Source organism: Nuphar pumila, chromosome 13, assembly GCF_984573655.1.
Source record: "Nuphar pumila chromosome 13, dmNupPumi1.hap1.1, whole genome shotgun sequence".
Lineage (NCBI taxonomy): Eukaryota > Viridiplantae > Streptophyta > Magnoliopsida > Nymphaeales > Nymphaeaceae > Nuphar > Nuphar pumila.
In genome coordinates this window covers 101,264,005-101,336,093 of record NC_143261.1, presented here as the reverse complement: position 1 = coordinate 101,336,093, position 72,089 = coordinate 101,264,005, and the positions used below count along the sequence as shown (strand labels likewise).

General features: G+C 38.6%; 2 protein-coding genes, 1 long non-coding RNA gene and 1 pseudogene across 6 annotated transcripts; 2 read left to right on the top strand and 2 right to left on the bottom strand.

Moving 5' to 3' along the window:
- The first annotated feature begins 12,336 nt into the window (after positions 1-12,336).
- On the top strand, positions 12,337-13,249 carry LOC149819493 (uncharacterized). Its single transcript, XR_016427123.1, has 2 exons — positions 12,337-12,896; positions 13,002-13,249. It is a non-coding gene; the product is annotated as an uncharacterized LOC149819493 (long non-coding RNA).
- A 1,816-nt stretch (positions 13,250-15,065) lies between these two features.
- On the bottom strand, positions 15,066-24,336 carry LOC149819492 (polypyrimidine tract-binding protein homolog 1-like). 3 transcript variants are annotated; one of them, XM_089986419.1, is made up of 11 exons: positions 24,218-24,335; positions 23,299-23,511; positions 21,587-21,796; positions 20,587-20,649; positions 20,445-20,518; positions 20,266-20,361; positions 17,446-17,503; positions 17,269-17,373; positions 17,105-17,186; positions 15,900-15,965; positions 15,066-15,683 (listed from the first exon to the last, which is right to left on the bottom strand). In XM_089986419.1, the coding sequence occupies exons 2-11, from the start codon at positions 23,482-23,484 to the stop codon at positions 15,676-15,678; spliced, it is 948 nt and encodes a 315-aa protein (XP_089842545.1). In that variant the 5' UTR covers positions 23,485-23,511; positions 24,218-24,335; the 3' UTR covers positions 15,066-15,675. The 3 variants fall into 3 exon arrangements, with proteins under 3 accessions (XP_089842545.1, XP_089842543.1, XP_089842544.1); XM_089986417.1 differs by having other exon boundaries at positions 15,150-15,683; positions 15,853-15,965; positions 24,218-24,336; XM_089986418.1 differs by lacking the exons at positions 21,587-21,796; positions 23,299-23,511; positions 24,218-24,335 and adding an exon at positions 20,793-20,865 and having other exon boundaries at positions 15,150-15,683; positions 15,853-15,965.
- A 6,168-nt stretch (positions 24,337-30,504) lies between these two features.
- Positions 30,505-41,866, top strand: LOC149819491 (long-chain-alcohol oxidase FAO2-like; annotated as a pseudogene).
- Positions 41,867-42,856: 990 nt separating this feature from the next.
- LOC149819490 (succinate--CoA ligase [ADP-forming] subunit beta, mitochondrial) lies at positions 42,857-70,980 on the bottom strand. Of its 2 annotated transcripts, XM_089984674.1 has the most exons (12): positions 70,697-70,980; positions 68,605-68,715; positions 67,902-68,013; positions 67,255-67,319; positions 65,961-66,038; positions 52,285-52,359; positions 46,661-46,813; positions 45,981-46,115; positions 45,074-45,238; positions 43,950-44,072; positions 43,273-43,344; positions 42,857-43,181 (listed from the first exon to the last, which is right to left on the bottom strand). In XM_089984674.1, exons 1-12 carry the CDS (start codon positions 70,796-70,798, stop codon positions 43,104-43,106), a joined length of 1,269 nt encoding a protein of 422 aa, XP_089840800.1. In that variant the 5' UTR covers positions 70,799-70,980; the 3' UTR covers positions 42,857-43,103. The 2 variants fall into 2 exon arrangements, with proteins under 2 accessions (XP_089840800.1, XP_089840801.1); XM_089984675.1 differs by lacking the exon at positions 45,981-46,115 and having other exon boundaries at positions 70,697-70,979.
- Between the last annotated feature and the right edge of the window lie 1,109 nt (positions 70,981-72,089).

Here is a 72,089-nt window from a genome sequence, read left to right as displayed (position 1 = left end):
TTTTTCCGCCTGCTCCTTCTGATTCCTTTCTCTCTCGTGTTTCTCCTCCTCCTTCTCCTTCCTTTCTCTCTCCCTTTTCTCCTCCTCCTCCTCCTTCCTTTCTCTCTCCCTTTTCTCCTCCTCCTTCTGCTTCCTTTCTCTCTGCCTTTTCTCCTCCTCCTCCTTTCTTTCTCTCTCCCTTTTCTCCTCCTGCATCCTTTCTCTCTCCTTTTTCGCATCCTCCTCCTTCTCCTTCCTTTCTCTCTCCTTTATCTCCTCCTCCTTCAGCTTCCTTTGTCTCTCCCTTTTCGCCTCTTCCTCCTGCTTCTTCCTTTCCCTTTCCCTTTCCCTTTCCTTTTCTTCCTCCTCCTTCTCCTTCAGCCGCCTTTCTTTCTCTTCGATTTCTTCTTTCCTTCTTTGCCGCAGTTCTTCCACCTGCTTCTTCCTTTCCCTTTCCTTTTCTTCCTCCTTCTCCTTCCGCCGCCTTTCTTTCTCTTGCAGTTGTTGTTTTCTTCGTTTCTGCAATTCTTCCTCCTGCTTTTTCCTTTCTCTTTCCTTCTCTACCTCCTCCTCCTTCTCCTTCTGTTGCCTTTCCTTCTTTTCCTCATTCTCCTTCTGCTGCCTTTGCATTTCCTTAGCTTCCTCGAACTCCAACTCCCTCCTTCGTCTTTCCTTTTCTTCCTCAAACTGAGGAATATTCTGTTCCTTCTCTTCCTCCTCCTTATTCATTTGCCTTCGCCTCTCCTCCGCCTCCTTCAGTAGCCTTGCCTTGTGTCGCATTGCTCTACTCTCCAAGTTTCTCCTATGAGCCTCCGCCAGCACATTGCTAACATCCCTTTCCCACTCCTCCGCCTTCTTCTTCCTCTTTTCCATCTGCTGTGCGTTAATCCTCCGCCTTCTATTTATATTCTCATCAATATTTCTGGCCTTTGCCTTCTCTTCGTCATCTTTGTTCTGCATCTTTCGTTTTTCAGAGTTCTTCCTTTGGTCTGCAGCCTCGATATCTGATGGATAATCCTCCGCATAATATGATTCCAAGGCTTTTTCTCTGTCTTCATCGTTCTCAATCTTAAGTATATTTTGGTATCTTTCAAAAACTTTAGATAGATGGGACTGGCGGATCACTTCTCTAATAGACAACCCATAGAATGATGGGGTATCTTTAATCTGATGAGGCGCAGACATTGCTAACCTGCACAACACAATACACGATCATCATCATTAGAAATCATCGGAATATTTGGGTTCATAATACAAATCGTTGTATAAGAAGCAATCTTCGGATTGAAGAAAGAAAACTTACACGAAACTCACTGAAACGATGGGAATTTGGATATTCCAACTGTAGCGTAAGGAACAGTAATAACTAATACGCAACAAAAGGTGGCAATGATGCTGCGACTACACGTAAGACGGAAACAGATGCTCTGGTAAAAAGGAAAGGATGCTCCGGCAACTCGAGATGAAAGCAAAGAATCTCCGGTAGAGTGCTTAGAGCGAGAAAGGATTTTTTTGAACTATTTGTATCATACAACATAACGCTTGCTACATACGCAAACTCTGCGGAATATTTTCCCGCGATATCGATGGAGGGCAGTTTTGTCATTTTCACGAATCGATGATTCAGTTTTCTAGAAGGAGGGCATTTATGTCCGTCCGAGGAAGAGGAAGCGAATGGCGGTAAAGGTTACTTAAGTCTTTGCTGCGGCACCAAATTACGATGCAATATGATGGCGACCCACATGGGGATACATGCCGGTCTGCATCTTATACGTGGTGCGGTTTGAAACCCCCGAACATGAGATCTTAGTACCGGCTCTGTAAATTCTTCCGCAAATCGCTATAGCGATTTGTAGTGTCTTCCGCAAATCGCTATAGCGATTTGTAGTGTTATTCAGTAAGCAAATCGCTGTAAATCGCTACCCGAATTAGGACCAACTTGTCAGGGTCATATCTCCCTAACCGAAGGTCATATTTCAAATCCGTAAAAAGTGGTGTCTTCGTTATTGAGTCTAGTTTATTTCTGTAAATTTTCAGCGATTTCTATTGTCATTTCATTCCCCATTTTAACTTCAATGATACATTATAACCACAATCATCAAAAGAAAGATTGCCCAAGCTAAGAGTCTTGAGAGAATAGAGGAGGGCCTCACCACCCACCGAATAACAAAAAATACGACTCAACTTCAAGTGCAGTAAGGACCCAGATTCGAATAAATTTAGAGGCAGCTCATCAGTAAGGACCCACAACAGTCAATGTGCAGGTCAGTCGGTGCTTGATGGAGCAATGTAGGATCTTTTAATGGATGTGCACAGAAGCAGAAATAGAAGGGAGAGAGAGCGAGAGAGGGTTGATGAGCCCCCGGACCCCCCTCCTGTAAGGGCAAAAGGCCATGAACACGCTGGGAGGAGCCCTCAGACCCCCCTTCTGTAAGGGTAAAAGCTCTAAATCAGACTCCATAACTCTTCAAGTTGAATAATGCTACCCACACTGGGAGGAGCTCTCAGACCCCCTTTTCTGTAAGCGTAAAAACTCTAAATCAGACTCCACAACTCTTCAAGTTGAATGATGCTACCCACGGTGAGAGGAGCCCCCAGACCCTCCTCCTGTAAGGGTAAAAACTCTGAATCAGGCTCCACAACAGTAAATGTGCAGGTCAATCGGTGCTTGATGGAGCAATGTATGATCTTCTAATGGATGTGCACAGAAGCAGAAATAGAAGAGAGAGAGTGAGAGTTGAATGATGCTACCCACGCTGGGATGAGCCCCCAAACCCTTCTCCTGTAAGGCTAAAAACTTTGAATCAGGCTCCACAACAGTCAATATGCAGGTCAGTCGGTGCTTGATGGAGCAATGTATGATCTTCTAATGGATGTGCACAGAAGCAGAAATAGAAGAGAGAGAGAGAGAGTAAGAGGGTTGATGTTCATGGCCTCCTCCAGGGGAGATTTCTTTCTCGGATAATCCTGCAGTGCAGAGACTGGGTCTTAAATAATCATCTTCGGGGCACTTAAGTCTTTACAACCACTCCTTTTCAAGAATCGTCATTTTTTTTTTCACTAATGGAGGAGAGGGTACTTAAATCTTTGCAATCGCATCAAACTCCAACGCTAATTAATGCTGACAAACATGGGGATACGAGACGCACATGCTTACATACGTGGTGCTCTTTGGGACCCCCGATCATGAGATGTAGCTAACTGCCCTGTTCGGGGGGGGGGGAACATATAACCTGCTTCGGACAAGAAAAGCCTCACTTTTCATAGAGATGTTTCTTGGAAAACTCATGAGAGGGGCGAAACCCAAGGGTATTTTTATTATTAGGATCCCAATGTAGTTTTAGAAAGATCTCTTCTTATCAAAAAGCTAAACAAAAATGAAAATAATTTTTAAGGCTTTTTGGCAATGTTTCTAATTTGGTGTAATTTGAAAAAGATGATTTTTGTTTTCTTGAGAAAGTAAGGCATTTTTTGAAAGAAAAAAATCAATTTTTTAGAAAAGGGCTTGACCCCATCTCAACCTTTCGTCTCTTTCAATCACTCTCAACCACTCATCTCACTCTAACCTTAATTTGCTTTATAAATAATTGCCGAAGGAGGCCAAGTGCAAAGTCTTTCTTTCTAACACAGACTCCCTGCTAAGGCCTCTCATATTTTTTGGTTTTAGGTGTAGGATTGATTCCTTCCTACTTTGTACTTGGGATTTACCCTTAGATGACCACTTGGTCTGGTGCATCTCTTGACCTCGGTTATTGACAGATTGATTTTTGTTTGCAAGTTTGGCACACAGAGACAGTGTAGCTAAGTCTCTGTTGCTGGGGTGGTTTTTTCTAGTGTAAATATAAAAAATAGTTTTTATTGATTAGAAATTTAAAAGCAATCTGTGTATCGGTCCTTAGCCTATTCAAAGGTGGCTGATTCACCTGTCATTTCAACTAAAGTTTTTGTTTTTAAGAGGGTTACATTTTTTTATTATTTTAAATATTTTTTTATTTTTAAAGACACATGTCATCTAATGGTAAAAAGGTAGAGATTCACAAACGATTCATTTGATTATGAGAGTTTTTTTTTTCAGATACTGATTTACCAACTGAACCGATTCTAACAACATCGGTCCTCATGTCCCAAGTTTTAAAATTTTCGAAGTTGCCAATTGAAACCTCATCATATGTCCTCCTGTCTACATCTCTTTGATCTAGCTGCACAAGACATCTTAGGGGCCGTTTGCCAGTCACAGAAAATTAATTCTGATTTTTTATGGAAACTCATCTACAGAAATGCGTTTCTAAGGAGCCAAAAATGCCAAAACAAACATGTCTCTGCGGATTTGCATCGACCGAAGCAGGTTATATGTCCCCCCTGAAACACGCAGGTGCGTGTTCTCAGGTCTGAATGAGTGTCACGTATGTAAGCATGTGGGGCTCATTTCTCTGTGTGTCATCATCACTTAGCATCGGAGTCTGGTGCGTTTGTAAAGACTTAAGTACCCTTTTCTACCATTAGCGCAATACAATGATATTTTGAGTAAATAACAAAAAATGTCCTTCCACCAAAAAAGGTTAAAATCATCATCGTTTTTGCCCAAAAGAGTAAACTCCCCTGCTTTAACAAGAGCTCCTCGCAATATGTCGCCCTAAACGTTCTGGATCACCCTTTGGCGATGCACCATCTACTGTAACAGGAGCTCTAATTGACGATGCACCCTTTGTCGTCGTCTGCTGCCGTCGGAGCATCTTTTGTTGCTGTCTGTTGTCGTTCGAGCACCCTTTGCCATCGTCTATTGCCGCCAGAGCACCATTTATCATCGTTATCGTCTATTATCACCGGAACACCCTTTATCGTCGTCTGTTCATGAGAAATAGTTGAACTGCCAGAAAAATCAGCATTTTGTCTATTGTTCATCATGATACAAGGGTGAAAACGTTGAACTGAGTAAACAGAGAATAGCGATTTACAATAGAGATAATGATGACAAAGTCAAACTGAGTAAAGTAGCAATTTACAATAGAAATCAGATAAGAAAATAACGATTTACAGTAAAAATTAAATCAGAGAGTAGCGATTTACAGTAAAAATCAGATAAGAGAGTAGCGATTTACAGTAGAAATCAGATAAGGGAGTAGCGAATTACAATGGAAATAAAATCAAAGAGTAACGATTTACAATAGAAATCAGATAAGAGAGTAACGATTTACAGTAAAAATCAGATAAGAAAGTAGCGATTTACAGTATAAATTAAATCAGAGAGTAGCGATTTACAGTAGAAATCAGATAAGAGAGTAGCGATTTATAGTATAAATCAAATAAGAGAGTAGAGAATTACGATAAAAATTAGATAAGAGAGTAGCGATTTACAGTAGAAATCATATCAGAGAGTAGCGATTTACAATAAAAATCAAATCAAAGAGTAGCGATTTACAGTAGAAGTCAGATCAGAGAGTAGCGATTTACAGTATAAATCAAATCAGAAAGTAACGATTTACAGTAGAAATCAGATTAAAGAATAGTGATTTACAGTAGAAATCAAATCAGAGAATAGCGATTTATAGTATAAATCAGATTTTTACTGTAAATCGCTACTCTCTACTCTGATTTTTACTGTAAATCGGTACTTTCTGATTTGATTTATATTGTAAATCGCTACTCTCTGATATGATTTCTACTGTAAATCGCTACTTTCTGATATGATTTCTACTGTAAATCGTTACTCTCTAATTCGATTTTTACTGTAAATCGATACTCTCTTATCTGATTTCTACTATAAATCGCTACTCTCTTATTTGATTTCTACTGCAAATCGCTCTTTTCAATAGAGAAAGAATAAAAAAAACCATGATCGTTCAGAGAGAAATCTTATTGCTCTTTTCAACAATTACAAGAGAGAAAGAAAAGAAAAAATTTATACAAATCAAGGGTGACAACCCTAAACCTAAACAAGTGTTGTTTGATCCATAAGAAACTGAATCTCAAACATAAGCCCAATTTTTTTTTCTGAAGGGCGTTGCTCCCTAGAGATCCCTTGCTAGAGGCAGCCCCCCTGGACCCCCGCCCGCTGACCCCCGAACCCCCATTTATGTAAGGCAAAAAACTATAAATCAGGCTCCACAACTCATCAGGTAGGAACGAGAAGGCGGCCATATGCTGTAACTCAAGCTAAAAACAAAAGCAAAACGTGCAAATCTATTTACAGGGAGCGAGAGGATATTTTCGTAATAGGCAATTCAAATTTTGTGGAGATCTTGATTTTTCTTTCACTTATAAACACCGTCTGTTATTTTGACAGAAGATGGTGGGGCCGTTGGGCTTGTGCATTCTTTTGAGAGAGAGAGAGAGAGAGAGAGAGGTATTGCGAAATAAAAGGGCATTTTTCATTTATACCCAATATTTTACCCATAATTCCAAAAACAAGCTCATACTTTTAGTTTTTTTAAAACAATCACGGGTTTGCTGAAATATAGGAAAATAATGTCATAGTTTAACATCCATTATCTTGAAAAACTCATTTTTTTTATTTCATATTGCCCATCAAAATGGTATAATACTTATTGGGTTAATCTAATATTAAACTAGTTGGGTTTAATGTTAGATGAATTCAATCTTATTAAAATAATTAAAATATTTTAAAAAAAATGATATTTTTTAAAAATCATGATTAAGTTTTTGGTCATTATTGGTTTTTGAATTTGGAGGAAATTGAAAAGTCAAACACTTTTACTAAAAAAGGCAACTTTATAAAGTTATTAAAGCTATTTTTTACCTCAAAAAGTAACATTTTATTTTAAAAAATATCATTATTTAAAAGTATTTTAATGATTTTCTTAAGGTTAAAACCATGTAACGGTAAACCTAACTGGTTGAATGGTAAATTAATCCATACTTATTTACCCTCATGGAAAAGATAAAAGTAGTGTTGTCGTTTGATTTAGTTCTACTAAGATTTAACTTAATAAATAGATAGTGGTAGTTAGCGATGTCAATGAATTAGATTTTATCTGGTGTCAAACTAAATTCGATTCAGTTGGTAAGTCAAAACTATCTCATTATAATTGGATGTAGATATGATTTTGGTTTTTTACTACAATCCGACAAATATCTTAATTTAATAGACATTTGAATCCGTTTACATGTAAAAACATGAATTTTGTCAGGAGCTTTACACCATCCGAATTAAAATTCATTTAGCCAACATTTAATTAGTCGAATATGGTATTTGCCATGTCTGATCCGAATCCAAACTGTTTACATCCCTAATGATAGTAACTAGTAAGGATCGGACTCTGTTTAGCAGTTTTCAAAAACTAAAGGTCCATGTCAAGAAATTCATTAACACGAGACCCATTCTAAGAGCTAAAGGTTGGCCCTTAAATGAAATTTTTATTAAAACAAAAATGTAATAAAGGGCATTTTAAAATGGCAATCAAGCTTTTAACCTTAATAAATAAATATGACAAAGTTTTCTCATTTTTTAAATATCTTGCAACTTGTGATGCCGGGGGCAAGGGGTATAATCCCATGGAGCTTTACACTAAGTACGGCAGACAAAGCGAGCGTGGCTAGGTCTCTGATCCTTGGGGTGGTTTCTCCATGTAAATATATAAAATAAAAAGAAATCTCAACTTTTAACCATTAGTTCAGCAAATAACATCGTGAGTTTATTTTCATTAAACATATGTGAAAATGAGCAATTTATCATTTCAAAAAAATAATGAAAACACATCCTAGTTTTAAGACTTCTTTATCTCAAACAGTAAAACCGCAAGACAATTTTAAAAACTTTTACTTGTAGATACATTTTTATTTGGATAATATGGCAACTTTAACTGAGAATCACCATTTAATAAAAAAAATAAACCCTGGTGGTGGAGAAATAAAGGTTTCTGATTACAGTTGACAAAGTTTTGAAGATCGTTTTGGAAGCAGTAAAAAACTAGGGCAGATGTATTGATTAAGAGTAAAATTTGGGGGTCGACTACTAACAGTAAAAACAACAGATAATCTCTCTCTCCACAGACACACACCATGTTTTATTTAGGGGTGTCAATGGGTCTGGTTTACCCGGAGCAAACCCTATAGGTTTTACGTATGGTGATAAATAAGAAGACACGATTAAGACCTGAGTTCGGACCCAAAAGACCGATTAGTATATGGATCCGGGTATAATTTATGAAATTTTATACCAGACCCGGGCCTGACTCGAGTTCCGATAAAGACCCGCAAATTTTCAATGTCAAAATGATAAAAAATAGTGTTTTACTGGGTATGATCCAGTTCTGGTTTAAGTAGTTATTGGGTTCGGGTATGGTTTCTCTTATAGTGAATCCGATAAAACTCACAGGTCCTGACCCTATACTATACCCGAAAATTGGGTCTAAATCTGATTCTACCTGGGTCCGAACCAAACCCGACCGATTGACACCCTTTAGTTTCATTGAAACGTTACAAACACGAGTGGAGGAATTGGTTCCAAACAGGCGTGGAACAGCTTGAAGGAAGAGATAAAAAGAGAATAGCGATGAAAACGTGTTCCCAAACAGCGAAGTTGCCGAGTTTCACATATTAGGAATGAAAGAAAAGCAGAAACAGGGAGGCGAGGTCCGGTACTCCTTGAAACAACGAAGGGTTTTAAAACTTCAAAAGCATTGACAGTGGTGGTCATCCCACAGGAACAACACACTAATAACACGCACGCAACACCTGAAAATCAAAACCCCCAAAAAATAAAAAAAAGGAATTGATTATCACCATCTCCTCACCCTTGTTTCAACGCGAACGCCAATTCCCAGACCCCCACCGACCACGACCAAGCCCAAGCGGAACAGAGCAACCTCACCACACACGCACAGCAGCAGCAGGAAGGGTGGACTTCCCATCATCCTACATTGGTTGCGGAGATTCCTCCCTCTTCGTTACCCACCCTTCCCTCTTCCACAGAGAGAGAGAGAAGCAGAAGCAGAAGCAGCGAAGGGCAGACTCCGATCCCCCAGTGGCGTAGCTAGGATTCATGTGAAGGGGGGGGGGCAAATAGGGGTGTAGCAAAGGGAAAAAAAACTGGTGTGATAGCCGGGGGTTCGGGGGCAGCGCCCCCGATTTTTTTTTAGATAAAATAGAAAATGGCTACAATTATTAATAAAAAACTATTTCACATGGACAAATCAAACTATTTGCTGCAGTCAGGGCTGGGCTACGACCGGACTGGGCTAGAAAAAATGGATAAAAATCTATTTCGTATGGAATCAGGGCTGGGTTAGGATTGGGCTTTAAAAAAAAAAAATAACTATTTCAGGAGGCAACCCCCCCCCTCTCCGCCTTTGCGATCCCCAATTGGTTGGTTGTTGCCTTTTCCTCAGTACCCCCATTTCCAAATCCTTCTCTCTTTCAAATTGAGAAAAAGAGACAAACTATAACCATCAACATTGCTAAAAACAGGCTCAACCTGCCACAAATACAAAAAAGGCCCAAGCCAAGCCTAGAAGCCTTAAAAAGAAAGCAAGATACAAATACAGATGATCGATGAGCGTCACCCTAGTTTAGGAGGTGTCGATGAGTGTTGATTGCGCTGAAGCTCAGGAAGGCTGATGCATAGAATGGCGTAGATGTATGCTAATATCAGGTTCACTAGTTTATTGAAAACCGCTGGAATATGCCAAAAAATGGCGTTGTTGCGGTCATCCAAACGGCCCACCAGGACAAGAGAAGCCAAGTTCGCCAAATAATCTGTTATTTGTTGCGCTGACGTACTAGTTGAGGACCCCACAAAAAGTTGTTGGCGAACGATTCCTGACGTATGCTGACCACACGCTTATTCCAGGTGACCTTAAAGATGTTTTGAAATACAGTGCACTCCCAAAAAAGGTGAAATGCAATTTCTTTGGCCACCTCGCACAACACACATTTACTCGGAAGCTGGAATCTGATGGTTTGATCGTGAAGGATAAGTCATATGAGGAAACGAGATCTAGGAGTCAATTCCTTGCCCCAAATAAGGCAAGGAACTCTACTTAGAAAGCATTCCCTTTGTTTCCCTTATACCTGACTTTGACATCAATGTCTAGTTTGTTTGGGTCCTAATTCTGCCCTTGCTCTTATTGAACAGAGATGCCACAGAGCACAGAAGCATGTTATATTCTGGCAGAAAGATTAACCAGCAAACCTAGTGAGGGGCTTGTCATAGGCAAAATATACCTTTGCATGTTTGCTTCCTAGTAGTCAACCATTCACACCTATTTGAATTGGAAACATTGTGCTGCAATCTTTTCCATAAAGCTTTTGTTCAATCTTTTCAGGGCATATTTAGTTCCTTGGTCATAACTAGTTTTGGAAATGTGATTCTACTAGTCAGTGAAGTGTGATGGATTCTTTGCTGGTGCTATCCATTGATGACTTTGATCTAGAGAACATACCCTTTAATGCTTCTCGATTGATTTGTGCATTTTAGTGAATTGCTGAAAGTTGACATCTGCAACGAAATACTGGCCCAGTTTGCACCATTTATTTCTTTCCTGCTTTCAGGATCTTTGCTATTTTTCTCCTGGATAAAGTTGGTCTTCTCTCATCCAATGTGACCTTACAATGGCGGTAAATTGCAATTTCTTTGGCTCTGGTCTAATTAGTCTTACAGAATCCAAACTTTCGTAGTATGTCTTAAATGATCTGATTTTGTGGAGCTGGTTACAAGCAGGATGTGTACTTCTGTTGATTCCATGTTTCATTTTCTTGGTTACTTCCCTAGGAAACTTCGTGCAATTTATTCCTATTCTACTTATGTTTGCTCTCTCGCTCTTCAACCCTGATTAAGTGGCACTTGTGTTTTATAGTATTGGAGATTCTTGAAGCCCAAGTATATCGGAGGCCCAAAGACGAGATCCTGTTATTTAACTGACTTTAGAAACCTGACAAAAGACATCGAGGACTCCAGCTCCTTATTGTTACATTATAAACTTAATTTTCTTGTGCAGACCACTGCCTTGAAACAGCTTATACAAGCACTTTGAGGTTGCTAAGCTATGTCACAGGGATTCGGCTAGCAGGGTGCCGCACCCGCGTCGACGCGGGTTCGGGTGCGGGTGCAGCACTGGGTGCGGTCAACCCGACCCTGGGTGCGTTGACCGCACCCAGGGTCATTTTGGTCCATTCTTGGCGGAAGCGGGTGGCAAGCTGAGCACACCGAGGATGATGTCGACGCAGAGGTTCCCGATGTCAATGTTCTTCGCCTCGATGTCGCTAGCTTCGCGAGCTCCCGTCGATTGCTGGCGATCGGAGTCGATCCTCTTCGGGGTGGCGGAGCCGAGATCTTCGCAGTTTCTGATCGTGGAAAGCCCATGCTTGATGCATGGGAAACCGGGGGATTTCGGGAAATCGGTCCTGAAAAAAATCAGGAAAAACGCGAAATCGGGAAGATGGGTAGAAGCAGAGATGATTGTCGACCGGAATGGGGCTCTCCGCGATCGAAAATCTTAGGGTTTGGGGATGCATCGATGAGAGAGAGAGAGAGGGGGGGGGAATTGCGGGAAGACGGGAGCGGATATTTCGTTCTTTATTTATTCCAGTTTTATTTTTTTTTTCAGTAAATTTATCAGGTTTTTTCTAAAGTAAATTCAATAAACCCAAAACTTATCTAACATTTACAAAAGCAGCTTAAACTTTAATTATTTGCATTTAACTGCGATTGAGTAGATCGTTGATTTGCCAAATCGGTGTTATGAGATCATCACCCGTTCCTTCTCTTCATCTAGGGCTGTCAACGGGTCTAGTACACGACCCATTAGGGTATATCTGACCCCCCGCCCCCCAAATAACAAATCACAGGCTCGAGTTCAGGTTCGGGTTACAAAAGTGGAATTCCAGATTCAGACCTGCATAATTTCAGATTTTTTATTATAAATAATGCATTTTATACTTGGATCGCGTCAGGTACATGACAAAAATCATGACCCAAATCCCGCCTGCATATTACTCCCCTTAACAGCCCTAATCACCACCATTTATTGTGCAAAGGACCCAAGCTGATAGCCCACATAACGTCACTATTATCAGCAACCAGTGTTCATAAACAACCCAGCTTGGGGTGTTCAAACTCGGCTTATAACTCCAGCAATCCGATCAAGATTGAGCTCATGACAAGCATGAGTTGAATGAACCACACTCAGCTGGCTCAATTGCAAACTGCTTTTTTTTTCAAAATTGGATGCAATAGGATAACCCCCGGACCCCCCCCCCTTATATATATATATTACATTTTTGCCCCTGCCGCACCCCCGCACCCGGGTTTTTTGGAAGTGCCGAATCCCCGCACCCGCACCCATGTGACATAGTTGCTAAGTTTTACAATTCTCCTTGTATTGTTTTTTATGCATTTCAGGTCGCTATTCCAATTGTTCCCACCATTAGGGTTCTGATCACCTTTACAAAGTTTGAGGAGCTTCAGCCATTGGAGGAGTTCTCCACTCCTCCCTCCAGTCCTGCTCATTTTCAAGATTCCAAGGATTCCCAGTCTTCATCTTCATGGATCTCATGGATGAGAGGAAGTCGGGGGCAGCCAAATAGCTGTTCTGTGTCCACAGACTGCCAATTGAGAGATGATGTTGATCCATTTCTTATACCGGCTGACTATACTTGGGTAGATGCCAACGAGAAAAAGCGACGGATGAAAGCAAAGAAGGCCAAGAACAAGAAGGGGAATCAGGTATCTAGGAATTCCGAGATGCAACATGCCAGTGACCTTTAAGATTAATCCCCTGACCGTTGGATGACAAAAAATTGACATTTTGTTTGGCTTTAATTTTCATGGGAAATTTATGGTCAGAAAGGGGCGAGAGAATCGGTTCCTTGGTGGTGGTGGAAGATCTCAGTAAGGCTTTTGATTGAGCTTAACTTAGGAGGTGATTATTTATACCCACCTTTGTATGGATGTGATATCAGTGAGTTTTTCACAATCACGTTTCATGATTTTATGTTCTGCTTTTTTGTTGTGCATGCTCTCAAATCCATTATTTAATTGATGCCAAAACGCCATGAGGGTGCAGGACCCCAGCCTTATACATCTGATGTGTGGATGTTGTATGCAACAAAAAGGTGACTGCAGTCTGATGGTAAAAAACAGCAGCTTATGTTAAACACTGCCCATCCAAGGAGATTAGATTGACAAGCTGTTTTTGTCATCAACTGATTCATGAGGCATGCTGGAGCACATCAGCTAGTTGATTATTTCATCTGTATTTCTAATGTACAACCTCTATTCATAATGTTTTCTTCAATGCATTAAATTTTGCAATTAAAGTTGATCTTTCATCCCCCTTGGCGCAGCTTGGTTGTTTTGAAAGCTGTTACCTTAGGAGAATGTCAAACAAAAAATTCTTTTTGGCTCATGACAGCAAAACTCTTTTAACAAATCAAGTTGAAAATTGGCTGGACTAAATCTGGAGAATATTCTTCTCATTTACATTGAACTTCATAATTGTGCTTATTTTTTGTTTCTTTACCGGAGAAGTAGCTGTTAGTTTTCCACTGCATTCGTAATTTCAGTATTAGTATGCAAGATTAGTTTAATAAAAACTTCTTTAGATGTGTTGGCGTAGGCCTAGACTTTCTTAGTCCATGTTTGGCATCATGGGAAACCACAAAGTAGCGGGGACAATTAATGTAAGAAGGATGAAACAAAAAACAACAAAATCCAACGTCTTTACATATAAATATGCATCTGATTAGGGTGAAAACCCAAATTGGTATTCAATATGGGCTTTCTACATCCAAGTCTGAATCCAACCCTGTATTCACCAAACCTACATGCAATCTGAATCCAACCCGTTTACGTAAGCCACAGCATCAATTTATTTTCAAGCATTTTTCACAAGCTCACACGGAGGAGATCATAACTAAGATGAACAATCGATGAGAAGCTCGTAACAACTCCCCTTTGCCATGTTGATGCAGAGATCAAAACAACTGAATTTTGATTTTTGAGGCAATTAAAGCATCTGATGGAATCCTCAACTTGTGCAAATAAAGGTTAGGAGTGACAAGCAAAAAAATTCTGGAGAGGTCATCACCAATGTGACTTCCTTCCACTGAAAAAACTTGACAGAATATGCTGTATGAGATTTCAAAAGAATGCAACGTCTGGACTGGACAATTAAGTTCAGTTTTGGGCGAGACAACCACGAGGAATCACAAAAAATGTCAACATACTAGCATGGTTTTCTTCTTACACCATACAATATAGCCTGTTATCACGGTGGAGTCACCATCACGTTTACATCAATTAGCGAAAAAAAAAAGAACACCTTTGAATCTCAAAAAGACTAGGTCACTCTTGTTTTTTTCCTTTCTCTCGAGGTCACTTTTCCTTTTTCTGAAAAGGCCTTCCAACTGCACAAGGAGCAACAGAACGGCTGACTGCCATGACCAAGCTACAACAGACTCCCATCAGAGGTGCCTCGGTTGCCGTTCATCCAAGTGATAAACGGCAACCAACCGATAGCTTGTTATTTAGACAGGTCCCAACTTTTTTTAGAGCCATTCATGTTTTAGACGAGTGGCATCTACAGTGCAACTGAAAATCAAGCAAACGTGATGGTGTTCTGACAGACGTTCATCACATGGATGAACAGCACCCAAACCGTCAGAGGTGCCCCTGACGTGACCTGACCTCACATTATATATCAAGATGGAGATCTCTTACATTCGTTTGGACCAGCGGTAAAAACAGAGCATGTTTAATTCACTTCACGAATATACAAGTTCTCCATTCAAACCGAAAAAATAACTACATTTTTTAAAAAGTGCCACCAATTTTAAAAGAGATTTGGCAAAACTGCATCGATTGAATGCTGCTAACGTTTAATATAGAACGTTTAATACACACTCGGGGTCGATCTAACAATAAACCCTTTTTCACTAAGGCGTGCAGCATCAACGTTCGTCTCAGATATCACCAGTAATCTGGTGTTCATACGGAGGAAGGTCGAATTAACAGCAACCTCAGTCAATACAACGTCATCTCTCTCTCTCTCTCTCTCTCTCTCTCTCTCTCTCTCTCTCTCTAAAGAAGAAATCAATCAAAAAGTATGGGTGCAGGCAAGCACGGGTGCTGCTTTTGAGAGAGCTCATTCTACAAACAGTCTAAAGCTGTTAACGGATACCAAGACTCATGGCATAAAATCAGAGGCGCCACAGTAGGGAACATTTTCTATTTATGGCAACCGCATGAACCACATATGAAAAAGGAAGTATCAGAAACAAGAACAAATTTGATCTATTGACAACAATTTAGTGTTCTAACCATAATATGACGATGATGGCTGACCTGGGGGTGGCACAGAGACAGGACCGGCATTTCGCTGACGCCCATACATTGCAATCTGATGTGAAGCCTGCTCCAGTGGCATCCGAAAATTATAGGAGTTCAAGTACCCAGGGACTGATTCGGCGGGAGGGCCAGGAAGAGGTCCTGAAGATGGAAATGTAGCAGCAGGGGAAGGATGGTATGGTTGACCAGGGTACATATTTGCAGCAGGAAGAAAAGGTTGTCTTGCAACCTGAGCGTTTGGATCCCACGTCGGTATCTGGGCATCCGGCATTTGGGCAGCTGGCACAACACTTCCTGTATATGCTGCAGGGGTCTGTGGGCTTTGAAAGCCAGGAGACTGATGTAGTGGCAGAATTTCAGTTTCAGGAATTGTGTAGTCTCTGCTTCTGTCATTATGGGCCTGTCAATGGAGAAAGACAAATTGAGCTTTGATTTTAGAATCCTTTATTAAAACTATGAACGAACATAGCAAGTTCGAAGAACACTTACTTTCAGGATTCATCATCTTAATCCGAGTATATTATAGATTGTTTTCTTTTTCATGGTTACAACATAAAAGGCATTTATACCTTTACATTGAGATCAGTATGACGAGAGTATGTCAGATGAAGCTTACAATAGCCACCTTCATAGATGCAGTGTCCCTCTAAAGCCTCTTTTGCAACAGCTGCAGTTGGCACATCTGGAAGAAAGAAACATGTTTGTGAAGGGCCAACGGGTTTCAAATATTGACAAGAATTCCCTCATTAAGAAAGAAAAATCACCCACGACCAAGATGACTGAATTAACCAGGGTTGCAAATAGCAATCAGGTTAAATTTCAAAACAAACTGGTGCATCTCAACTCAGCTAAATGAGGCTGCCCTAACCCAAGATTCCATAATTGGTGATCAGATCTCCATAATTGGGACAATGCAGAACACAAACATAAGTCGTGGCAAAAGGGATATGAATCTCGGGATCAAATGACTCACTAATGATCAATGAGCACTTGGGCATTCACCACACCAATAAAAAACCATTGCATAAAAACAATAGATGTAAAGAGTAAAACGTACAGAACAGAAAAAGATCCAAAACACTTGGAGAGAAGACACACAGTAGCTGCCTTTTGACAAGCAAAGATCCAATCTTAGATTTAGATATAAAAATCAACATCATTGCAATGGATAGTGGTTTGCCTAATTCCAGCCAGGATCCAAAGTAAGTGCAAGATTCAGTAGTGCAAGCAACTAGAGATATGTACATGTTTCATACACCGTAAATACTGCCCAGAGATATTACATTGTGCTAGTGAAAGCAACAAATAATGCCTGAGAAAACTAGACCTAGCAATACCAATCACTATCCATTACATACCAAATAACTTAAACTACAAAATATTAAAAAAACATAAAAATACCAAAAATAAAAAGTTAAAACAGAAACGAAGGCAAATAACTACATTATTCTTTAAGGATCACATAGGTGATGTCAAGATTTTGAATAAAACTTATGCTCCAATAGTTCATATAAGTTACACAGTTCAACCAGCAGCATGTAGCCCCTATATTTGTCAATAGGGGCAGCAAGATTGAAACTGATAGAGGACAGTCTGACAGATAGATGATAGTGAAGCAAAACACAATGCATACAGCTAACCAGGATATGGAGGTCAACTTTTTTTTCGAAAGGAAAAAAAATGAGTTTCATGATTTCATCCATACAATGCAAAAGTAAAAGAGGAAGAAAAACAAACAGCAATTCAAAAACAAGAATACCTTGATAATGAGTTTATACAAAAAAGGAAAAATCCAAAAAGCAATTCAATAATAAACATTACCTGGATATTGAATTAATGCCTGAATTCCACCATTCTTTTCAAATATCGCTATCTTTTGGACCGTACCAAATTCAGAGAAAACCTAACGAAATGCAGAATAAGCATTAAAGTAGAAGCAGTCCTCGTGTGAATAAATCCAGCAAAAAAACAATGAGAAATGTTACCGTATGAAGAACATCAACAGTCACTGCATATTGCAGGTTTCCAATAGAAGCAAGAAGCACATTGCTCTCAGGTTCTTTTCTCTTTCCATCAGGGCCTACAACGGGCTGGATGAATCCACATATATAAGAATAATGCACACTTAGACAAAAAATAGAACTCTTTGAAATAAAGAATACCTGCATAGTGCCTTCAATGGCTGATGGGTTCACTGGAAGATATGGATTTGTGTAATCCCTTCACATTCACAAAAACATGATGAATTAGAGTAGCCAACTAATGACCAGAAATTAATGTTTGTTGAAAATAGCAGAATCACAACCTTAACAAGCCAATAAATACAGCATATTTTGATGACAGAAAGTCAAAGAAAAGTCACATATGCAACGCTACCCTATTGAAGAACCTATTTTTGCTTGATTCAAAGTACAAATAAAACCCTGCAGCTAATGATTTTGGAAATATAAACAAACAGGAGAAAGATATAAGCTCCTCTTCCTCGTCCACACACACACACACACACAACATACATTATATTGTCACGTCCCACTGTCCTAGTTTTAGAAAACTATAGTGCCAAGTGTATCCATGTCAAATCTTGTACTCGTATCAATGCCTTTGAGTCTTTGACATAGATAATGGGAGGAATATTAGAAACTTTAACCCAAGAAAAGCCACGTAAGCTTCAACAAACAAAAGTAACTATTAATTTTTTACCCACAAGGTTGAAGCACAAAATTTCTTTCCCAATCTTTGGTAACCTTTTTAGAGAGGCCCATGAAACTAAAGTTATAAATCAGCACCTTGAAGAGCATGATATCCCAACTTGAATATGATGTTCAATGAAAGCAAGAAGACAGACAGTATACAACATCTTCTTCCATTTACTTGGTTCAATTCAAGCATGTTTTAGAACACGCCCACACTACACCTTTTGCATATGAAATTACCTATAGAAATACATAGATATCACTTTTCTTTGTGGTTTATTCAATTTAACAAATAAAATCCACCAGTGGGAAACAGAAGCGGGAAACGATAGGGACACCTTTTGCATATGAAATTACCTATAGAAAAACATAGATATCACTTTCTTTATGGTTTATTCAATTTAACAAATAAAATCTACCAGTGGGAAACAAAAGCAGGAAACGATAGGGAAGCGGAAGTGAGACATTTTAAAATTTATAAGAGAAACGAAGAATAAAAAAGAAAGTGATATGAGAATTAAATGAGGATTGAAGTGGGAATTGAACATAACACAAATAAAAATTACTATTCTTAATTTTCATGATTTTAGTATAAGAATTAAATTTTTATCAAAATCTAAAAATGATTACTACCAATTTAGAGAAAGCAGATGGGAAGTGAGTGGGAAACATCAAAGGAAGCACATAAACAACATGAAAATAAGCGCAAGAGAACATATAAGAAGCATGTGGAAAGCATAGGAGAAGCGTTGGATAATCGCGTTTTCCATCAAGTTTCAAAAGCAAGGAGTATCGCTCTTCTGAAACAAGTTTCCAAGAAGTGTGCTTCTCACCCGTCTAAGAATACTCCGGTGATTCATGACATAATCACAATTTTAAAAATGTGATTTTTTTTTTCATAAACAAACTGAGCTTGGATCTATGATTCATTTCATCCCTAAGGATGGGGCTTTCAACACGTTAGAGTTTGGTCAAACCCAAGTCTAATCTAAACTTGAAACTTTAGATCTGACATAGGATGACTCGCTCACTCGAGAAAAATACTTGGGTAATAGAGCACAGGGAGTTTTCAAATAAATAATAATAGAAATTTCCATAAATTAGGAAATCCAAAAAACTGGATTTCTCAGAAAAATCACAGAAAATACCCAATATTTTAAATGTGGAGTCCTCCTAAAATTATCCATTTATTAGTAACTTTTAAAAACGTAATGTTTTCACATATTACCAATGCTGGTGAGTATGCCAGAAGTTAAATTTTCATAGGAAGAATGGAAGAAATTTCATGTGTACCAGCTGTAAAGTAGGATCATAGGAAGAGAAATTACTTATGCCCCGCATGAATGCTTAATGAAGCCATCTGAATCCACATCATGTAGATCTCTTGTCAAAAATTTCCAGTTTACCTCATTCAGTATGCACCTAAAACAAGCAGAACACCAAGCCTCTTGCCTCTTCCCAGGAACCCCTTCTCCCTAGTGAAGCTCTTATAAATCCAATAATTGGGAGTCATTTCTTACTACAACAGACTCTGTCTACGCCACACGATATCAAATCAGAATAGTTTTGGCCATATGTCAGTGTATTTTCCACAAGGTTCTTCCAAGGAAAAGACTTGGATAACATGACCATCAACAACCATAACAGTACACTAACTGCCTAAAAAGACTAGTCTATTCAAATCCATGCTAGCTTGTTTTATTTCTCTAAGCTCATGTCTGTTGTTTTTTAATGACATTTGTTTGGAGAAGCTCCCCCAAACACTAGCGGAGGTGGTGGTGGTAATAGTAATAGTAGCAACAGGAACAGCAGCAGCATACTAGGATAGCTAGAATGATGCTATTTGACTACAATTAGAGAAAAATCATAGGCCTTTTCAAGGACAGCAGAATATATTCTCTCATCCTCAAAAGCTTTGCAAAATCATTGCTCAAGACCTTCCCAGTTAACTATAAGCCTCAAACAACAATAGCATCAATCAGAGTGATGGGATCAGAAGATGGGTAATACAACATTCACACTATTTGAAGAATAAGAGGACGGCACAATGAGAATGGATGGCGCTAAAATTATGCTATTTGACTACAATTAGCTAGAGAAAAATTCATGGGACTTTTTTAGGACAGCAGCATACATTCTCTCATACTCAAAAGCTTTGCAAAATCATAGTCCAAGACCTGTCATTTTAACTCTAAGCCTCTAACAATGATGGGATTGGAAGATAAATATGCCATTCAGATTATATCAAGAAAACAGCACAATAAGATAGAATACATGATTTTGTTATACCTGCTGCGATGTGACTGAAACTTGATATTCAAATCAGTATGTGCAGAAAAAGAGATGCGCAAATGGCACAAGCTAAGATGCTCTGGAAGCAGGTACCTGATTTTTAAATTCACCAGGAAAACATGAGATCTGTCTATCATGTAAAATCCAATAGCTTTGAAAAGGTCCAAACATTTTACCGTGGAATGCTTCTTCCATCCAATGCATTTCTAGCTGTGGATGCTGTCTCCGCATCAGTAAATTGAATCAAAGCCTGATAAGATACAACAGTAAGTAAACAGCTAAGAGGTTCAGTAACATATGACGTATAACTTAAGACACCTGGAAACCAGCAGCCTTTTCAAAGGTGGCAATTTTGTGTACAAAGCCAAAAGCAGAGAACACCTGCAAAATTATCCAAAAAGGCTTATTTTTTTGTCTAGAAAATGGATGTAGATCATCAGAAACTGCAAGTGTCCCTGATGCACAAGCATAACATTATATAAAGATAAATCGTCAGCAAGTCATGTTTAAGTGTGGAAGAGCACCTGCAGGTAAGACCACGGCATTCATCTTAACATCAGAGGCATCATAACAGTGCAATAGACTTAAAAAAGCAATATGATGCATAGGATCTTATTTAGACACTGCCTCCAAACAAAACAAAGTAAATGAGAAAAGCAATGCAGTATATAATGCAACCAATTACAGAAAATGTACATGTGATCTTATCCAAACCCCGAAAAAATGCGACTGCCTATATGTCATGAAAAGTGAACCAAGAGTCTCCTTGTAAACATCTAAGCCCAAAGAAAATTGAAGTACAAGAGGAAAATTTTACAATGTTCAATTTAAGCCAGATATGGAATAGGAAAAGGAGAGAGACATCTGAGATTGAAAAGGTTGAAAGATTAACCTTAAAAACAGCTTCCTTACAGGTGAAGTCGGTCGTACATCTTGAATTAAGCATCGCGAGTGAAGGGCAGTTAGAAAAAACTAAATTAAAAAGGGAATCTGCAAGTCTAAAGAGTAGAATGACAAAAAGAATGGGGCAGCAAAACAAACATGTGATTCTCCAATGCAGTAGTCTGACAACGAAGATTTCTCCATGACAAAATGGACCTGCTGATCCACGCAGAGTACGTCAACCAGAAGTTAAAGAACAAGTAAAACATGTGCTCTACAAAATGTTTAGAGCAAAACAAATTCCCTCGCAGAAGTTCTTTTCTATGTTAAAGTTGGATTAACTGATAGACCGACATGGGTAACCATAAGACAAACAAGATCTACAGTAGTATCAAATATGCATCAAAATGAAATACGCTGTCCCGCAGTAGCTTACCAAGTGAATGACATCTATGTTGACATCTCCAGCTTCTACGCCCTCAATAGACACCAGCAAGACATTTCCAGCAACATCACCAGAGCTCTTATTGTTGACAATTTCTTGCCTATTTGAGTATTGAATATACACAGTTTTACCTCGCACTTGTGCGGGCTCGGATGAGGAAGCATAATAAGATACCATTGAAATTGCCTGATTCAGGTCCATCTGCAATAGGTCCACAGCGAAATTTCAAATATGAGCATGGAAAAATACATAAGAACCCGTTGTAGTGCATGTTTGCTTCCAATGCGGGTCCAAGTAAACCTAGATAATATAAGGCACCCAAAAAAACACATACAAATAAATAGCATACAGAAACTAAGAGAAATAAAAATAAAGCTAAGCAACATCACTAAGAAGAGCCCAAACATGTAAAAGCCAGATCATTATATGATCTCCCAAAATATTAAGATGTATACTATTTATATTATTTAATAATGCTGGTCGCAAGCTTGGCCTATTCAAACTCAGCTTATTAAAGAGCTTGAGCTTGTGATGAGCTGGCCAAGCCCGAGCCCATAATGAGCCAGACTCAAGCTGGCTTGTTAATGTGTGTGTGTGTGTGTGTGTCTATTAAAAATATAGGATTTCAACCCCAACCTTTTTCCAAGCCACACATCCCAACCAACTTCTCTATACTATATGACATAAGTGGTATGTATATGTGCGCATAAATATATACCAACATGCCCAGACAAGTTAAGCTGAGACGAGTTAAACCGAGCCAAGGACCCCACATCTTCACGTTCAAGCTTGTTTAACCATCATGAGTGGCTTATGTCTTGGCTTGCTGAGCTCAATTTACAAGACCAAATGAGCTTTTGGCCAGTCAATCCAAGCCAAGTCACCAGCTGCTAGTCTCGTTTCCCAGCCAGCTTTAGACTATCATAATATTATAAAATTTATTATTGATTTGTGGTGTTTCTAGGGACAAAATAATCTATAAAGAAGTTTGTACAGGATATCATAAACTACAATAGTAGCACTATCTTTCATCTGCATCTATAGTTTGATTGCACGCTGCCATGGACTGATTATAAACAATTGTCTAAAATAATATGTTTCAAAATGAGATATTCCCATTTTCAACACGTGCTTCTTCTGTTCTTACCAAGAAAATGTGCCAATAGGCATAGAATGATTATGGAGGGTCTAGACTACAGCATCGGGAAACAGACCATTCATTGTTGTGGAATGAGTATCGGCATTGCTTGGCATCACTGTAGCCATCAAGCATAACTGGGATATTTCCTTGGATGATGATATTGTTCCAATGCATACTTTAGGCTTTGAAGACAATGTACCCGGCAGATTGCCTTGTTGCTTCGGTGAAGAGGACAAACGTGCCAGGCAGTCACTTGGACGAAACTGGGAGAGATCCTTTTTTTTTCTTTTTTCTGGCCATCCAAAGCAATTGAATATAATGTGAAAGTTTTCCTAGATTAAATGAACATTTGGAGGTTCATTTGTCAAAATCGAGAAGCAGACTACACCTCCGATAAGACTTTCTGTATAGTTCCAGTTGTGGCCTTGTACTGAGCATATAACAAAACCCAGGATATTTTCTCGAAAAATACATCTAATCTTTTTTAACAATTCAGAACTTCATTGACACAAACAGAAATATTTTGACCAAATATAACAAGTTGAAGAAGAAATAAACTCACAAATTCAACAAAAGCTTGGTTCCTGTTTGCGCCCACGTTGCACTTTGTGTTGACAATCTTCCCAAACGGCTTGCACAAGTCAACAAGCTCTTCCTCAGTGCACTCCCATGGAAGATTCCGGAGGTGCAGCACTTTAGAAGGGGTCTGCGTATATCGAAACTGAGGCTGCCCAGAAGTAGAAGACATCTCGATTCCCCTTAGACAGAAACAGACCTATAACAGGATCAATACAGGAGATATCTGGATTAGAGACATGGTTGCAGGTGCGAAGAATTGAACCAACAGATCACAGTAACAACAGCAGAAACAATAACAATTAAAGGAAAGCAACACATAAACGAGATTCGTAGTAGAAATTTGTGGTTCTCTATCAATGACTGCCAAAGATTTCCTAAAATTTACGTACATAAACTAGGGTTTAATGATCAAACCGTAAACACAACCCAGTAAAAACAAATCCAATTCACACGTCTCTGTCCAATGCAGGCTGCATCAAGGAAAGGAGATGAGCGCACAAATCCCACGTGAAGGTGACAGGATCAAGCGTGCCCCGAAACCAGCAAGGGATGCCGGCATCGGACTAAATGAGAGAGGCGAACGACATGATCTTGCTAGAATTCAGCGTGTCTGAATCCGAACTGAGATAGAAAGAGAGATAGATAGGTCTACAGAGTTCTTCGTGTCCTACAATGTGATTAGAGTTAGGGCGTGCCGAGAGAGAGAGAGAGACGTGTGTCCTACAACCCGATTAGGGATTTAGGTTAGCGCGTGCAGAGAGAGAGACGCGTTCTACAACCTGATTAGGGTCAGGGCATGCTCAGAGAGAGAGAGAGAGAGGAAGAGAGCACCTTAGATCACGCGATCCGCGTGTTCTACAACCTGATTAGGGTTAGGGCATGCTGAGAGAGAGAGAAGGTACCTTAGATCACGCGAGGGGAGATGGTGCCGAGACGACGACGCCTCGCAGAATTAGGGCTTTCAGTTATACTCGTTGACGATAACACAATTCGCTCTCTCTCTTTCTCTCAGCGAAGCGTGTGAGAAATCCCGCCTTTTCGCATCTTATAAATTATCGTAAGCGGGTCGGGTATGGATAAAATCCATTCTTCCGAGGATAAGGTCCGATTTTGACGAGACCCGCTTTTAGGAGTCCGGGAGACCTTGTCCAGCTATGCCACGGGTAAACGGATCTATGCCTCAGCTTAGGAGTTAGGGCCATCAGAGATAGGCTGGGAAACAAGCCGAGCCACTCGTGGTTCAGCTCGCCATAAACTTGTTTGTTCGAGTTCGGTTCATGTAGCTGGTAGCTGATGAGTCGAGCCACGAGCAGCTCATCATAAACTTGTTTGTTCGAGTTTGGTTCATGTAGCTGGTAGCTGATGAGTCGAGCCACGAGCAGCTCGTTAACCAAAAATGAGCCAAAGCAGAAACAAAGAGTGCTCGTGGCTCGTGTAAGCTCGTAAGATTATAATATATAGATAACTTTATTGCAATATCTGTCACAAAAGGTGGTTTTGTACTGTTGGTAAAGGGTTATGGCACATAACAGAGAAGTTTGTAGTTCAATTCTTATTGTAGTCATTGTTAAAATACATGTCTCTTTTTACGAGCCAGCTTGTGGTTATGAACATGAGCAGAGCCTGGTTATGAACACTGAAATAGCGTAAGTAAAAGTCTTTTGGAGCAAAACTCAGGCAACATGATGGACACTCAATGTGAGACCTTTCATTTGAGCACCTAACGAGTGAGCAACTACTCATGACTATATATATATAGTGAAATGCGTAGCTACTTAGATCAATAGTCACTTAACCCCTACTTAATCGTATGATCATCTTGATGGATGGTCAACAAACAAAAACATAATTAAGCATGGGTTAAATAACTATTGATCAAGTAGCTAAGCAGTTTATATATATATATATGGGTTATCGGTCTCGAGATTTATAAATATTAATGCTTTCTTGGTTGTGAACTAAGATTTCTCTTTAGCATGGAATGCCTTATTTTTCATCATAACCAGGTTAAGCATGACATTTTGGGAGTCCTACTCATATAATCCTCAGAACTAAGCATTTCTTTTACAAAAGTTTAAAACTCAAAAATGATGTCAACAAAATTCTCGCCATAAATTGATTTTTGAAAAAATGTTATGAAATTTTTAATGGCACAATATTACCAATAAAAATATTTTTGACAGAAAAAAACTCAACTGATGCATACGTGTTTTTTTATCTGTTGAGTAAAATATTGTGTAACTTCCATTTTTCTTAAGCGATATTTAAACTTTGAAGGTCTCATAAATTTAAATGTGGGGATTGAGGGTTAGGGATGGCGGTGGTCCGGGGCATGGGACAAGGTCTCCACCCCGCCCCGTTTATAAATCCTACCTTACCCCTCCTCCATCTGTGTTTCATACCCTCCATCCTCTGAAGCAGGTTATATGTTTCCCCGCGAACACACAGGTGCGTCTTCGGGGGTCTGAATAAGTGACATATATGTAAGCATATGGGGCTCGTATCCCCGTGTGTGCCAGCATCAATTAACATCAGAGTCTGTTGTAGTTGCAAAGACTTAAGTACCCTTTCTCGCCATTCCCGTCATGAAATTATGATTCTAAAAAAGGATAAAAATGTCCTTTATCTCAAAAAGAGAGGATGATCTTAACTCTTTAAAGTTCAAACGTTCTGTTTTTGCCCTAAGTAGTAAACTCTTATGATGAAACAAGAGCTCCTTGCAATATTTTGCCCTAAACGTTTCAGATCACCCTTTGACAATACACCATATGCTGTAACACGAGCTCCCTTTGACGACATACCCTTTGCCATCATTTGTTGCCGTTAGAGCACCTTTTACCGTCGTCTATTATCATCGAAGCACCCTTTACCGTCGTCTATTGCCGCCAGAGTAGCCTTTGTCGTCGTCTGCTCATGAGAAATAGTTGAACTACCAAAGTTCTATTGTTTATCATGATACCAGGGTGCAAGCGTCGAACTGAGTAGACAAAGAATAGTGATTTACAAAAGAGATAATGGTGTCAACGTCAAATTGAGTAGACAGAGAATAACGATTTACAGTAAAAATCATATCAGAGAGTAGCGATTTACAATATAAATCAGATCAAAGAGTAACGATTTACAATAGAAATCAAATCAGAGAATAACGATTTATAATAGAAATCAGATCAAAGAGTAGCGATTTATAGTAAAAATCAGATTAGAGAGTAGCGATTTACAATAAAAATCAGATCAGACAGTAGCGATTTATAGTAGAAATTAGATTAGAGAGTAACGATTTACATTAGAAATCAGATCAAGGAGTAACGATTTACAGTAAAAATCAGATCAGAGAGTACTAAATCACTACTCTCTGATCTGATTTTCATTATAAATCGCTACTTTCTAATCTCATTTTTACTGTAAATTGCTACTCTCTGATCTGATTTGTACTATAAATTGCTACTCTCTGATCTGATTTTCACTGTAAATCGTTACTCTTTGATCTAATTGTTACTGTAAATCGCTACTCTCTGAACTGATTTATACTGTAAATCGCTACTCTCTGATCTGATTTTTACTGTAAATCGCTACTCTTTGATCTTATTTTCACTGTAAATAGCTACTCACTAATCTGATTTTTATTGTAAATCGTTACTCTCTAATATGATTTGTACTGTAAATTTCTACTCTCTGATCTGATTTTTACTATAAATCGCTACTCTATGATTTGATTTATACTGTAAATCGCTACTCACTAATCTGATCTCTTTTATAAATCATTGCTTTCTGTCTACTCAGTTCGATGCTACCAACATTATCCATTTTATAAATCACTATTATTTATCTATTCAGTTTGGTGCTTACACTATGATATCATGATGAACAATAGACAAAATACTGATTTATCTGGTAGTTTAACTATTTTTCACGAGCAGACGATGACAAAGGGTGCTCTAACGATAATAGGCGACGACAAATGGTGCTTCGACGACAACATATGACAACAAATGGTGCATCGTCAAAAGAAACTCCTATTACAACAGATAATGCATTGTCAAAGAGTGATCCAGGACATTCATCGTTGAGTTCATTTTCTGCTGCAAAGTGATTTTATGTGCAGCTGAGGATACATCATCTCCAAACAACCGAGTTCATTAGTAATGGCAGCCCAATGCAACATTTTTTTTGGGCTGAGACTAATTATTAGAGACTCTAGCAAAGATGCACTTTTGAGAATATGCTTTACAAACTTCATCTCAGACATTGTCTTCTTGAAGAAGTTGATGGGCTCCGACTCAGGTAATCAAGTTGCGAGAATATGCAAAGCTATTTATGAAAAGATATTTTCGTCAAACAAATATCTATTTTATTGAAAAACATTTTCGTTTTTATATATTATTTTATTATAAAATCGTCGTAGGTAACATTGACATATTAATTATCATGGATCTCAAGATATTCCTCTTTACCCACCTTAACACACTAATTTGTCTTGGGGGGGAGAACACACAACACTAAGTCTTTGGGGTTTTGATTTTAACCTCCATCTCCGCCATTCCCTACTGAAGGTTTGCACACGGGGTCAGGGAATCATTTGTAGAGGAAAGACAACAAAAAAAAAAGAAATTTAAAACTCCTCCCCACCCTCATTTTCCCTCCCAATTTCCCGGAAGCAGATCAGGTCATGCTGAATTTCCCACCCTCCTCTTTCTCCCTTTCCCGAGAACTCCAGAAATCTCCATCTCTTCTCTGAATCTGCAAAACCCAAGAACTCGACCACGCCGTTTCTCTCTGGGCCGTTCGGAACCCTCAGAAAGAAGAAGATGTCCTCCACCCGCCGAGCCAAAGAACGGGGCGGCGGCGGAGGGAGGGTGATGGCGGAGACCCCTCTCCCTCATTCCCTTTCGGAACTCAGGAGGGTCCCGCCGGAATATCCGTCGAAGGAGAACGCCGGATTCCCGAAACCTGCCGGAAAATCCAGCCTTACCGGAGTGCCTAAAGCGAGGAAAAATCCCTGTCCGAGGCCCCCGTACCAGAGGACGGATTCCAGCCAGAAGGGCGAGAAAGCCGTCAGGCAGTTGACGCCCTCTCTGCCGAAGAGTAAGGCTTCTGATCTCTCTGAGTTTTCCCGTTTCCTCTCCTATTTTCGCAAGAATCGTATTGTCAGGGTTTCTCAGAGTAAAGAACCCGCTTCTGGCTCGAACCCTGGCACGAAAGGCCTAGAAATGCCTTCCTCACGTTCTTTGAACGTGGAAGATTTGAAGGTAGATCATTCGGTTTCGTCGAAAGATCAGAAAGATAGCAAATCTTTGGATCTTGATGCGGGGAAATGTAAGGATGGAGAGAGTTTACAGGTGAAAGAATCTATCGCTAAAGACCATAGTTTAAACACCAATTATTCCAATTCAAATAGTTCTATTGGTGGTAGAGATGCGAATCTTGATAAATTTTCTCGGAATAGTAAGCCAAGATCTGAGCTTGAGACCCTGAATGATGATTCATCCCACCATTTGGGTAAGGATATGAAATACTTGTCTCTTCAGGATGTATCAAGAAAAGGTGAGAATGGTGATATTCAAGGCGTGGAAGACTCCGAGGGTGCGAGAGATCAGATAGGCGTGCCGGGTTTAAGCAAGTATTCGAGCATGCTTCAGGAGAAACTAGCTTCCTTAGAAGGAAGAGTCAAATGCATCGCATCAGAAATCAAGCGAGCGAAAGAGATGTTGGATTCGAACAATAAGGATGGCTCAAAATCTCTCCTTTTGGATATTCAGGGAAAGATTTCAGGTATCGAAAAAGCCGTGGGATGCATAATGGAAGACAAAAAGAAATTGGAGCTGTCAAAGTTTGAGCCGTCTGGTAAGCGTATTGTAGCAAGAGATGGGAACCAATGGGAAGATCTTGCAAAGGATACAAAGAAAGGGTTGGCAAATGGAATGGCTAAGGAAACACTTAAAAATGAGCAAATTGGAGGCCACCCAAAACCTTCAGGCAAGTTCTTGGACAGTGAGGAGTCGGAGGCAAGGCTCTTTCCCCATCATAAATTACTTAGGAATCGATCAGTGCTGGCCAATTTAATAGTGCCCAATGGATTTGATGGCCAAAATTCTAGTTCTACTATTGCTAAACCTGATAAACATTTAACGCATGGAGATGGAATACTGATTCCACTGGAAGAGAACCCCATTGCACTTGAGTTTTTGACTTGTCTAAAGCGTACAAATGAGCCTAAAATAGAAGCAAATGATGAAGTTTCAGAGCTTAACGATTGCAAGATTGTGGAAATGGAATCAACAGCCAGTAACCAGTTAAGCCATGCTTCATCTGATTTGTACGATCCATCAAACTATCTTGTTGGAGGGAACGATGACTTGAAACTCTCGTGTAATGAAAACCTTCAGTTTACTGACCGGGAAAATCGGTCAGTTTCGGTAAGTCAAGGTTCTGAAGTTTCCAGTTCCAATCGACTGATTGGAATTGGGGCAAAATCCTCAACTGCTGGATGGTTTGTCTCTGAGGGTGAGTATGCATTGCTTGCCCATGCTGATGGTTCGTGCTCCTTTAACGATCTTATACTTTGTGAGGTATGGGACATGATTTACTTCTGCTGTGTGTGCATAGTTTGTTCGCTAAATTTGCTTATTCTTCAGAACCGCAATTCTTCATTTTTTTTCTCTCTTTATTTTCTGCTAATAACAATCTTTAACATAGGCATGCATTCCTGTCATTTCTCATTTGCTTGAAACATGTCGACTGCTTTTCAAGATATCCCATTAACAGTTGTTTTCGGTTTGCTCACTTGATTACATTATAGATGTCTCAATATGAGCCACCCGTTCAAGTGTCTCCTAACCTATGGGGGGATATTTGGCTGATTCGTGCTGCTGGTTCAGATGGTTGCCCTGTGAAACATGTGGTGGCCGCATCTGCTGGGAACACATTGGATGCAGGTTTTTGTTCATGGGATTTTTGTACGAAAGAGGTTCAAGCCTTCCAAACCAAGGGCAGGTCTAAAGCAGTTCGACGTTCGGGAAGGAAAAGGAATGTTCTTTCCACGATTGTGGCACCAGAGAACCATCAATGGTGGTATAAACCATGTGGGCCTCTTATTGTGTCAACTGCCACTGCTCAGAAGAATGTCACTATTTATGATATTCGTGATGGGGACCTTGTCATGAAATGGGAAACACACAAGCCTGTGTTGACTATGGATTTTTCAAGTCCATTGCAGTGGAGAAATAAAGAGAAGGTGGTCATTGCGGAAAGTGATGCTATCAGCCTGTGGAATGTTAGTACTTCAACACCTCAATGTCTGTCCCGTGTTTCGTGCATTGGCCAAAGGGTTTCTGCTCTTCATGTTCATAACACTGATGCTGAATTTGGTGGTGGTGTTCGTCAGAGGTATGATGGATTTTGTTTTTTCTAATTCTTGTTGCTGAAATTTTCTTCAACTTTGCATTATGGGATACACATCAAGTTTCGTTCTCCCTCCTTTCTACAGTCAAAATGGTTTTCACCCCTTAAGTTCCTGAACTCTGTGCTTATGAACTGGAACTATATCTGGGTATTTTAGAAGCTGGGAAAAAAATACGATGGTACTCAACCATTGAGGTCTCTTGCCGGCTCTTTTGGCCACAGTAGGATGACAATGCAATATGAGTACCTAATTCTGCAGATTATCCAATTTGGTTACCCCTGCTTTATAGGAGCGCCGATCAGGTGAAATCACATTGCACACCAAATGTGTACCTCTGCACCCTACTGCCTTCATCTCACTGCTGACAGCCTGTAGCTAGAGATGGAGGGAGATCAGGTGCAGCGCCACACTTTTGGTGAGAAATGTGATTGCACTAGAGATATGTGTTTGTACTTTGAAAGCCCACACTCTCCTGATTAACCTTTCGTGCATTAAGAAATCGATTTTCTTTGGAGAGCGGGTCAGGTCAGAGTCTTCTCTGGTGGTTATCCCTTGTTAGGGTCTCATCCTTGCCAGGTTGGCCCTGGCGGATCCAGTAAGCTGAACGTGGCACGGCCAGGCACGGCCCAGGGAAGCGCACGGCTATGGTTGGAGTGGCTGTGATCAGGCAGTAGCAGTGCTGATCAAGAAGGCGTATCCGGCTGGGTACCACTGGGCACGTGTTGCTGGAAGAGGACACGGTTAGGGTGGACAGAGAGAGGCGTGTCCCAGGGTGAGGGACATGGTCAGAGATGCGTGAAAGGGGAAGGGGGGGGGGGGGTGCTGTGGTTAGGGCGTATCCCAGGGCAGGGGATACAACCAAGGGAAATCGATAGGACGAGTGATGGAGATCTTACCTGGTGGGCACGAAAAATGTGGCAGATGGCAAAAGCATGGTTAAGAAAGAGAAATACATTTCTGATTGACTGACAATGAGCTGTAATCGATGGACGGTTGAAGAACCAGAGTGTTTTCTTCATAAAGCAATCACACTAACCACAACGAAATTCAGAGATTTAACTCAATAAATCTTATTAAAAAATAAAAGAACTATATATGCTTGTTTATACAATTACAAAAGGGCATAAAAGGTAAGAGTAAACCTAGCCTAGAGAGGACTCTTGGGGGCATCCTACCAAAGTCCCAACTTGGGCAGAACTCGAGGCTGGGTTGGGTTTCTGATAATTTCTCTGAGACTCAAATATGGCGAGTGGCTAATACTGGGGCAGATCCAATTGAGATGGAATTTTTGGGGTCGAACCTGGGGCAAAAAAGGGTACCGTTCTTGTAGATGAATGACCTGCCAAACGCCATCACAAAGTTTTTTGTATCTTAAATGGGTCCCACAAAGTTTTTTAGAGCCATTGATGCTTTAGATGAAGGGCATCTAGAGTATACAAAATGGATGGCTCAAAATAAACTCAAAATGCTGTGTTTGGGAGGCCGTTCATGGTAAAGGAGGAGCCTCTGACCTGATCCGCTCTCTTTTCTTTGGGCTTAGGGTGCATCTCCAGTGTTAGGTTCTTTCTGTTGTTTGCCTTTTCATCACACAAACCTCCCCCTGAAAAGGCTAGATGCTCTTTTGGCAAGCCATTGAGCATGCAAGAGGTGGAATATGTCAATCTCCTTTCCCTACATGCGAGATGAATATATAACCTATTTTACCCACCGTTTCTAGTCAAAATGCTGGATCATTTCCTACATTATAGTATCTCATATAGTTAAGAGTTCAATACATTGAAGGCCATATTGCAGAATTGGTAGTCAGCTCTTCTCTAGATGATGGCCTCCATGGGGAGGGCGTATCCTTACTGCCAGCTATCATTGCTCAATTTCTTGTGTGATTTAAAAAGCATCTGTACTGAGTTTAGAGCGTAGGATCTCAGGCCTCAATGAACTTTGGGTTCTGCTTTGGATCTAAAGTTTCAAAAGTTAGCTAGTGAGAGAGAGCTCCTCTTCTCTTCCCTTTCCAATCAACTAGGCAAATGCTCTCTCTCTCTCTCTCTCTCTCTCACACACACACACACACACACATCCACTCACTCACTCGAAAGCATAGAAACAAAAGCAGATTGATACAAACTTGCACACATTTGTGCTAAACTTGCAAATGTTTTGACTGTTTTATTGTAATAAAAGCAGTTACTAAAAAAAATTTAAAGTTTAAACCATTTTTTCATCAGGGTAAGTTCTTCAGAAGCAGAGGGCTATGATGGTGTTTTCTGCACCTCTCAAAGCGTTATTGCTCTTGATTTTCGCAAGCCATCTGGGATAGCCCTTAGGATACCTAAACTTGAGGTAAATGGGGAGTTGTCAGTTTTCGCTCGTGGAGACTCCATATTTCTAGGCTCTTCCAATGCAAAATTGACTGTAAATGGAGATGGTTGTCCAATGATTCTACACTTTTCGATGCGCAAAGGATTTCTGATGACCACATACTCGCTACCGGATGCTAATTATCACATCCAAGACTCATCTTTGGCGCAAGTTTGGGGATCATCCAACGTTGTTATGGGTGCTTGTGGGCGTGGATTATTCGTTTTTGATTTTCTGAAGGATGAAGCTGTGGACAAAATGTTTTCAAGCATAACAAAAGTGAGAGAAGTGATTGAGCCTGATAACTTGTACTGCCCCTCTTTTGATTATGTTGCTTCTCGTGTGCTTCTTATCTCCAGAGATCGGCCTGCTTGTTGGAGGTACTTGTCATAGTTCCTTTGATTATGTTCACATATGCCGTATGACAGTTTTTGTTTTGCATTTCCTTTTGTTGATATAGCTGATGAATTGTTTGTCAGCCTCCAATATATGTCAAGTGTATAGCCAGAGTTGCCAGGCATGGTTTGTATTTGTGGTATAAATGACATTACATGCTTTCTTTTCAGCCTCGCCGAGAAGTAAATGCGATGGTAGTACTGCAGTTCCTTTCATCAGAAATTGAAAACAAGTGGTTTTCCTTGGGTAAAGCTTGGGTGATTTAGGCAATAAATTATCGCAAAAAATTTCAAAAATCAAAATAGCTGATCTCTCTCTCTCTCTCTCTCTCCAGAGCTTATGCGTTTATCTTCATGGTTGTGATCAGGTTGGATTTTATTTAGATGTAAATCAACTTAGGTTTATAAAGTTTCAAGTCAGAATCAGTTGGAGTATAAACCTGTTTGGGTCTTAAAATATTCAAAAGTTGGTCTATTGGGGACATTTGCTATGTGGTCAGAAACTTCATAAATTTAAGTGTAATTAGGTTGAGAAAAGATATTGAGAAGGTTTTGATTATTTGAATATATAAAATTAGGAATGTGCATATTATGCAAGGTTTAAATCAATTCAATTATATATATATGACTTTTAATATAATCAAATTAGATCGTTTTGGTTGTCAATTTCAAGTCATCACGGTAAGATTTAAGAGTATAATGTGGGTTGTGGGCCTCACTTGAAGCTTGTTCTATACTAATACTACTTAATGCGATTTTTTATCTTAACCAAATTACTAATGGGTCCACTCTGTGGTATACTGCTATTTTAATAACGCTTTCGCCTTCTCGATTTTTTTTGGTTCGGATCTGTTAGAGGTTTGAGATAAAAAATATAACTAAATATAAATTTAAAAGTAAATGAATCACATGACAACATACTTGGTATAATCACACTTCTAATTCAACCCCCCTCTTAAAGAGAACAGATCAAGTGATCTGTCAAACCAAAAAAATGTACACAAGTACCATGAGATCCTTATGCGATGAAGAAATGGACAGCCAAGATGTCAAATCACTTTCTTAAAATGATTTGACGGATCACCTGATCTGATCTGCTCTCCTCCTTAAAGATGGGATAACAATTTTAATTTGCTACTTAGGCTAATGTAAAATTTTCAATGTTCATTTTCAAATGCGCGGTCATTTTTATAATTACATAACACATGGATACACCTGCCAGGGGCGCCCGAGTGGTAGCAGGCTTGTGGAGAAGGTGCTGAGCCCTTCATCCCAGGTTTGACTCCCACCAGGTGTGCAGGTGCCTTTCATTGGTGGGCTTAGTACCTGCTTTGGCAGGGAACTTCGTCATAAAAAATAACACATGGATTTTATAGAAATCTGTATAACTGAAGTAATGTGATCACGTATTGACCATAACTGGGGTCCGGCTTGTCTGGCAGGAGCAGTTAGTTCACGTCACCTTGTGTTGGGGCGTTGCAAGTTCGAACCACAAATGGTATTGTTGTATAACTGGTAGGGGTCTGCCTAACCCCAGCTTCTTTGTTGAAAAAAAATAATGTGATCACATATTGACCATAACCCTTGTAAGTTTTGTAAAGCTCATTTTTACATAGAAAAGAAACGGAGAAAACAAAATAAAAACATAGCATCAACCAAGTATGAAAGGAACCATAATAAAGGAGTAAAGTTAATGCACTTTGGCCCAATTCGTGGAACAAAGAATTGGAAAAAACTTTCATTTGATGTATGAAGAATGAAGGCCATGCTGAATCCGTCTACGAGATCAGATTTGATCAAAACAACTTGCATCTAGGGATGGCAGTGGGGCGGGGCGGGGCGGGGGACAAGGTTTCCACCCCCGCCCGCCTCAAAATTTTATCCTCCACCCCCGCCCCGCCTCCGCGGCAGGGATGGATTTTATCCTCCACCCCCGCCTCCATCCCCGTTTCATACCCTTCATCCCCGGTCCAAACGGGGATCGTGGCGGGGACGGGGCGGGGCGGGGAAAAGTGCACGTCCACCCCCGCCCCGCCTCGGCGGCGGGGATGGATTTTATCCTCCACTCCCGCCTCCATCCCCGTTTCATACCCTTCATCCCCGGTCCAAACGGGGCGAGGCGGGGCCCCGCTTTCCCCCGGTCCACTGCCATCCCTAGTTGCATCTATGAGATTCCAGATTGGGTATGACGATGGGGGATGGGTGGATCTGAGTTGTGTAACTATTGCAACTTGTTACAAAATAATAATAATAGTCTGCAAAATGCAGCCTAGTTAATCTGTTATTCATAAAAAAGGCTACCCAACATTTCTTTTATTACATATAAGCGCTTATTTTATCTGAATGCTTTTCACCAGAAAATCAGCAAATTTTGACATATTTATAGCCGTTGATTTTTTAATCACCAGAAAATCCTGTACACGGCCAATTTTATGGATTAAATGGTGATATTCACTAAATGGACTATATAGGACACATCTGTGGGGTCAGATTTGAACAAAATAACTTGTTTCAGTCAGATCTCAAGTTGGGGTATGAAGATAGGGATGACATAGGAGATGAGTGAAACTGAATGAATAGTTGCGTCTTTTTCTTGGTGTCAGAGTTGGACCCATGATTTTAATTAAAAAAAAGGAATTACCAAAAAAGGTCTCTTGGATATTTTGAATTCTTTATGTTTTTTAATAAGTGATATTTAGGGGTGTCAATGGGTCGGGTTTGACCCAGAGCCAACCTACACCAAACCCTATAAGGTCAGGGTTTGGTGATAAATAAGAAGATCTCATTCGGACCCTAAGGATCCAATTAATATATGGAGCCAGGTATGGTTTGTGAAATTTCATACCCAATCCGAGTTTCTATTATGATCCACAATTTTTCAATGTAAAAATGATAAAAAGAATATTATTTTACTGTGTATGGTCCGGGTCTGGTTCATGTAATTCTTATAAGATCCGGATATGGTTTCTCTTATGGTGGATCCAATTAGACCCAGGTCAGGACCCAGTACCATCATCTCAAATCAAGTTTGGGTTGGGTCCCACCAAATGCGACCCATTGACACCCTCAGTGATTTTGGATGATCTTCAAAAGGGTTTTAATGAAGGATTTTTCAAATTCTTTGTTCCACGAATTGGGCCAAAGGGCATTAAGTTCACTCTCCTTTATTATGGTTCCTTTCATGCTTGGTTGATGCTGTGGCATTTTCATCATTCAACTTGGCTGATAGCACCTACGCATGACATGACATGACATGACATGATCCAACTTGGCCACCATGCATATCATCATCGCATTCATGTGTTCCTGTTTATGCTTATAGTCACGTGTTTTTTTTCTTCCACAGAGAAAGCTGGGGTTAGGACCAGTTATACAACCGTACCATTTGGGGGTTCGAACTTGCAACGTCCCAACACAAGGTGAAGTACACTAACTGCTCCTGCCAGACAGGCGGCGCCTCCTGTACTACAAGTTGACTTACAAAGAGGGACAACACCTAAAAAAATCAAACCTTGATTGCCCGTCTAACAGCCAAGGCCCCACCCACACACAAACTTAAATCACAATTAGTTGTTTGGGTACACCTTCATGGGTCAGCTACCCTAATCAAATGAATAGTTACGCCGGTGCACCTTTCAAAAATTTCTCCAATTTAATGTGGGAACCTTGGTCAAAGCTGTAAAGCATGGCCCATGTAGTTGTCACTCTTTGACTGCGTTAGGACTAAGGGTGTCAACAGGTCGGGTTTGGTTCGGACTCAGGTGGTAGCAGACTTATACCTGGTTTTCGGGATTGGTGTCAGATCCAGAGCGGGTCTAATCGGGTCTTCTATAAGAAAAAACATACCTGACCCGATAAGAACTACATGAACCAGACCCAGACCATATCCGGGAAAACCATACTTTTGGTCATTTTTACATTGAAAAATTGCAGGTCTTAATTGAAACTCGGGTCAGGTCCAGGTCTGGTATAAAATTTTGCAAACTATACCCGAGTCCATGTATTAATCGAACCTTCGGGTTTGGACCCAGGTCTTAATCGGGTCTTATTATTTATCACCATAACAGGACCCTATAGGGTCCTGCTTGGGTCGAGTCAAGGCAAACCCGACCTGTTGACTGCCCTAATTAGGACCCAATTTTAAGGTCCGTGATCTATAGGTTTTGTTTAGTGTGAACCAACTTTTGGATTGCCCATATCTGACCTGTATATAGGTTTTTTCGCTGATCCAAAATCAATGGTTACAAAGGTACCAATTATTTCTGATTAATAAAATCATGTTTTTCATCGATAAAATATGATCTAAGAGTCGATTCCAACTAAATCGATGAACACATCTAACGATTCAAATCTATGGTAAAACATTTGAAACCTATTAGACAGAACATGACAGAATGAGAAATGATGCCTAATAATTCTCATATATATAGTCACCAGAGAGAGAGAGAGAGAGTTTTGACACTACAAGTAGATCGGCTTGATTCAGGTAAACCGACCCGTTTACACCACTAATTAAAATCAGCTCATTTATAACACCATCACCCTTCTCAACACATCTCCGTCTCCCCTCTTAAAATGGTAACTCCAATCGACAGAGATGATTGGGATTCCGTGAATCTCCAGTCGCCGTTCCCAGCTACGGCCCCCAATTTCATTGTTTTAACTAGCTGAGAAAGAATTTGCAAATTGATGAAATTGGGTGGATGCATTTTTCATCCCCAAGGAAAAACACTGTTGTCTCCTATCACAAAAATAACTTAATTCTCTTTTTGGGTTTTTTACCCTCACATAAAAATAACCCCTTGGGTTTCTAGACACAAGGGTTTTGGCGTAGTGGGATGGGACCTAGACTGTAGACGGACAGTTTAGGTTCAAATCCCATGGGCATCACCCCCTGCGTAAGCCGAAGCTTGGTGACTCTCTGGGATCGAGGGGTAAGCCCTCGCAGATTATGCCGACATGGACAGAGACCATAGTACGGCAGGCTGAGCCAGCACGTCTAGATCTCTGTGTTTGGGGGTGATTTTTCCGAATAAAAAAAATGGGAGGGAGGGGGAAAAAAGCACCACTCTCCAGCTGCAACAAACAATATATATATATATATATATATATATATATATATATATATATATATATAGGAAACAGGAAAAACAATATCTATTCAAAATAGTTTTCTTGGAAAACTTATCGGCAATCAAGTTAATTATTAGCCCAATTCAAAACATACATGATATGGGGTTCGCTCATCTTGCCAATATTTTTAAGGATATTGTTATTATATTAGATAATAATTGCATCAGATTTTTCAAATCTGTCATAGCACTATATCATAAAATATGCTTTCAAATGATTGTCAGATATAAGGCAAACCTGCTTTAAGACAAGGGTGAGATGATGAATGGTAGAAGATTTTGTTAAGTTAGTGTGAATCATCAGTTTAGGCAGCTAAATCACTAAATCTATGCTTGTATTATGTCATAGTATGATTTTCCAAAAAAAAAAAGTTCTTAATTATAGGTTTTGAAAATCTGAACACTAGGAATGTACATGTCAAAACTTATGACTAAAAATTGATGAATAATTTTTTTTGACTCTCCATATGCATTCACAGATTCTTGACAGTTCAGATTACATATCTTTGATACGTAATATTATGTGTTGAACCTTAAACGTTAGGTGATATAAAAAGCGAAAGGTTACTTAAAAGTGTCAATTTAAAGATAACAAATGTTAGGTGATATAAAAAGAAATTTAAGCAATCATCTTAACAAATTTTGAAGATATAGGCATTTATCTTAAATATTTGAAAACTGATGCGGCCAAAAGTAAATTTACCACATACTTAGGGATGGCAGTGGACCAGGGTGGGGGACAAGGTCTCCACTCCTGCCCCGTCTCAAAATCCTACTCTTCATCCCCGCCTCCATCCCCACACAGGTCTTTTCGTATGTGGAAGTTGCGTGTATTGCCGTTCTTTTTTCAAGATTTAGCGAGCAAGGTAGATGTTCAATTTTTCTTTTGTAGATAGCAAGCATGCTAGAAGTGCATGTAGTTTGTGATGTGATTTTTGTGAATAACATGCTTAGAATGTTCTCATATATTGAAAATTTGATTTTGGGCGATGTTTTGGTTGAATGATGTGTTTAATCGATTTGAGACACTCCTAAGAGTGTTGGGGTTGATTTTTATTCGAGTTAGATGCTCGAACCATGAGTTTTCAATCTTATGGATGTTTAAAGCTGAATTGAAGTATCTTAGGGATAGACTCCATGTTCTAGTTGACTAGACTCCAGCAGACCAAGGGTTGACTCCTCATTCCTATACTTTGTCTAGTGTTGTTGAGAGATAAAGAGTCGATTCCTGCATCTCAGAGTTGACTCTTGCAGCCCAAGAGTCGACTCCTAAACTCAAGAGAATCAATTTTTGAGTGGGTTATGTGATGTATATGATGAATTTTTGTGTGATTAAGGACCATCTGACATGAGATTCAGTGAAACCAGCTCGTCGTGCATAAGAAAAAAGACACCACGAGTTATTTAATAAAAAGGACAAAAATGCCATTTTATACCGAGACAAGTATTCGAAATGCATTCACATAAGGTATGGCAGTTAAATGTAATAACTTAAGTATTGAGTAGCTTTTTGTTGATATTCAATTAAGTCAGGGGGATTTTTGTAAATTACTCATTCTTTTTTCCTGTTACTGTAGGTTGATGAAAGCATGAAGAATGCATCATGGAAAGCAATTGGCTACAGTATCAACACCAAAAGAGGGGAGCCCAAGAGAGAGAGACCCTTGGACAAGGGAATTGTTGACACTGCAGCTGAAGATGGTACCAGTTTGCTGGATGGTCTCTCCAAGCATGGCCTAAAAATTACTGAAGATCCAATAAAAAAACTGTACACAATAGAATGTGATGCAGTGGTGGTTGGTTCTGGCTGTGGAGGTGGAGTTGCTGCTGCAGCCTTGGTAAAGTCTGGCTACAAAGTGGTGGTGTTGGAGAAAGGAGGCTACTTCTGGGGTGATGACTATTCCCTGCTAGAAGGCCCTTCCTTCGACCAACTGTACCAGAATGGTGGAACATTGACCTCACTAGACATGAAGATAAGCATCATGGCTGGTTCAACCGTTGGTGGTGGGTCAGCAGTCAATTGGTCAGCATCAATTAGGACACCTGACTCAGTACTCAGGGAATGGGCCAAAGATAATGAACTGGCACTCTTTGGCAAGCAGGAGTATCAGGAGGCAATGGACACAGTGTGTAATAGGCTGGGTGTTGTGGACAAGTGCACAGAGGAAGGGTTTCAGAACAGGGTCCTCAGAGTTGGGTGTAAGGCCCTTGGTCTGAACTGTGACAGTGTGTCTAGGAACTCATCAGAGAGCCACGTTTGTGGGTCTTGTGGTTATGGATGCTCCACTGGAGAAAAAGAAAGGAACTGATTCTACTTGGTTGGTCGATGCGGTGGACAGTGGTGCAGTGATTTTAACTGGAGTTAAAGCGGAGAAGTTTGTGTTTGAAGAGAGAAATGGAGTTTTTGGGGGGAACTACCAAGAAGTGTCTGGGGGTTATTGCTAGTGCATGTGACCCCAAGAACTCAAATTCCCCAAAGAGGTTATTCATTAGTGCTAAACTAAGCGTTTCAGCATGTGGGTCATTGATGACACCACCCCTGCTCATCTCTAGTGGGCTGAAGAACCCAAACATAGGAACGAACTTGCACCTCCACCCTGTGTTAATTGCTTGGCGGTACTTCCCTGAGTCTGATTCAAGCATCAAGGGCAAGGCTTATGAGGGAGGAATCATCACTTCCATACACAAGATTTTGTCAGAAAATAACAGTCCCAAGGTGATTATAGAGGCCGCTTCGACCGGGCCGGCAATGTATGCTGCACTGACTTCCCGGTTGTCTAATTCAGAGGAAAGGATGCTCAGGTATTCCAGGACTGTGCATCTGTTTGTACTCGTTAGAGATGTGGAATCTGGTGAAGTGAAGGGGGAGGGCAGGATCAAGTACAGCTTAAGGTTGACAAGGAGAATTTGAGGGATGGGCTAAGGACGGTGCTGAGAATCCTGGTAGCAGCAGGGGCAAGTGAGGTTGGCACTGTGCGGAGTGATGGGCAGAGGATCAAGGCAAAAGGGATTAAGAAAGAAGATTTTGATGACTTTTTAGATGGGGTGGTAGCAGCAGGGGGGATCATTTCAGGTTCCAAACTTTAGAACATGTACTGGTCTGCTCACCAGATGGGGAGTTGTAGGATGAGTGTGAATGCGAGAGAGGGTGCAGTTGATGAGAATGGGTAGAGTTGGGAAGCAGAGGGGTTATTTGTTTTCAATCCCATGATCACCATTCAGTCAGTGGCTTACTGTGTCTCTAAGAGAATGGTGGAGTTCTTGCACTAAGTAAACAGAGGCAGCATGAGATTTGAGGGGTTGGCAAATAAACCAATTATAGGCAATGTATGAGGTTCCATTGAAAGGTACCCCCAAGATGCAGAGCATGTGACAGTTCTCTATTTCTGTGTGTTATATATTGCTCAATAAAGAATGATTACTAAATGCAACTAACCTCTCTCTCTCTCTCTCTCTCTCACACACACACACACACACACACACACACACACACGGGCCATTTGCGTGTCACCGAAACTGGGTCTTTTCACAAAAACGCATCGACATGCATGCATTTCCGCAGGCCCCACCGTGACCATAAAATCTGGGCACTCCTTTTCCTCGCAGAAAAGGAGCCCAAAATCAATGAGAGCCCCCCGCTTACAGTGAAAAGGGTTCCCGTAGGGGGGGGTTGACCTGATTCCATTCCCAAGGAAAGGAAAGGGCGGAAGAGGCACCCTCTTCTGTGACACGCAAACACGGGCCCTCAAAGATTCAATCATGGGAAAATGAATTTCTTCAATGAAGTGATAGAAAAAGTAACTTGAGGCGGTCATATGAGCAGTTTGTTGACAAGATAGGCACCCATCCGATTTTTTTTTAAATGTAAGCAGTTAAAACGTAATCTTGCCATAAGACAGGCGCCTATACGTAAATCTCTTCTGTGTTTCAAATCAAACAAAATGGGAAATGTTGGACAAGATATTTCTAAATAGATTTGTCATTTGGACAACGTACGTCCAGGCAATCAAACGTCCCAAAAAAGTCATCGTGGCTCTGTCATGTATGTGAAGTCAAACGGCAATTAGAAAATAAAACAAAAAAAAGGTTCTTGGCAGATTGCATCATTGCAGCAAAAATTCGCAGTTTTTGGGGGTCAAGAGGAAAAGTCAGACTGGAACTTCACAGACAACAGCAGAATTTCTAAGAAATTTTTTCAACCTGACTTGCCAGTCAGTCGATAACTTTTGCCACATTTAAGAGATGGGAAAAAGAAAAGAAAAACAAATCAAGACAGAAACATCTCTACATCCATTAACTAGATGCACTAGCTAATCCGTTGGTTTACTAAAACACTCAGCAAAGAATGACAGAACTCACCCTCAGGAAAATCATACGAGCAAAAAAAAAATTATCAATCTCTGGATCAACTTTCCCAGAGAAATAATTATATAACAAAAGGCTCTTGCACTTTCACAAATTTTATTATTCAAAAAGGGTGATAAAAGCTATGCGGAGGCTAAAGAAGTTACTTTGCTGCAGCTTTTACTGCTTTCTGGGCTGCATCATCCAAATCCTCCGCTGTGATTATTGTCATCCCACTCTCCTGCATGTTTGCATATCAGCTGCATCACTTCTCCCAGACGAAGGCTTAAGAGAGATGCAAAGAATCAACATAAGTGGATCTAGAAGGTTACCTTCAAAATTCTCTTCCCATGGTCAACATTGGTTCCTTCCAAGCGAACAACAACGGGCACTTTGAGGGAAACCTGACAAAGAAAGCTTAGAAGCATCCTCAGGATGTTCAAGAAAAATTGATGCGACCAACAATGAAAAATGAAGTATAACACATGTTTCTGTTTCAATAGGGAAGACCAAAGAATCCTCAGGGCACGTGCTAAGTGAGAAAAATTGTCATGTGGGTGGAATGTCATTTCTATGAACGCTTCCCCTTAAGAAGAATATTCACATGAAAAACTTCTACTATGTTTGTTGCGTGTGGGAATACTATAGGGTAGGAAAATTTATTTGGGGTTTCAGGATTCAAGTGTCAGACTTGGATTTATTTATTGGGGTGCAGAGATGGAGATGGACAATTTTTTTCCTAGTACAACTGGCAAAAACTGTACCAAATGGTTTTTACCGTAATGTAAACTGCTGGGAGAATCCCACCAGCTATCCTCTAAAACTCAGATGTCCCAGGTTTCTCATCAAAGATAAACATACTTTCCACCAAAAAATCACCCTCTTTGCATTCAGTGATTCTTAGTTTGTGCATGAATGCATGAAAAAAAGTGTCCAAGAGAGAGAGAGAGAGAGAGAGAGAGAGAGAGAGAGAGAGAGGCACAAACTGACTGGTGCCCGAAAACATTACCAGTTTGGCAGCATTAACGATGCCACTTGCAATTACATCGCATTTCATGATGCCCCCAAATATGTTGACCAATATTGCTTTCACCTTTTCATCAGATGTTAAAATTTTGAATGCTTCCACCACCTACATGACATTTTAAAGCACAACGATTAAACACCATCTTGTGCCATGATAAACTGAAGTCATGGTTCAATTATATTTGTTAAGATTTTCTTGTGAAAGATTTCCTATAAATTTGTTTTTTCAAATAGAAAATTCTTTTCACTGTTTTCTGTTTTCATTCTAAAAAATCAGTGCTAGCATATTCTTAAGGTTTTGCTAAAAAAAAAGCTTCATTTCAAGTTTTCCTGAGAAAAAACTTTGCGGATATAGTTGCGAGAATGATAGTAGGCAGATAATAGCATAAAATGCCAAAAAATATAAACCATATAAACTATGTCACATGGGTGCGGGTGCGGCGTAATTTCAAAATTTTTGGACACGGGGAGGCGGCTATATATATATATATATATATATATATATATATATATATATATATATATATATATATATAAAGATCATTTTTTTGCCCTTAAAATGGACATTTTTGGACTCGGTCAACATTGACCGAGTCCAAAACGAGGACGTTCTCGGCCTCGATTCGTTGACCGAGTCCGAGACGTGTCCTTAGCCGCACCCGTGTCGACTTGGGTGCGGTGCCTCCCTAGCCGAGTCCGTGTGACTTAGCATATAAACCATGTGCAATATAACACCTCTTATCAACACCATGTCATATGAGGAAAGGAAGAGAACAGGATTCACCCAATATCCAGAAAAGGTCAATAGGTTAAAAACCATAGTCGCATAGCAAACTAAAAATCGGTATAGGCACCGATGCCACCATCAATAACAACTTTTTGAAATATTTTGTGCCCATTCCTAGAGGGATAAAGCAAAATCATTAAGTATCATCAAATTCGCACCATATTCCCTTATGATGGAACTCCAACTTTTATCAATCTGCATGTTTACTTCCAAATGCAGGGTAATTCATTCAAAGGATTAGCAGACTAAACAAAGTAATCCAAGAAAATGAAGTGCCCAATTATAACTGTGAACTTAAATTCTGAAAATGCAGCCCTTACCTGGTTCTCTGAGGCATTTCCACCAACATCTAGAAAATTGGCAGGCGTTCCTCCATGTAGCTTAATTATGTCCATAGTTGCCATTGCCAACCCTGCTCCATTGACCATGCATCCAATCTCTCCATCTAACCCAATATAGTTTAGGTCTACCTTTGCTGCAGCAACCTGCAGAAGAAAAAAAAATGCTGATGATATATGGGATCATAGATTTCGGTAGTAGTTTAGATTCGAAAGATCACAAAGTAACTATATCTGCATAAGCGCTAGGGATTTACGAATTACAGTAGAGCAGATTCAGTTAGTTTAAGCTCCAAAGCAATGTCGTCAGTATCATTGCGAATCGGCCAACTCATATCATATCAACCAGAAATTGATACAAAACCAAGCTGATTCAGCTTATTTTTTAAAATATTTCTTAATATTTCTGTGACATGTGTCATCTGCTGGTTACAAATTAGCTGATTCAGTTCAATTCAGTTCAAAATTGGAATTGGCCAATTCAACTGAATAGTTTGAAAAAGATTCAGGAACTGCTATGATTCATGAAGTAACTATATCTACATAAGCACTAAGGATTTACAAATTACAATGGACCAGATTCAGATATCAGACTCCAGAACTGACTGAGCTTAATCCAGTACTGATTTTGGTTCCCATGGCAGTAGATCTGACACTCATACAAATAAAATATAAAAGGTTCTGGATAACTGTCAGGCAATTGGAACTGGATTAACAGGATCAGAACTGAACCTGATCTGATCGGTACGTGATACACTCTAAGTCAAATCCAGCTAAACAAGAGCTTACATATGATGAATAAGATAGCACATCCCAAGGTCAAAACTCAAAAGCTTCCAAGAAATTAATTTTACACACACAAAACACATATACAGGTGTGGAGCTAGACCTCTCTAGGGTCCTCTTGAGATGAATCACGAAGAGAGAATATTTCTTTCTGGCGAAAAGCAGCATTATCATCAAAATTTAATTTTGCATCAGCTGCTACCAACTGTCCATCAGAAGTCTCAGCCATTGGATTGATCTGTAAAAGTAAGAACTTATATTTATGGCCAAAATTTAAATAAATGATGCATGTGTGTATGCTATCTAACTTTAAACTAGTTATATTAATCTTAACAGCATTCAACTGATTGAAACAACCAAAACACCCTTAAAAGTAATGGCATTTTTTAAAATATAGTAGTTACTTTCAATTTTCAAAATTCAAAGTACTAAAGTACACCTTGTTATGTTTTGAAAGATGTTTGATTTGTTTATTTCCCATGAAAACAAGACTCACTGTATCCCAAAAGTTATCATGTATTTTACCAATGCATATGCTTTTAAGGTCATTTTGGTCATACCAATAACTGATGCTGCTAATGTTAATATAACTAGTTTAAGTTAGATAATCTGAAATATGCATGCATGTATATATCTACGTATGTATACATGTATACCAATTATCTAACAATTTTTTTGCATTGGAAGAGCAAAAGATGAAAAAATGGAGAAGGCCAGATCCAATGATCATCCTATCAAGTAAGACTTCTTGTGAGATATTTATAAAAGAAGTGAAGGATTCACCTCCAGAAGTGTGCAGTCACACTCGCAGAAAAGCTTATAGAGCTTCTTCACTTGTTCAATGGAGGAATTCCTATCAGCCAGTTTGGGTGACAAGCCATCCACAACTTTGGCAGCATCTTCATCAGTGATCCCCTTGAAAACATCAATAGGCACCTGACAATGCAAATGATGAACTATAGCTTAGCAATTGCACTTGCATGCAAAAGGGAAAAGAAATCAAGAGAAGCAATGAGCCAGGATACAACTGTCGCGATGCATAATCAACTTAATTTTCAGACAGCTAATCATGTACTTAATGGGATACTAATCACCAGAATATTTCGTAAGTGCATGATACATGGTATCTATAACAAGCCTTAGTAAAACTGAGACAAGTAGAACACAGTTTGCTCGCTCTTTTCCTTTCTTTTTCTTTTAGCAAGTGCATTCATGCACACACAAGGGGCAGGACAAACATGACAAGCAGCGCTGGACGGGGAATCAATGTGATCCATGACCCAGTGGGTTGAGTGACCCAACTCAAAACATGTATACCCAATTACGTTTTGGGATAGATCTGTGAATAGGTAGTTTCCAAAGCAAAAATGATCCAGAACAGACTGAACTCGTTGACCTGAAACTAACTGCTGAGCACTACTTACCAGAGCGTAAATCACCAAATATGCTATAGATAGATAAAAATATTATCTATATGGTAATATAAAGTTTGATATATTTATAACATAGTTCATTATAATGATAGTCTCAATGCACCAACACAAGTTTAGAAAAGAACTGTATTATTAGTTCTTTTTGTTTCTTGTTTTCAAGCAGATCCAAAACTAGATGGGTTGGGCATGGGTTTAGTTAAAAAAAACAGATTATTTTAGACCTAATCTGACTCATGGTTTCGGCACAGCTTGATGTAAACCATTTCCAGCCCTGCCAGCAAGCCAGGCCCAATATGAAGAACCTATGTCTAGGATAAGTCCCACATGTTAAGGACTTGATATGGATCCTGGATCCTGGATATGTTCCTATTTCTGTCTACTGTAGCATGTTTATGTATTGTAACCTGTCAAGGGCATTCTTGTAATTTGTCTCACATAAAGCTATATATATATATATCCCATACCTAAACAGATTGCTGGACGTCTCTTTGCCTCCAAACTTCTCTCTTTCAAAATCTTTATCTATCGTTCCTGTTTTTTAAAATCTCCTTTTTATATTATGCCCAATTTATTCTATATTTGTTATCAAATCTAATTTCAGACTTGTGAATACTCTTTCATCAAATCTAAGTTCAGCCCTAATTTTCTTCCCTCTTAAACAGTGTTTTGCTTTTCCTTGAATCTTGCATTTGTTTCCCACCTAGTATTCAGATCTGATTGACAATCTGATCAGATCAAGATCGAACCTTATTTGGGCGTGACATCTCAAAATATGGCTACATATATTGACGTCTCTCTCAAAAAAAAAGGGCGGCTCTTACATTTAGCGTGACTGATTCTTGATCAGATAATGTTAGATCTGATCTGAATCTGACAGCCTCAAAAAGGAAAAAAAAAACTGACGTCAACTTTGGGTTTGATCAGATTTGTCTTGCTTTCTTTCTTGGGTCAGATTCTACCCAGTCCAATTTGTCCTAGTTTACTTTTAGTTTTTTATTTATCATGGCATCCAGTTCTTATCCAATTTCTTCTTCCTTCTTGAGCCAGCTTGTTACCGAAAAGCTTGATTCATCCAACTTTGTGACATGGAACAAGCAAATCATTCCTTTTATTAGCTGTTATGATCTCATGGGGCATCTCGATGGATCGATCCCCGTGCCTCAGGAGCTCATCCCTACAACAGACAAATCTGGAGAGGAAAAAGATGGAGGATCTTCTATGATTAAGAATCCGAAGTTCGGTATTTGGAGAAAGAATAACCAATCCGTAGTGGCTTTCATAACAGCCACACTGTCAAGAGAGGTTTGATTGCATGTTCCTCCGGAGTTTCAGCTGTAGAGTTGTGGAAAATCTTACATGACTGGTTTGAGCAAATCTCCACCCGTAAGATCTACCGCTTGAAAACGGAGTCTGCTGAGATTAAAAGGGGGCAATTCTAATGTTGAGGAGTACCTGAATCGCATAAAGCAAATAGTTGATCAGCTTGATGCTATTGGAGCTCTTCTTTCCGATGAAGATATTTGTATGAAGACATTGCGGGGTTTAGGTAGTGAATACAATATGCTCACTACTATGTTTACCGGCCTAACTCCACATCAATTTTTTGATGATCTTCGCTCTATGTTGTTGGAACACAAGGCGGTGTTCAATATTTCGTCATCATCTCAAAAGGGTGAAGAAAATCACGATGCGTTGATTGCAGCAACTCCTAAGAATGTCATTCGTGGTGGTTCCAATTTCAGAGGGCGTGGAGGAAAGTCTGGAAGACGTGGACCAAGTTTTGTTCCCACTCCTCCAGGATCTAAGCAGTGCTGCGTTGTATGCCAAATGTGCGGGAAGAAGGGGCACTCTTGTTCAAACTACTATTCCAGATATGAACCTACATATCGGCCTCCGACAATCCCTATTCCATCACATTTTCGGGAAATGGCTGGAGTGCCTACAGGTGCTGCCCTTGCACCAGTTTGTGGTAACCAACCTCCTCTTTATCCACAATTTCAAGCCAACTCCTATGCTCTGCAGTCTCAAGGCAGTTCTTATGCTCCTTCTATCGCTGGTTCTTCAAATCTTGAGGCTCTTAGTGCATCTCTTAGCCAACTGAATTTCCAGCATAACCCAACAAAGCAATAAGTGGAGTGTCAACGCTCATAGGCAGGCTACTAATGAGCAGCAACACGGTTCTACTCAAAATGTGTAGTATTTTGATTCCGGGGCTGCACATCAACATGACTGGTGATCTAGGAAAACTTCTTCATGCTGAATCATATCGTGGGATAGGAAATATTGTTACTGGTGAAGGAAAAGGTCACCCAATCACTCACCTAGGGACTGTTGTCATTCCCATTAGTCAAGGTCAATTTCATTTGTCTAATACTCTTTTGGTTTCCAACATTAAAAAAAACTTGATTTTTTGTCTCTCAACTAACCCATGACACTAATTCTTGCATCCCTTTTTCTCTGTCTTCTATTTCTATGAAGGATATTCACACAAATAGGATGTTCGCTAAGGGAAAGTCCACAAAGAAGCTGATCTTTGGCATCGGTGTCTACGACAGAGTTACTGGAAGCGTCATACGCAGTGGGGAAACACGCTTCCCCAAAGAGCGTTTCAGAAGCGAGAAACGTCGTGCTTTCGAAACGCGTTGAAAGTGCAAATTTTTTTTGGGAAGCGCGCATCTCATTTTGGGAAGCTCGCTTCCCCTTTTTTATTTTTTTTTGTATTTTTTACTTATTTTTATTTTTTTTCTCTTTTCTCGCTTCCCCTTCGCTTCCTAGGTCGCTTTCGGTTCGCTTCCTAGGTCGGTTCCGAGACGATTCCTGGTTTGCTTCTAAGTCGTCCCACGCTTTCCGCTTCTTAAAATTTTGAAAGTGCCTTGCTTATCGCTTCCCGCTCCCTCGACTGGCAACTTTGGTCTAGGAGATTGCAACTGAGTTTCCTTGATATTCTATGTAATAAAAGCCTTATTACTTAAAAGAATAAGGTTGATTCCAGCTTACGTTATAGCGATAGAGTTTGAAAGAGTCATGAACTCCCTTTTTGTAAAACCAATAAAATATCTTCATTCCTTATTGAACTCATTGCTTCTGATGTTTAGAGACCATCCCCGGTTATGTCTATGTCTAAAATTCATTTTTATGTGATTTATGTGGTTGACTACATTCAGTTCACGTGGATATTTTTCTTAAAATCAAAGGATTAATTCTTCTCTGCATCTCAAAGATTCAAATATTTTGTCAAGACCAGGGTTACAAGAAGCGCCATAGGACCTAAAGAAGCGCACTTCCCCGAAGTGCATTTCAAAAGCATGGAACATGGAGCTTCCGAAACGTGCTGGGAAGCACGTTTTCCCTAAATGGGAAGCTCACTTTCCCTTCTTTTCTTCTTTTATTTTGTTTTTTTATTGTTTTTCTTTTTTTTCTCCTTTTTTCGCTTTACCCTCGCTTCCTAGGTAGCTTTCAATTTGCTTCTCTTTTCGCTTCCAAGTTGATTTCTAGTTTGCTTCTAAGTCATTCCGCTTTCTAAATTTTTTGCTTCACGCTCCCGCTTCCCCAACTGACAACTCAGGTCGATACACAATTTCCCTGGAAAACCCTTGCCCTATGGAGTGATGAAGGTGGCGAATACATTTCTGCTGAGTTTAAACTTCTTCCCCTAGGACACCTCTCCAAAATGGTGTGACTAAGTGCAAACATCGACACATTGTCAAAACAACCCTCACCATGATGTATGATGCGAACTTAAAGGCACAATTTGTGGACCGAAGCTCTCCACATGGCGGTACATTTATTTAACATGATGCCTCGTAATTTTCTTGATGGGGAAGTTCCATACCGCAAGTTATATGGGAAATACCCAGATTATACTCGTCACTAAGCCTTTGGGTGTAGGTGTTTTGTGCATGTAGACGATTCACAAAGAAACAAGTTTTCACCGAGATAAAAGTCTATAAAAGTCCCATACATGTTTATGACAGTGTACCTATCACTATCGTGGCTTATTCAGATGTCTGGAGAGGTGATCCTACAAACTGAAGGTCAGTCACTAGATATGGTGTATATTTGGTGTCACACTTGATTTCTTGGTCCAACAGAAGGCAGAGAACCGTGGTAAAATCCAGCATTAAGGCGGAATGCCGAGCTATGGAAGCAATCACAGCTGAAGTTTCATGGATACGACACTTGTTTGTGAGTTTACATAGGAGAGTCACTCGTTCCCTGCTTTATTGCGATAATAAAAGTGTATGATTCTCATTCAGCATGGTAAGATGAAACACTTGGAATTAGGTCAGCATTTTGTGAGAAAAAAGTTGAAGACCAAGAAATTCAACCGGTATTCATACGTGAAGATCAGATAGTGGATTTGTTTACGAAACCACTCATTGATAGTTGACATTGGTACTTAAAAAAAAAACTGTCCATGGTTTTAACCCATGCCCGGTGTGACGGGGCGTGTTAATGACTGGATATGGATCATGGATATGTTCCTATTTTTGTCTATTGTAGCATGTTTATATATTGTAACCTGTCAAGGGCATTCTTGTAATTGTCTCATGTAAAGCAATATATATATATATATATATATATTAGACGTCCCAGCACTAAACAGATTGCTGTATGTCTCCTTGCCTCCAAACTTCTCTTCTCCTTTCTTCTTGTTTGGCACAACAGGGCACAGATTCTGAGGCAGGGCTTCACACCACACATTAAAATAAGCCTCACATTCATGTTGGGCCAGCCCAACTCAGCTCATGATCAACCATTGGTAGATCTACAAGCTACTTTTATTCCAGGCAACACAAGAACGTCAAATAACTATATAAATTCACTCAAAAGAAGAAATCGTTTGTTTCAGTATTAAGGCAATCAACACGAGTGCAGATGCATATATACATGCACTAAATGCAAGAAGTTGAAATGATATAGCTAAAGAGAGGAAACATGCAAATTCATAGCACTGTCATTATCAACATTTACCTTTATAATCATGTCGGGGAATTTCTCCGCAAGGTCTTCTATACTTGTCCCACCCTTCTTACAGGCAATTATGATCTACACCACAAAACAAATATTCTATCTTGTTATCACCGAAGAAGAAACTATGAACATGCAAATACCATGAAATAATAGGCCTCCACTGTAAGCAAGTTTTCTTGCAGAAAAGATGCATTAACAACCGTCCAAACTGTAATGAAATATGCGGAATTACAAAAGCAAAGTGCAAAAGCACGTATAAGTTCAAGAACGGACAATTACAAAGAAGATAGACAAGCACACAGGTACATAAACACAATTCCATTAAGGGACAATACCACAAGCTAATAAAAATAAATATTATTGAAGAGAATAAAAAAGGCACTCTCCTATTTATATAGGAACACAAGAGGGGGGAGACCATTGGGAGTTCTCCTTCGTAGAGTCGTTGGAGAGCTCCCAACGGACATATTTATAACTGCTGGGGCCCCAACGACTCTATGGAGTGGGGCCCCAATGTTAAGAAAAAGAGAAAAAAATTAATTGTTTTTAATAAACAACTATTATTACATGTAAAAAGACAAAAAATGCCGCTATTAAGAAAACTGTTACAATACAACAACAACAACTACGCCTTCATCCCAAAACAATTGGGGTCGGCGATATGAACCAAAAAAGAAAATCATTCTGGGTCTTCCACACGAATCCTTCTCCAATCATTTTTATCCAATGCTATGTCCTCGGTGAGGTTCAAAGCATTCATATCCTTTCCTATCATCTCCATCCAAGTCTTCCTAGGCCTACCCCGACCTCTTTTAACTAATATATTTTCCCATTTCTCCTTCCTTCTAACTGGAGCATCATTTGGCCTTCGTCGAATATGTCCAAACCACCGTAAATGATTCTCTATTAAATTATTTTCAATGGGTGCAATGCCTACCTTCTTACGTATCCCCTCGTTCCGAATCTTATCTTTTATTGTATTTCCACATATCCAAAACTGTTACAATATATATATATATATATATATATATATATATATTAATACTCTCCCTCAAACTTTACGGGAAAATGATGAAAAGTTTGCTAAGGAGAAAAAAAATCGAAAAGCAGGAAGAATATTGGTGAAAAAATCAGGCAACTGTTACTCCGATGTGATATACGACAACGTAATAGTTCCTCTCAGATATTCATCACAAACACAATGACAAACCATCTCAATATGTTTGGTGCGCTTATGGAAGGTGTGATTGCTTGCAATGTAAATTGCACTCATATTGTCAGAGACATCTTCGATGGTGTTGAGATGATAATTCTCATATCACTAAGAAGACTTTTAAGCCACAAGAAGCTCCATGGTCGTTATGGTCATTACATAATATTCGGTTTAATGATATTTTTTGTTGTTTCTTACACCATCAAGAGATCAACGAATCTCTTAAAAAGACACAAAAATCGGTAGTTGAGATTCTATTATTTGGGTTACAACCCAGTCAACATCAGTATAAGCAATTAAATCTAAAGATAATAAAGAGGATAAAAAAACCATTTAAAATGGTGTTTTTATTGTATGGCACAATCCTCATAACTACCGCCATGTGGACTGTAGTAGGGGCATATTGGAACTGACTTGCAGCATGAACAACATGAGTGATATCAGGTCGAGTGATGGAGAGGCAAGTGAGAGATCCAATTAAGTGACGATATAGAATAAGATCCTTCAAGCAATACACCATCTTCGAGTCTTAATTTAGCATTTATGACTTCTGGTGTATCCTTTTCATCTGAAACTCCTGACCTAGCACCTATGGCAGCAACTAATTTCATTTGAGAGAGAATATAGCCTCTGAGAGAGTAGGCAACCTCAATTCCTAAGAAGTATCTCAAAAAACCCAAGTTAGACATATCAAAGGTTTTTTTTTAAATTGATTTAATTTCAATAAACCATCTTTGTTATTTTCTATGATGATCATATCATCAACATCTAAAAGAAGAATTATAATTGTAGTATTTGTCTTCCTGACAAAGAGAGCAGTGTCAATATACAAAAAATAAATCCCAAATTAATCAAAACATTAATAAATTTATCATACCAAGCCTTAGGATCTTGTTTAAAACCATATAAGACCTTTTTAAGTTTAAAATTTTTTTTATTTAAATACCCTTAGAGGAGGTTCCATGTAAACTTCATTAGCAAGTTCTCCATTCAAAAAAGGCATTTTTAACATCTAAGTGAAAAATAAGTCATTTCTTAATACAATTAATTGACGATATAGAGTAGGATCCTTCAAACAATACACCATCTTCAAGTCTCAATTTAGCATTTATGACTTATGGTATCTCCACCTTATCTAAAACTCTAGACCTAGCACATATGTTAGCAACTAATTTCATTTAAGAGAAAATATAACTTCAAGGAGAGTAAGCAACCTCAATTCCTAAAAAAGTATCTCAAAAAACCCAAGTCAGACATATCAAAGGTTTTCTTTAAAATTGATTTAATTTCAATAACATTTTCTTTGTCATTTCTTATGATGATCATATCATCAACATATAAAAGAAGAATAACAATTGTAGTACTTGATTTATTGACAAAGATAGCAGTGTCAATATAACAAGAAATAAATCCCAAATTAATCAAAATATTAATAAATTTATCATATCAAGCCTTAGGAGTTTGTTTAAGACCATACAAGACCTTAAGTTTTAAAAAAAATCATTTAAATTAACCCCTGGAGGAGGTTCCATGTAAACTTTCTCACCAAGTTTTTCATTCAAAAAGGCATTTTTAACATCTAATTGAAAAATAAGCCATTTCTTAATAGAGACAATGGCAATGAGAGCTCGAACACTAGCCATTCTTACTACTAGAGTAAAGGTTTCCTCATAATTTATTCCATACTCTTGAACATACATTTTGGCAACTAGCCTTGCTTTATATCTCTCTAATGATCTATCACTTTTGATTTTGACTTTAAACACCCATATATATCCTATTTCCCAGGTGTTGGCTTTTCTAAAAGCATTAAGTTCAAATTTCATTGTTTCATTCCAATGAGAGTATTGTTTGACATTATTATAATGAGATAGTTCATAATAAGAGTGAAGAGTTATTACTCATACTCTAAAGTTTGGAAAAAATGAGTCATATGACACAAATCTACTTGGAGCACTAGAGATTCGATTTGATCTCTTGAGTTAAGATTCTTCTAAGGATATGTTTTGAGAGAACTTGTCAAGGGCACATGGGTTATTACATTCACCCTGTCTAGTATACACATGCATATCATTCGATACATTTTCATTTAAACTTTCATATTGATTACTAATTTCATCAACAATCGGATGCTCAATACTAGAGTTATTGTTAAAAGACTACAACACCTCAATAGAGTTAGACTCATTATGTCTTGGTAATAGATCAAATAGAAATGAGTAATCAATTTCTTCTTTAGGTTCTTTGATATCAAACCCATTTTCATTTTCAAGAAAATTGACATCTTTTGAAACATAGAGTTTGTTATTTGTTGAATCAAAACATCTATATCTTTTGTTATTTGCTCCATAGCCCAAGAAAACATATTGAATGTCTTTTGGGAATAGTTTACCATTTTTATGGCTAAGCCCATAACACTTACAACCAAGGATTCTTAGTCTTTTAAAATCAAGGGTCATTTTAAAAAGATTTTCAAATAGAGAAACATTTTGTAACGAAGACGAAAGAATTTTATTTATTAAGTATGTTGAGGTTAGAACGGCTTCAACCCAAAAAAAAATTTTGAATGTCCTTTGAAATTAAGAGTCCTAATGGTTTTTATTATATGCCTATGCTTTCTTTCGGCTAATCCATTTTGTTGCGGAGTTCTATGATATGATTTTTTATGACAAATTTCATTTTGTTTCAAGTAGCTTTGAAAATTATTTGTCATGAAGTTTCCTCCTGAATCCGATCTAAGAATAGATAGATTTCTAAGAAATTGATTTTTAACCATTATATGAAATTCCTTAAAAAATGAAAACACATCAGATTTATGACTTAGAAAATAAATCCATGTATATCTAGTAAAATCATCAACAAAAATAACATAATAAGAGTAACCTCCTTTTGATATGACGGGTGAAGGATCTGAATGCACTAATTCAAAAGGCCGAGTAGAAATAAGTGTTCTTTGAGGAAATGGAATGACTTTCATTTTTTCGAAAATAAAATCTTTACAAGATATATCTTTTTCATTATATATATTTTCCAAGAAAGGAAAGAGAGACGTCTTCGAAAAACTAGGATGTCCAAGTATCAATACTTTTGTCATGTACAAAATTACAAAATGACTTGGGTGGAAGGGGCAAAAAAATCATAATTTAAAAATCGCCTCTCCTATGGACTTGCCCAATCGGCCTCCCTGATTGGAGATCTTGCACGGTGCAATCCTTAGGTGAAAAAGAAATTTTGCAACCATAATCGAAAATTCCTTTATTTTTGGAACAAGAAATTTTTGGGTCAAGTATTCCAATACTATCTATGTTTTAAAAAGTTTGATCAGCGGTTGAAACACAAGATGAAGTAGAATTAGTGCAAACTTTGAAAAGAGAATTCTTATGAGGTGTCATGTGAAAGGAAGCACCTGAATAAAAAATCCATATACCTAGAGGAGACGAAGAAGATGCAATGGCAACACCCAACGTAGAGGATGATTTGAGAAGTTGTTGAAGTGCCTCTGATATTTGGTTAAATGTCTTTAATATCTTCTCTATTTTTTTTTCTTCTTTCTTAGGTGTGATTTCTCCAACGAAAGCAATTTTACCTTTAAACTTTGGACATACCGATCTAATGTGTCCAGGTTCATTACAATGGTGGCAAATAGCACCCTTCCTATATCTATTGTTATAGTTGGACCCATTACTATAATTATTTTTTTTATAAAGTGAGGGGACTTATACGCCTTTGCATTCAAACCCGACCTAATAACAGCCAAAACATCATCATTCTTATTGGTCATGTCAAGACGAGTTTGTTCTTGACATACCTCAGCAAGAGCATCTTCAAGAGGCCTAACTTTGGCTCTATAAAGAAGAGAAGACCTCATTTGTTCAAATTCCGGTCTTAGACCATGAAGGAATTGAAAAAAGTGTTCCTTCTCAATTTGCTCTCTTCTAATCTCAATATTTTTGGAAGCTACCCATTTAGTCTCAAGAAGTGTTAATTCATCACAAAGAGGTGACAAAATGCTAAAATAATCCCGGACACACGTTCCCTTGCTTAGTGGATCTAATATTCTCTTGACAAAAATATTGTCTAGCAAGATCCTTTTAGGTATACGTACCCTTAAGAAAGAACTAAGCTTCATTGGCTCTTCTTAATTTAGCAATGTTGACACATTTTTATGTCAATATTGTTCATAAACCATATCAAAATTTTAGCATGATTACTTCTTCAATCGTCTATCTTTACTTGATGTTTATTGATGGCTTTAACTCGATCATCTCCAACAAAAGCTTTCTCAACACATTCTTCAACCTTGGTGAGATTTGTTAAAATACTGTGTATGTATTTATACATAACTGATATACGTATATTTATACAATATGCGTATATCAGGGATATTTTGATCATTTCATAATATCTATTTTTAGTACAGCCCATTAGGGACTAAAAAGTCTTTTTGTCCAACGACTGTTGGACTGCCTCCCTTAAGGGTATGTTAGGCTCTATAAATAGAGCCTCACCTCTCTACATAATGTTATGCTTTTCTAAAGCATTTGAAGTGTGCTAATACAATACTTTTTTTCTATTGTGCTTTTGTGAGCTTTGTACCTTTGTGCTCTTGTGGATATTTTTTTTTTGTATATCTCTTTTATGAGATTGTCATTGGTCCATTAGAGACCATATTATATTTGTGCACTTGCGTACCCCTTCGTTGGCATTCTAATTGTGCACAAGACACTTGTTTCATTACAAGCTTTAACTATCATTCAAGAGAGGTTCCCATCACAAAGCCCCAAAGTTTCTTTCCTCTAAGATGATTTTCCATGGTTGACGCCCACTTCAAGTGGTTGTATCCATTGAGTTTGAAAGAAAGCTCCACTCTTGATTCATGCTCCATAATGAAAAGAGATAGATAAAGACAAAGAAAGTGATATGCACATTTGTCGCGATCTTCAATCACCACAAGTAATACTTCCAAAATCAAGATAACCCAATGGGCTTTGATATCATGTAACGAAGTCAGCGGAATTACAAAAGCACATATAAGTCCAAGAAACACAACTGCATAAAACAAAGTCCACTAAAAGACACTACCACAAGCTAATAAAAAGAAATATTATTGGAGAATGGAAAAGGAATGAATGAAATAGGTGAGATCATTCTCCTATTTATATAACACAAAGGGGGGAGACCATTGGGAGCTCCCCTTCATAGAGACCCCAACGATCATATTTATGACCGTTGGGGCCCCAATGTTAAGAAAAAGACAAAAAAAAGTTGTTTCTAATCAACAATTATTATTACATGTAAAAAGACAAAAATGCCCTTGTCGAGCAAACTGTTACAATATATATATATATGCATACATAAATATATTTTTAACACAAGCCACTTTTGAAGATCAAATTTACAAGTGTTTTTTGGCAAATCTGACCATACGGATGCGATCTCCATGGTAAAAAACCTAAGAACTGGCTCTTGTAGCAACTGTTTTTTTTGTATATAGGATTTTATAATGTTCTAAAAATCAATGGTTTGAAAATTTTGAAGTTTTCTAGATCATAAAAAACCAATCTATACATTTAAAAGATTTACAATAAGAACCAGTTCTTAAGTTTGTGATCATGAAGATCACATCTGTATGGTCAGCTTTACCAAAAACACTTTTAAATATGATTTTTAAAAGTAGTTTGAATGGTTTGTACTTTGTACCTTCCTTTGGTTGGACAGTCCCTATTCCGGGATGCTGGGGAGGGGTGGACTGGAAAGGTCCTAACCTTCTGCCCTTTCGCAAGAAGTGGCCACTCGCAGGACTTCAACCCACGTTTTCTCATTGACAGCCATAGCATTTTACTCCCTTTTCAACCTATTAGAGTTGTTTAGCTTCAACAGCTACAAATGGTATTTACAGATGATTAATCAAAAGGGAGATCTGGATAGCATCTATGTTACAAATACAGGTATGGGTATGGGATATGACACAGGCACGAGGGTATGATATGGAAATTTCTAAAAAGATAAGAATGGGGATATCAGACATGGATATCTACATATAAAAGCACATAACATACCACACATTTGTGGTACAAGTACAACCTACAAATCCTCTACATATGAAGTTATAGACTGTCAATCATAAACTAAAAGTTTAAACATGTTAAACATATACAGTTAACTAATAGTTAATAGCAATAATATATAGTTAACATTGAACACTGATCTCGCAAGTTGACCACAAGTAGACCAGATGATAAAAAGGATAAGATGGATTTGTTCAGGTTTAAAACCCAGTTGACTAATATGCAGAAGTACTCAGTATCAGTCCGCATTTTGACATGGTATGATGCAGGTATGGGAGCCTAGTAGAAGCACCAATGTTACACAAGACGCTAAAATCAAGAAAAATTAGAATGATTTTATCATGGTTCTTTTATTAATGATTCATATAATAAATGAACACATAACATCAAAACTAAATCATCAACATGCTTGTAATTGTAAGCAGAGTTAAGAAAATCAACCAGAAAATGTATACTTCACTCTAAACAACAAAAAAACTAAAGTTTTTTTATGACAAGGAACCCTCGCCGAAGAGAGGAAAACCCTGGGTGGCGCCCCACGACCACCCTGCCTTATGTGAACAGAAAATCTAAAGTTACACAGAAACATCCACAGACCCCCATAGGTATCAGATGCTTGCATGGAGTGGCCAAGTGTGGGGCACTCCATGAACTAAAAATTGGTGTGTATCAACACAGAGTAAAAATGTTTTTGCCTATGTTACCACAAGTCTGACACTGGTATGTGTAATGAAATGGATAGAATCCAAAACACATGCAAGAACACTCCATCAATCAAGTGAAATGCTTGATTGAATCACCGAATCACCCACACAAGGGTCTTAACAAATGTTGATATTGCATATAATCACTCATAAGAGTGTTAAAGAATACATGGCCACTAGTGGCCTATTTATACAATAATCACCACAAGGGGGGGGGGGGGGGGGCAGCGCAAAGTGGCTGTTGGGCTGCTCCCAACGGTTAGAATTATAACCGTTGGGAGCAGCTCCAACAGCTACTTTGGAGCTGCTCCCAAAAAACAGAAAAAACTACAGTAAAAAACTGCAAAAAGAAACAGTAAAAAAAGACAGAAAAACAGGTTGTCAGCCCCTAGTGGGCTGACACCTATTACATTAAAAAGACCGAAATACCCTCTATGGGTAGACTCTCTAATTTCATGACGATGCAAAAAGCAACAGAGGGTATCACTCTCCTTCACTGAAGCTGAGTATCGTGTCATGACAACTACTATGTCTGAATTAGTATGGCTGAGACAACTTCTTGAAGACATGGGGGTTCACATTGCAGAACCTTCAAAATTGTGTTGTGACAACAAGAGCGTTATATACATTGTAAGCAATCATACATTTCACGAGAAGACGAAATACATTGAGATGGATTGTTACTACGTTCGTGAAGAATTCTTGCGGAAGACTATCACCTTGCCTTATGTTTTAGCCGAATATCAACTAGCGGATTTCTTCACCAAAGCGCGACCATTACCCAGATTTTACTTCTTACTTGGCAAACTCTCGATTGTTGGACCATGAGTTTGAGGGGAGGGGGAGGGGGGTGTTAAGATGTACATACATATACATATACATATACAGCAATCAGAATCAGAATAGACAATGACTTCTAATGAAGAGAAGGATGATAAAAATAAGCCAAGATTAATAGATTTTTTAATGTATCTAACAATTCTCATTACAACACTCATATGCACTGTAGTGGGAGCATGCTGAAATTGACTAGCAGAATGAATAACATGAGATATATTAGGACGAGTAATGGAAATATAAGACAAAGCCCCCAATAATCTGTCTGTAGGGCATTGGATCTTGCAAGGGTTCTCTATCATCTATCTTCATTTTGGCATTTATGACTTTCGGAGTGTCGACCAATTTTTCATCTGAGAGTCCTGATCTTTCAATGATCTAAGTTACATATTTAGTCTATGACAAAAAATAACCACGAAGTGAGTAAACAACTTCTATTCCAAGAAAATATCGTAAAAAACCAAGATCTGTCATATCAAAGTTGGCTTTAAGCACATCTTTGATATGGTTAACTCCTTGCTTATCATCTCCTATGATTATCATATCGTCTACGTATAGTAGTAAAATCACCATTCCTGCATTTGAAGACTTAACAAACAATGCAGTATCAATAAAGCAAAATTTAAAATGAAGTTGAATCATCACATCACTGAACCTATCATACCAAGTTTTTGGAGCTTGTTTTAGGCCATACAAGGCGTTAGGTAATCGAAGAGTTTTTTCATGTGCTAAAGACAAACCAGGAGGGGGATCCATGTACACTTCTTCATCTAGGTTGTCATTTAAAAAGGCATTCTTAACGTCCATTAAAATATAGGTCATTTCCTAGTCGATGTTATAGCAATGAGAGTTCTAACCATGGTAGGCTCGAGGAAGCGGGAGCGAGAAGCGAGGCACTTTTAAAAATTTAGAAAGCATAAAGCGTGGGACTACTTAGAAGTGAGTCACGAACTGTCTCGGAAGCGAACTAGGAAGCGAAAAAAAAGAGAAAAAAATAAAAAATAAAATGGAAAAAAAGGGAAGCGAGGGAGAAGCATGGGGGAAGCGTGCTTCCCATAAAAGGGAAATGCGCTTCCCATAAAAGGAGGACGCTTCCCCATGCGTTTCGAAAGCGCGACGTTTCGCGCTTCCCCTACTATAGGGGCGCTTCCGGTAACTCTGGTTCTAACAGTAGTTATGCGAGCAACTGAGGCAAATGTCTCATCATAGTTAATCCCATATTCTTGACTATATCCCTTGGCTACTAACCTAGCCTTATATCTTTCTAATGTTCTGTCGTACTTGGTTTTTACCTTATAAACCCATCTGCATCCTATAATTTTTCTTTTTTAAGGTAATGTTTGGATCTTCCACGTTTTTGCGCTTTCTAATGCTTTCAACTCGTTATTCATGGCCTTAATCCATTCATGACGGTGTTTAGCCTCATGGTATGATTGAGGTTCAGAATACAAGTGAATGACCATTAGGCAAGATCTAAACCTTGATTCAAAGAAATCATATGATACAAATCTATTAGGAGCTTTCAAAATTCTTATGGATTTTCTAAGGCTAAAATGATCTTCTTCTTGGTTTTGAGAGTATCTTTCTAGAGCACATGGTGGGTGACCTTCAGTACATCGAGCATAGGTTTGTAAATTATTGTGAGATAGGTCTATATTGTCAAGACTTCTACTCACATTCTCATTTCCCTCATGTATGTCTTGGTTCTCATGGACATTTTTGCTCTTATCATTGACTAGGTCAAAGAGAAACGAATAATCACAACTTTCTTGGATATTATCTTTGGTAAACCAGTTTTCTTTTTCAAGAAATATAACATTTCTAGAAACATATAATTTGTTTCTTTCAATGTCATAACACCTATATCCTTTTTGGTTTTCGGCATAGCCCAAAAACACACAAGGAATGACTTTAAGGGAGAGTTTATCATTTTTGTTGGTAAGAACAAAACATTTGCTCCCGAAAACCCTCAACCTTTTGTAATCGGGAGACATTTTACAAAGTTTTTCAATAGGAGAAATGTTTTCAATAATTTTTGAAGGCATTTTATTTATCAAATAGACTGTCGTAAGGGCGGCTTCGGCCCAAAAATGTTTAGGAACAATTTTAGATACTAGAAGTGTTATAGTGGTTTCAATAATGTGTTTATGCTTTCTTTCGGCAAGACCATTTTGTTGAGGGGTATATGGCACGACTTTTGATGTACAATCTCATTTAAGTCAAGATAATCTTTAAATTCTTTTGACAAAAATTCTCCCCCAGAATCAGTTCTAAAAATTTGAATATTGGTCTTAAATTGATTTTGAATATAACTATGAAATTTTTTAAAACAATCAAATACTTCTGATTTGTGTTTTAAAAAGAATATCCAAGAGTGTCTACTATAATCGTCCACAAATACAACATAATAAGAAACACCTCCTTTGGATATGACTGGTGCAGGTCCCCATACATCCGAATGCACTAATTCAAATGGATTCTTAGTTATAAGATGTCTTGTTCCAAAAGGTAAAGACTTCATTTTGCCAAAAATGCAATCTTCACATATAAAATTTTTCCTTTTACAATTTGAAAAAAATGAAAATAATTATAATTTGGTCACACTAGGATGTCCTAGTCTTTTATGCCAAATTTCTACATCTTTCTTTTCCACAAAATTACAAAAACATTGTTTTGGCAATTCAAGATTATCCATAACATAGAGGTCTCATCTTCTATGGCCTTGCCAAATCGGCTTCCCGGACTGGAGATCCTGTATTAGACAATCATTAGATGAGAAAACTATTTTGCAACCATAGTCCGCAATTTGAGAAACCGATAGGAGGTTTAAATTCAATTTTGGTACTACTCTAATATTTGGTATGTGAAATATAGGAGCTTTTTATAAACACTAAAACTTTTGATTTTCAAAGATGTGTCATCGACAGTTGAGACACAAGAATCATTTGAGTTTAACTTGCATTCGGACAATATGGACTCATTAGGAGTCATATGAAATGAAGCACCGGAATCTAAGATCCAAGAAGTCTTACCATGGTTGTCGCTTGTCGATATGACCGCTCCCGAATAAGAAGATTGAGCTTTAAACATAGGTTGCAATGCCTCCATTAATTGAGCTAAGGAGAGCGAACCGATGCATTTGGAATCGTCTACTTCATTTGTCTTTTTTATAATTATTCTTCTTTCTTTTGGGACAAAAAGGTTTGATGTGTCCCGGTTCATAGCAATGGTAGCAAATAATTTTTCCACCTTTCTTTAGCTCATGATCACCCCCCCTATTTTAATAGTTGTTGGGGTTTTTATCATTCTCATTTCTTACAAAATGAGGTGGTTTATAACTTCTCGTATGATTTTCGGGCTTTGACATAGCAAGCACGGATTCTTCATCCTTAGAAGTGAACGGTCTTTTTAATCTATTTTATTTCATAGTTAATTCTTCAAGTGTCTCCACTATGGAAGGGACTCATCCTCTATGAAGAAGAGCGGATTTAGTTCCTTCAAATTCGGGCCTAAGCCTATTTATAAATTGATAAAAATGCTCCGCTTTGATTTGATTTTCATGAAGCTCAACATCTTGTGGGCAATGCCACTTTGGCTCAAGAAGAGCCAATTTATCCCAAAGGAGAGAGAGTGCATTGTAGTACTCTCTTATGCTCATATCTCCTTGAGTCATTGTCCTCACTTTATTTTGGACATTACATATATGCACGATATCCTTAAGACTATACATGTCTTTAAGATATTTTCATGCATCGCTAGCGAAATCAAACTTCGTCAAACTAGAACATTTGTGAATGTCCACACTAATGATGAGTCATCCAATAATTTTGGAAAGACCCATCCTCCATTCCTTCCATTTTTTCTCATATTCGGAAACGACTTTAGCTATTTCCTCTCCTTGAAGCACAACTTCTTTTCCATTCTCCAACTTTGTACGAATGAGTTTAGGCTCCTTGTCGGTGCCGTCAACCAATCTCCAAAGCCCTTTTTCCCATATTTTATGTTTTACTATGGATGCCTACATCACATAGTTGGTGTCATTTAAGCGTATGGGAATTGAGACAATCACTTCCCTCTCATTCTCCATTTACAACAAGAGGAAGTAAAAAACAAAAGAAGACGAGAAAGAGAGGAAGAGAGAAAAAGAATGTGATACAAGGCCTTTTTGAAGATGGTCCACTTCCCGATGCAACAACCGAAATTTTGCCAAGTCTAAGATCCTCTTTTTGATCACGATCTTTCTTATAACAATCGCCCTTTGAAACACCAAAGCTCTGATACCATGTAATGAAATGGATAGAATCCAAAACACATGCAAAAACACCCCTTCAATCAAGTGAAATGCTTGATTGAACCACCCACACAAGGGTCTTAACAAATGTTGATATTGCATATAATCACTCATAAGAGTGTTAACGAATACATGGCCACTAGTGACCTATTTACACAATAATCACCACAAGGGGGGGCAGCCCAAAGTGGCTGTTGGGCTGCTCCCAGCTCCAACAGCTACTTTGGAGCTGCTCCCAAAAAACAGAAAAAACTACAGTAAAAAGCTGCAAAAAGAAACAGTAAAAAAAGACAGAAAAACAGGTTGTCAGCCCCTAGTGGGCTGACACCTATTACATTAAAAAGACCGAAATACCCTCTATGGGTATTTCAGTTTACAGAAATTTATATATACATATATGTATATGTATATATATACATATGTGTATATGTACATATATGTACATCTTAACAGTACGCTGATTATCAGACTATGAGGGTAACATGGAAAATGAGTGTGTAGTCTCCATCATCAAGACAATATCTTCAAAAGCAGAAACTACTATTTTAGAATAGCAAACTTACTGGACCAGCGGTAGTCCGGTCAAGAGTTATAGCGAAGTACATTTCATTGACAAGTGACATCTTTTGGCACAAGTAAACCTGCAAAGAAAAAGGAACAAGAATTAAATCTAGTTCTACCTTCAGATATCCTGCTACTAGAAAATAGTAAAGCGAAGTAAATTCTCAAATTAATGCTAGTGCAATGTTTTCAAACAACTTGACTTAGGGAAACAAAAATTCATAGTTCATGTGCATATGTGCTACATCAAGGTCTTATGAAATTAAATTCACCAGTGCAATTTTTTTTATTGGATTCCTATAGATATTGTTAAAGAGCAAACAATGAAAATTTTAAGGGGGAACTAAAGTAAAAGCATGTAATAGCTTATACAATTAACAAAGACAGATTAAAATCATACTATCAAGGACATTGAGATAGCACAGACACCCTGACGGTATTTCTTTGTCCTTGCAATGGATACATGGTGCTGTATAAATAAAGTTAAGCAGTATATTGTGGTAGAAATTTTAAACATATAAGCCATCACCAGATGAAACGGATGATGTTAACAGTGAAATAAAAGGAGAAACTTTTCTCAATAAGTATGGCCATGCTGACAACTCTTCCGAAGTGCAATGTTGTATAAGCTCAGGAAGCCCGCCAAGAAGAGTAAGGGTAGTGAAAATTACTATTTGTAGACATAATATCTACTAGGTGATCTTTGCATAAGAAAACTAAGCTTAATTTCAAGTTTCAGGCTTACATCACATGCTTAAATGATGTGACAGCCTTAGAAGAAATAGTCCAACACGCTTGCCCAAGTTTAGATCGGGCACCCATGAGAAACTAAGTGCCAGTCAGTACTCCTAAATATCCCCTACACAACCATAAAAATAGAAAGCTAATAAACCTTGAATGTTCATATTTCTTGACTTTAGCTCATGATGTCTTGCTTTTCAGTAAACTAACAAGACACCTTCGTTCTTGCAAACTTAGTTTAAGGTTGATTGCAAGTCATATTTGTATCCACAGAAATGCATGTATCATGTCAAGATCTTGAAATATCATGATTCCATTCTTCATGATTTCCATTATAACACAGTTCATAGATTTTGATCAGCAGATCTTCTAATGACACGTGCATGCTTCTTAAAAAAAAAATCTCACAACGAGTAACACCAAAATGTATGACTTCTGATATTTAACTCGGACATTCTTCACTTGTATGCATCTGAACTTTTTAGTGATCCAACATAGGCACTTGTAAAATACCTTAAAAAACAAGGAAAAGGAAAGCTACTGAAAATGCCTAACCTTGTTCACAGGTTTTCCTTGTGGACCAGTTTGTTTTGTGACAAGGATCTGCCCAAGCATCTTCCCTGCAAAAGTTAAGAAAAACAAATTTCCTGAGAAAAAAAGTATCATGTGTTGCATGACAGCGCTGAGACTTCATATCCAAAAGCCTATGATAACATTGTACCTCTTCCAGTGCATGTGATTTATTTGGATGTAATTTGGTTAACAACAAACTTCAATGAGCCAATAAGCTATGTTGTTATGTGCTAATTAAGTACCCTGATCAAACATCAAATTGTTTGGAAATAGAAGATATTTAAAGTGTATAGACTCTAGAGGATGGTCAACAATCCTTACCATGCAAAGTAATTATACTGAATTAACACTCCAAAATTATGAAGAATATCACAGAGAAAATAAACTTTCATATTAGCAATCTCAGAAGTCAAAACATCATTTTATTAGATTCACATCACAATCAAGATCCAGATATAATAATGAATGAGGTCCATAGGACACAAAGACAACAATCATGGTTGTAATCAATATGCTTATCCTATCATGAATCAGCATGGTGATTGAAATTTGAAGATGAAATAGAAATGGAAATATTATTATCAGCTTCAAGGCTTAAAGAAAGTTTTATGTAGGTGCAACTCCACTACCAGAAATCTCTTCAACATCGCCAGCTTTCACAATATGCACTCCCCCCTTAAGACCACTTTTGAATGTTCCCAAGCCTCGCCCACCAGCAAGAATTTGACTCTTAACTACCAACTGACAAAAAACCAAATCCAAGATTAAAATATTATTCATGTTACCAAGAAAAGAAAGTAGGCTCAAAAGATTTTATTGGAAGAGCCCAAATAAGATCAACCAGCATTAATAGAAACCCACTACCATAACTCACTGTCACAGGACACTCGTTCTACAGGATGTTTCACAGATACAAAATATAAATATAAAAATACATATCCAACAGATGTATTTGAAGTAAACCAGCTTAAATTTGGTTAAGACGCTTCAGGGAAAAGCTTTGCAAGAAGCACTATAACTTTCTTCTCCTGACTTGGTCCAATATACAAAGGCTGAGAATAAACATTAAGAGATCAAACAAGCTTCTTCCGAACCACAATGAGTAACAAAAAAAACCCATCTACAAATAAGAGAACCAAAAGACAATTGTAATGAAGACTGAAGAAGGAAACACGTATGAAGACTATTCTCAAGAGGAATCATAAGATGATCCTTGAAACATGTTAACACTAATTTTAGTTATGAAATACAGATCAAAAAGAATTATTAAGAACCAAAATCAAGAATTGGAAGATCCAAATCTTCAATTTTCAAAAGAGAACGGGATTTTACCTCCTCTTCATTAGGGAAAACATCTTGAATCACCTTCTTCACCTCTCCAACAGAAGAAATTGCAACTCCTTTTGGAACATTTATGCCATACTTGCTCATCAATTCAGAACCCTAGTTGCAAAAGGACATTCATTAGTTGAAAAGGAAAAAAAATCAATTTAAGACACACCACATACTTTGCTAATAAAGTTTTTCAACATATCACTAGCAAAAAGAAAATTTATCCCCTATTTGAAAAGGGTATGGTGTTATAGTCTTATAGAGTATCATGTAAAAAGAAAACTGCACATTAGTACTCTTCTGCCAATATTTATCAGGTTCTGTGCCTAACATCTGTAATTTGATTCAAAGAAGTAGATTTTCTTGACATATCAAACTAGAAAATTCTGCATACTTATTGAAAAACATAGTGCTTAAGGCTCTGTTTGGGAGCTCGCAGTCGGAGGTAGCTGGAGAGAGAAGAATGAAATCCACAAATTCTGTGGATTTGGTACTTCCCACTTGCCTGTTTGGGAGCACCATCAAAATTCTGGAAAGTATTTAACAAATCCATTTTGAAGTTGTTTGGTAGGATGTGTGGATTTCATAGTTGCATCTTCAGGTACCAGTTTACAAACAGACGTGCAAATGTGGTATTTCCATTTGATTGCTTTTTGAGAGGTTACTAAGGCTCAGACTTAGTTTTGACTGGGTTGACATATGATCCAGCGGTCTGGACCTCCATATTCAAAATGCTTGAACTAGGTCCCCGCCTTGACTCCATGGTATTAGTGTGAGCCAGATTCTGTACCTATCTTTGACTGAGCCGATTCATTAGACAAACACACTAGCGTCTAGCCATGTTCATCGCATGAATCGGTAGTGTTGATAGAATCCAACATGAGTCCACTGTAGTCACATCTGATGCAACAGAACCATTGATTAAAAATTTTGTCTATCAAGCTGAGTTTGACCACCTTGAGAATCTGGTGATATTACCTATGATTTTAATTGTTGCTAAATCCCAAGATATAAATGAGTTTGAGCTCTCAACCTTGCAATTCTTATTCCTGCACTGGCATCAGCTACAAGCAAGAGATTCTTGCTGCTACTGAAATATGTTGAACTGAGTATCAGCAATGCTAATCGTAAGCATTTGGTTTCTCAAGTTTTTTCGTTGCTCATCTGAGCTTTTTATGATACTAATGTGTGCAACTGTGCATACAAGAGGAAGTCTTACGCAGAGCTAATGAAAGGTTGAAAACCCACCTCCATAAAGAGGTGGTGAGATAGAGGGAGCTGCACCCTCGTCCCTACGGAACTTGTTAGTCAGGTAATGGAATTGCAGTTGTTGCAATGATTGTAAAAGGAATACTGTGCCTTGGGGATTTGACCCCCTCATTGGACGAGCATGTGGCTTTAGACATCTTGCAAGCATTACAACAGCTATGCACAGCAGACGGTGGCTCTGCTTGAGATGTCCCCCACAGCTATGCACAACAGAAAGTGGCTTTTTCAAGATTGCTATGGGAGAGAGTGGTATAGAGAATGGGAAAGGGAAAAGGAAAGAGGAAAGTCATTAGGGTTACCAAGGCATCTAGTTGAAGTTATTAGGCAATTAAGAAGGCAGTTGAGAGGGCCATCGGAGACTGCCGGAGCACCAACGGAGGAAATCATCGGGATAGACTTTGGAAATTACCACTTCCCTGGAACCAGGAAAATATAGGATACCCCACTGTAGAGCACAACAACACATCCAAACTTATCCCAGATTTCCGGAGATGTTGCTTTTCCGGAACTCCCACCCAATAAGCTCTAAATTTACTCCTCAATGTAGGAAAAAATTGAAACAAATCACTCCCAAAAGATTGACGAACTTCAAGAGGGGAAAAAGAGGAAGACCGTTCCTACAAAGCAACAAAAAAAAAAAAACTAACGCAATAAATCCCAAATTGTTCTTACTCAGATCTTGGAGATTTAATTTTAAATGCCTGTTTGGGCGTGCCACACTTATCCAGAAACCTGGGATAAATTTGGATAAATTGTATTCAGCATCCCAAACCGTTCCCAGTTTTTTTGGGTGTCCGGGAAAAGCAGAGAGAGAGAGAGAGACCTGATATTCGTGGACGTTGAGTCGCCGGAGTTGCTGGTTCTGCCATTTTCCGGCGAAGGAGAGCGACCGGGAAACGATACCCTTTACCAAACCCCTCACCATCTCTCTCTCTCTCTCCCCGAAGCCAAAGATGGAAGATCGTCGTCTGCTTTTTGATTCACTCTCTCTCTCTTTAATATTAGAGAAGAAGAAAGAGTGAGAAAGAAAAGAAGAGACGGAATTGGAGAAGCGACAGCACAAGAACCCCTCGAGCCGCCGAGGCCTCTCAGTCTCCACCTTCCCTCGCGTGGAAAAAATTTCGTGTTCGGCGCCGATGAGAAATAAGTTTACCTTCTGGGGTCAGAAGCTCAAACCCAAAAAAGGTCAAAAATTCAATTAAGGCTTCATATTGCAGGGTATTTCAGAAAGCCCTGCGTGTTTCCTGAAACTGTAAAACAGAGACGTGAAGTTAGTTTTATGAAATGTAATTTTTTATTTTTTGTTTTTGCTTCTAAAGTGTGTTTACTTTAGCCTATTTTATTATGCAATAAACGTCGTTTATTAATTTTATTATTCATAACTCACATTTCTCTTGAGCTACTTAGAGTCTTTGTGACAAATATCACAAGATTTAAAAAAATTCTTGCGATAATATCGTGAGAAATCGCCTGAAAGTTTAAAACGATCATTTATCACGAGATTTTCAAACCATGACAAATATCATGATATTTGCATTTTTACCAGATATTTATTGTAAAAACCCACGAGTTTTTTATTTTTAAATGTGTTTTATTTATATTTTTTTATTTTTTTATGTATTGTTTATTGCCAAGATTTTGCGAAAAATGCAAGATTTATGAAAAAAATTAAAATTCTCCCAGTTTTGACTGCCGATATTTTGCTGTTTTTAACTTTTGTGTAATCGGGGTTCAACTTATGTTCTTAATTGATGTATTTTAGTGGCATGTTTGTGTGCTGCGGAAAGTTGGGGATTTTCACTTCCCACAAAAACGCACAACTTTGATGCATTTTCGTGGAGCCCACCATGAAAACGCAAATGCGGAGCTTGATTCATTTACTGCGAAAGGAGCTCCAAAATTAACGACAGACTCCGCCTTTCAGTGAAAACGTTTCCCGCTAAGAGGAGGGGGTCTGATTCACTTACGGCCTAAGGAGGCCTCCTTCCGCAACATGCAAACACCCCTAGTAGGAATTGTTGTGAATCAGTTGATTCGGGCTCAAGATCGATTTTCTGAAGGGCCATTTCGGTTTTTTATTGTTTTTTAAGTTTTTAATATTTGTAAGGGAATTAAAATAAATTTTAATATTTTTATTGTTTTTTATCTTTTAATGATACATGTCATCTTATGGTTAAAAATTAACTGATTCCGATTGATTTGTTTTCGATTCTATA

Bases quoted from the DNA above. Each gene is read 5' to 3' on its own strand.
- LOC149819492 (XM_089986417.1), bottom strand. From the start codon at position 23,484: ATGTCTTCTACTTCTGGGCAGCCTCAGTTTCGATATACGCAGACCCCT. The intron at 17,504-20,265 runs GTATAACAAAAT...GTGAATGTGAAG, and splicing joins TTTCAGTCACATCGCAGCAG to GGATTACACAAATCCATATC. The intron at 17,187-17,268 runs GTAACATTTCTC...GCATTTCGTTAG, and splicing joins CTGTTGATGTTCTTCATACG to GTTTTCTCTGAATTTGGTAC.
- LOC149819490 (XM_089984674.1), bottom strand. From the start codon at position 70,798: ATGGTGAGGGGTTTGGTAAAGGGTATCGTTTCCCGGTCGCTCTCCTTC. The intron at 52,360-65,960 runs GTAAGTTTGCTA...TTTGTGGTGTAG, and splicing joins ACCGGACTACCGCTGGTCCA to ATCATAATTGCCTGTAAGAA. The intron at 46,116-46,660 runs GTGAATCCTTCA...TTACTTTTACAG, and splicing joins GTGACTGCACACTTCTGGAG to ATCAATCCAATGGCTGAGAC.